The sequence below is a fragment of the Uranotaenia lowii genome, chromosome 3, assembly GCF_029784155.1.
Source record: "Uranotaenia lowii strain MFRU-FL chromosome 3, ASM2978415v1, whole genome shotgun sequence".
Classification (NCBI taxonomy): domain Eukaryota; kingdom Metazoa; phylum Arthropoda; class Insecta; order Diptera; family Culicidae; genus Uranotaenia; species Uranotaenia lowii.
The window spans coordinates 211,685,999-211,739,066 of record NC_073693.1 but is presented as its reverse complement, the minus strand read 5'-3'; the positions used below and the strand labels follow the sequence as shown (position 1 = coordinate 211,739,066).

At 43.6% G+C, this 53,068-nt stretch overlaps 5 protein-coding genes and 2 long non-coding RNA genes across 9 annotated transcripts; 3 read left to right on the top strand and 4 right to left on the bottom strand.

Moving 5' to 3' along the window:
* Positions 1–1,229: 1,229 nt before the first annotated feature.
* Positions 1,230–4,114, top strand: LOC129753060 (uncharacterized). Its single transcript, XM_055748857.1, has 2 exons — positions 1,230–2,876; positions 2,918–4,114. Exons 1-2 carry the CDS (start codon positions 1,230–1,232, stop codon positions 4,112–4,114), a joined length of 2,844 nt encoding a protein of 947 aa, XP_055604832.1.
* Positions 4,115–6,033: 1,919 nt separating this feature from the next.
* LOC129755077 (exostosin-3) lies at positions 6,034–10,158 on the bottom strand. Its single transcript, XM_055751413.1, has 4 exons — positions 10,010–10,158; positions 9,561–9,813; positions 6,911–9,496; positions 6,034–6,848 (listed from the first exon to the last, which is right to left on the bottom strand). Exons 2-4 carry the CDS (start codon positions 9,729–9,731, stop codon positions 6,744–6,746), a joined length of 2,862 nt encoding a protein of 953 aa, XP_055607388.1. The 5' UTR covers positions 9,732–9,813; positions 10,010–10,158; the 3' UTR covers positions 6,034–6,743.
* Positions 10,159–10,620: 462 nt separating this feature from the next.
* LOC129755079 (U6 snRNA-associated Sm-like protein LSm1) lies at positions 10,621–11,725 on the top strand. Its single transcript, XM_055751417.1, has 3 exons — positions 10,621–10,827; positions 10,891–11,075; positions 11,365–11,725. The coding sequence occupies exons 1-3, from the start codon at positions 10,779–10,781 to the stop codon at positions 11,533–11,535; spliced, it is 405 nt and encodes a 134-aa protein (XP_055607392.1). The 5' UTR covers positions 10,621–10,778; the 3' UTR covers positions 11,536–11,725.
* LOC129755076 (serine-rich adhesin for platelets) lies at positions 11,533–16,255 on the bottom strand. Its single transcript, XM_055751412.1, has 6 exons — positions 15,786–16,255; positions 15,548–15,723; positions 14,492–15,444; positions 13,217–14,206; positions 12,181–12,497; positions 11,533–12,119 (listed from the first exon to the last, which is right to left on the bottom strand). Exons 1-6 carry the CDS (start codon positions 15,920–15,922, stop codon positions 11,798–11,800), a joined length of 2,895 nt encoding a protein of 964 aa, XP_055607387.1. The 5' UTR covers positions 15,923–16,255; the 3' UTR covers positions 11,533–11,797.
* Positions 16,256–17,401: 1,146 nt separating this feature from the next.
* Positions 17,402–19,000, bottom strand: LOC129755082 (uncharacterized). Its single transcript, XR_008739158.1, has 2 exons — positions 18,230–19,000; positions 17,402–18,171 (listed from the first exon to the last, which is right to left on the bottom strand). It is a non-coding gene; the product is annotated as an uncharacterized LOC129755082 (long non-coding RNA).
* An 891-nt stretch (positions 19,001–19,891) lies between these two features.
* On the bottom strand, positions 19,892–21,163 carry LOC129755081 (uncharacterized). The gene is made up of 2 exons (XR_008739157.1): positions 20,720–21,163; positions 19,892–20,661 (listed from the first exon to the last, which is right to left on the bottom strand). It is a non-coding gene; the product is annotated as an uncharacterized LOC129755081 (long non-coding RNA).
* Positions 21,164–22,168: 1,005 nt separating this feature from the next.
* LOC129755078 (mitochondrial proton/calcium exchanger protein) lies at positions 22,169–51,434 on the top strand. Of its 3 annotated transcripts, none has more exons than XM_055751414.1 (6): positions 22,169–22,624; positions 48,150–49,840; positions 49,913–50,149; positions 50,220–50,324; positions 50,408–50,674; positions 50,853–51,434. In XM_055751414.1, the coding sequence occupies exons 1-6, from the start codon at positions 22,558–22,560 to the stop codon at positions 51,036–51,038; spliced, it is 2,553 nt and encodes an 850-aa protein (XP_055607389.1). In that variant the 5' UTR covers positions 22,169–22,557; the 3' UTR covers positions 51,039–51,434. The 3 variants fall into 3 exon arrangements, with proteins under 3 accessions (XP_055607389.1, XP_055607391.1, XP_055607390.1); XM_055751415.1 differs by lacking the exon at positions 22,169–22,624 and adding an exon at positions 47,797–48,075; XM_055751416.1 differs by lacking the exon at positions 50,408–50,674.
* The last annotated feature ends 1,634 nt before the right edge of the window (positions 51,435–53,068 follow it).

Below are 53,068 nucleotides of genomic sequence, written 5' to 3'. Positions count from 1 at the left end.
GAGATTCGAGACCTGATTTAGAGATCTAAGGTAAGGTTATTATTGCTACGGCCCTGAGGGGTGAAATTAGGGGGAACATTGAACCCATTTATGACAGCATACAGATTGACAGATTTCTGATAGGTGGACAGTTGAAGAAGAGAGAGAAGAAGTAAAAAGAAAGAAAGAGGAAAAAAAGGAGGGATTTAGAAAAAACGTGTTGAAGCTTGTTAGATAGCAAGAGTGAAAATTGATTTGAGCCGTTTTAAATTAAAGTTTTTCATGTCGTGTTCGCTCTATAGTTTTGCTTCGAACAGATTGCACGTTTACGCAACCATCGATCATCTTTATTGGACAATCGTGCAATCTAATTCTGTAAGCCCTCTCACCCGTCTGGCGGGACATAGTTGCATTATATTCAATCCAGCACAGATTCCTCAACCGAAACTAAGGCCGATAGCGGGAAAGATCCCAGGCAAGCTCATTCAATCCAAGAGTCAAAGACTTATTTATAAGTTGCTTAATTTAAATTTTCTCTTTACTTGATAAAAAATAACACTATGAATAAATTTCCAGTTGAGTCTCGTTGGAAAAACGGACTACAAAAACCTACAAGCTCAAAAATAATGAGTTCGCGGGATCCTAACCTCAATCAGTCGAGGACGACTGCTGCGGAACACAACTGTCTCGCTTGTTCCCGCCCGGATGGCGCTCGCAGCATGGTTGCTTGCGATAATTGGTGGCATTTCGATTGCATCGGCGTTACCGAATCTGTTGCCAATCGATCGTGGATCTGTGGTACCTGTGAGAAGAAGCGCGGAATGGAATATCCTGCTGCATCAACGAAATCAACAAGATCCGTGCTATCTGTGCGATCCAACAGTTCGGCAAAATTGTGCCTCCAGCAGCTCGAGGAGCAGAAAGCCCTGGAAGATAAAATCCAGAAGGAAAAAGAAGAGAAAGATCGCCAATATCTTTCTCAGAAGCACTAACTTGAGCTCGAGATCGAGCAGGAGGAAGTAGTCGGTGGCAGCGTTTCCAGTTTTAGTGCTCGGGATCGGATTAAGGCAGTGAATCATTGGGTCAGCGATGTACGACAGCAGGCAAATCCGGAAGAGATACCTGCTACTTCCACGCCACTTTCGAGAAGCGTACCGACTGGAGCGGTTTCGAAACCATTTAACCCGATTGCTCATCAGCTTTCCGTGATTCCCGAATCAAATCAAACCGAATGGCAAACAGCAGCACTGATGCCCACATTCCGAGCTCCACGTTTTACAATCCCTCAGGGATTTTCTACAGTTTTGCACAACGAAGCAGTTCCCCCGACGGAAAATCCGGGCAGAACGTGCGTTCAGCAGAACGAGTCAAACCAGAGGATCCGGGATATTGGACAGTTGCCAGATAAGCAGTTCCCGGCTGCTTACGCAGGAGTTGGAGCGGCTTCAAATCCGTATGGCATCCACGGCGTTGGACCCACGGATAATTCACAACCGCAGCAGGCCCCAAATTCCTGGGCCTATCCTGCTGCTGGGTTGATCAGCGCACAACAAATCGCAGCGAGACAGGTGGTGTCGAGGGACCTACCCAAATTCTCCGGAGATCCCTTAGAGTGGCCAATGTTCGTCAATGCTTTCGAGTCTACCACGCGGATGTGTGGTATCCAGCCTGACGAAAATCTAGTCCGTCTGCAGAGAGCCCTCATCGGCAATGCCAGGGAAAAGGTTCTCAGTATACTGACAATTCCGTCCGCCGTACCGCAAATAATTACGACCCTTCGGGATGAATGCGGAAGACCGGACCAGTTGGTCAACTGCTTACTGACCAGAGTCCGAACAGCAACGCAACCAAATGCCAACAAGCTTGGAACGCTTGTCACATTCGGTCGAGAAGTCCGGAACCTGGTGGCGTTTATGGAAGCAGCACAACTACATTCTTACCTCTCAAGCCCTATCCTACTTACGGAGATGGTAAGCAAGCTCCCACCATGTTTGCAGTTACAGTGGGGCCATTACTTGATGAGCGTTCCGGTACCAAACCTAGAAGCGTTTTGCAACTTTATTTCGACGATCCGGACAGCAGCTTTTAACGTTTCGACAGCGACGGAATCCTCCATAGAAGTGTCGGCGAAAAGGGAAAAGCGGAAGGAAAAAGTAGGAGGCTTTTTGAACGCCCATCAGGAAGTTACAGTGAAACCAGAAAATCCGAAACCCTGCCTCGCCTGTGACAGCGTGGGGCACAAGATTCGAGAGTGCGATAGGTTTCGCAAGCTTTCTGTCAGCGAAAGATGGAAAAAAGTCGAGCGAAAGAAAATGTGTCGAAGATGCCTATTTCCCCACGGCAAGTTGCCCTGCCGCACAAAGTATCCTTGTGGAGTAGACGGTTGCTCCGAGGCACATCATAAACTGCTTCATTCTACTAAAAGGTCGGACCTATCGGAGGCACAATCGGGAACCTCAGGAACTGTATCAACACATCGACATTCTCAAGACAAAACGCTATTCAAAATCCTTCCCGTGAGACTATTTGGAAACGGGAAATCTGTAGCGGCGTTTGCGTTCCTGGATGACGGTTCCGATCTAACGTTAATCGAGAACGAAGCGGCAGAAGAACTTGGCCTCGAAGGCACGGAGAGTCCACTATGCCTTGAGTGGACCAACAATGTAACCAGAAACGAAAATTCCTCCCGTCGTGTCAATCTAGCCATCGCAAAGATTAACGGAGGAGAAAAGCATCTGCTGACAGCTGTCCGAACAGTCAGAAATCTGGGTCTACCGAAGCAGACAATCAACTATCCCGATTTGGTCAAGCTCTATCCGCACCTTCGAGGACTGCCAGTCGAAAGTTACAACGAAGCAACCCCTAGCATTCTGATCGGGGTGGACCATGCTCGCTTGGTAAGCGTGAACGTCGGAACGAGGAGCCTGTTTCCGCCAAGACCCGCTTAGGCTGGGTAGTTTTTGGTGGCAGAGGTTTAACAGCAGAACAGTCTCGAGCCAGAGTGAACGTTTGCAGTTGTGCTCCGGATGAACACCTTGAGGACATTGTCCGAGAATTCGTCTCTAGCGACACCATCGGCATTCAAGGGCAACTTCCACCGGAATGCGAAGAGGACATGCGAGCGAGGAAGATTTTGGAGGAAACCACGGTACGAACTGCTTCCGGTCGAATTCAAACCGGATTGTTGTGGCGATCGGACTGCGTCAAGCTGCCAAACAGTTACCATATGGCGAAAAAACGAAATGATTGTTTGGAGAGGCGGTTGGCAAAAGATCCAGAGCTGAAAGCGAACATCACGAAGCAGATTCCCGAGTACCAACAACGTGGGTACGCGCACATAGCAACCGAACAAGAGCTCCGATCATCCAACCCAGACCGAACGTGGTATTTGCCCATAGGAGTAGTTCGACACCCACGTAAACCTGGAAAAGTCCGGGTAATTTGGGACGCGGCAGCTCGGGTGGATGGCGTGTCACTGAACTCTGCCCTCCTCAAAGGTCCAGACCTACTGACACCGTTATTGTCTGTGCTATTCCGCTTTCGTGAGAAACAGTTTGCTGTTGCCGGAGACATCACACAGATGTTTCACCAGCTGTTGATCTGTCCAGAAGATCGGCAGGCTCAAAGGTTCCTGTGGCGTTCAAGTCCTGAAGCAGAACCAGAGGTGTACGTCATAGACGTGGCGACGTTCGGAGCAACCTGCTCCCCCTGCTCGGCGCAGTATGCGAAAAATCTCAACGCCAGAGAACACCAGGAGAAGTATCCTGATGCATCGGAAGCAATCATCAACGAAACATACGTCGACGATTTTTTCGACAGTCGAGATACGGTAGCCGAGGTGGTCAAATTAGCACAGGAGGTATCGATCGTGAACCGAGCAGCGTGTTTTGAAATACCGTCGTGGCAATCCAACTCCCATGAAGTTCTTCGGCAGCTAGGCGGTGAGTTGGTCGAATCTGATAAGTGTTTTTCGGCAGTACAAACTGCATCGTCGACCGACCGAGTGCTCGGTATTGTATGGAAGTCCCACGAAGATATTTTTGTATTTGATGCCCAATTTCGAGAAGACTTGAAAAAAACCTGTATGTGGTGCCGCACGTTCCAAAGATGGCTCCGTTACCGCATCCTCGAGTGAAGCCGTATGTACGACCGTTTTACGTTTACCGGCCTGGACTACTTCGGCCCACTGACGGTCAAAAGGGCGCGAAGCTCGGTAAAACGCTGGGTATGCCTGTTTACCTGCCTAAGCGTCAGGGCAATACATCTCGAGGTTGTCTATTCGCTGTTGACGGTGTCGTGCATCAGAGCGATTCGCAGATTCGTAGCCAAAAGAGGTCCACCCCAACACTTCTTCAGCGACAACGGCACAAATTTTCGAGGGGCATCGAGAGAGCTTATCAACGAAGTTAAAGCCATCAACCAGTGTGCAGCGAGGACCTTCACGAATGCTTCCCCCGAATGGCATTTCAATCCCCCCTCGACCCCTCACATGGGAGGGGTCAGGGAGCGTAAAGTAAGATCGGTCAAAGACGCATTGAGAAGCATGGCTCCTCGCAGCCCACTTGACGACGAAGAACTGATGACCCTTTTGGCTGAGGTTGAGATGATAGTGAACTCACACCCGTTAACATTCGTTCCACTTGATTCACCGAATGCTGAAGTGCTCACGCCGAACAGTTTCCTGTTGATGAGCTCAAGCGGAAGTAATGCAGCGAAAGTGCCGATAGATGAACCAACGGCGTTGAACACGAACTGGAAGGCGATGGATTACATGCTGGATCAATTTTGGAGGCGGTGGATTGTGAGCTATCTTCCAACCATAGCGCGCCGAACCAAGTGGTTTCAGGAAGTGAGACCCCTGCGTGAAGGAAACCTAGTGGTAATAGTCGACGAAACCGTTCGGAACGGCTGGCTTCGTGGAAAGGTGCTGAAGACGTTTCCTGGAGAAGATGGACAAGTTCAGCAGGTCGACGTAGCTACCAGCGCAGGGATTCTTCGCCGTGGGGTAGTTAAGGTTGCATTGCTAGATGTATGTGAAGGTAAAGCCCCCTAAAGTGGGCGTTACGGGGTGGGGTGTTGCTACGGCCCTGAGAGGGTGAAATTAGGGAAAACATTGAACCCATTTATGACAGCATACAGATTGACAGATTTTTGATAGGTGGACGGTTGAAGAAGAGAGAGAAGAAGTAAAAAAGAAAGAAAGAGGAAAAAAGGAGGGATTTAGAAAAAACGTGCTGAAGCTTGTTAGATAGCAGGAGTGAAAATTGATTTGCGCCGTTTTAAATTAAAGTTTCTCGTGTCGTGTTCGCTCTAGTTTTGCTTCGAACAGATTGCACGTTTACGCAACCGTCGATCACCTTTATTGGATAATCGTGCAATCTAATTCTGTAAGCCCTCTCACCCGTCTGGCAGGACATAGTTGCATTATATTCAATCCAGCACAGATTCCTCAACCGAAACTAAGGCCGATAGCGGGAAAGATCCCAGGCAAGCTCATTCAATCCAAGAGTCAAAGACTTATTTGTAAGTTGCTAAATTTATATTTTCTCTTAACTTGATAAAAATAACACTATGAATAAATTTCCAGTTGAGTCTCGTTGGAAAAACGGACTACAAAAACCTACAGTAATGTCTTTGGCATGAATCGTCCAAAACGTAGGGTAAAGATCTGGTCGTGCACTGCGACAGACACGAAACAAGGATCGGCACACGACGGGTAGAAAAGGCCGTTGGGTGAGACCTTGAGTGATTACAAGGAAAGGTCAGATTTAGAGTCGTTGGGGTTCCGTCATATAAAAAATTGCCACTTTTTAAAATTATGGTTCATAAAAATTATAAGTTCATAAAAAAGTTCATAGAAAAATACCTTACGCTTCTTACATAAAGCTCAGCTGGTGAGGGTTTTATTAGGATTAAAATCAACCGTTTAAATCAGAGATGGAGAGAAATTAAAATTTGACCTTCAATAAATAACAATTTGATAAAATGGCTAACAAAGCCATAAACGCTTGAAGTGATTTTTCGGATCTATCGGTAGTTAAAATGTTGGTGCAGTGTCATTTAATCACATTTTTATTTGACTATTGTGTAGACATTTAGTGGAAAGCAAAACTGCCGGTATAATTCCTACCAGTACCTAGTAGACTAAATATATAACAACACAACTTACTTACGGATAGTGTTCAGTTTATGATTTCGCTGCCTATTAAGCTTATAACACTGAGAGCCTGGATAAAACTTAAACTTATGTGGCACATTCGAATAAACACATAAAAATAAAACAAATGAATGTTTCATTCTCAAGAAAATAATAATTTTAAAACTTAAGTCCATTAAATGAAATGTTGTCTGATTATATCAACAGTAAACTAGATTCAATAGTATAATATTGCAATATACTCTTGTGAACATGAAATAATTATTCACATATTAAGTAGGTAGTTCGTTTTGAACACATTTGCATCCTTGGTTTTATCCATTTTTTGGTACTTACACGTAAAGTTATATGTGTGCTAAATAAAACCTTTGAACTGACCTTGAAGTGAGTGCTGTAACTGAGATTTACCGACAAAGTTGTGGTGCTGGTTAAGAATAATTATCCTAAAATGTATGCCCTCTATATTCCCATCATTGGAATACTTACTTGGGATGGATAAATCTTTATCGGCGATTTCATCACATATCCAGTCATGCAAATAAACAACTCGTTTCTGTGATGATGCAGCTACCAAACTGATCTCGAAGACCAACAAACAGCCGAAAGTTTATATGAATTTGAAGCATTTCTGCTTGTCGTGGGGTATTCTAGTCTTGAAAAGGATGGAATCAGCTCGATATTGAGTATTCAGCAGCGGTGTGTAACCGAACACCTGAAAGAAAAGAAAAAAGTTATTAAATTAAAGGATATTCAGTTGAATAAGGGAAACTGTACCTTCGTAAAAAAGTTGATGCATTTGTGGCGCTCTTGGAAATGTGTGTCATCCTCGCTTAAGGACACCGGGCAACCAGGACAGCGGAACGTCCACCTGGAGGTGACCTTAACCGGAGGTTTTCTGGTTACATGCGATACCAGAAAATTCATGGCAATATCTTCGCAATTCATGTATTCGTCCACTTTGTCACGGATCGCCTGCGGCAAAGTGTACGTGTACAGATAGGTGTAATACTTGTGGATAAAAGCTGCCCCCGTCAGCACCATGCTAAGCTCGCAGCTGTAGTTGGAATTGTAGTTCCAACCCTCCAAGGTATTGGTGTCCCAGGCATGAAACCGACCAGGGAAACCTACGACCCGGTCTCGGTGCTCGCGCCAGACACGGAATCCAAATAGTATTTCGTCATGTCGCAAATGAGCGTCGTCATCTACCGATAGTACCGCTTCTGTTTCGATGGCGTCAAATGGTAAAAAGCGATTGTTAAGCGAGTTTCTTGGAGCTCGAACTACGTGCACTGGTACACCAATATCAGGCCAACGGAGATCTTCTAGCGGGGGTTTCGGGGAATTCCAAACTACGATTACCTTGTGCAGGTAGGGAAGTCCGTACAGTCGGCTTAGAGAGTCCATTAGGACTTGCTCTCGTTCGTAAGTGAGAATAACTATGGTGAACTGTTCACGAGGATTGTTTCCTCCAAGTGCTTCGCCAAATTCTTTCCCAGCGCCACCGGTTCCTTTGCCAATGGGTCTGAAACCCATATGTGATCCGATGAATTTGGCGTCTGATGGAAGGACCGGATCAAAAGGTAGCTGTGGATACAGTGCGAAAGGATCAAGCCAATCGTTCCATGCTTCACGAGATTGAATAAGTTGTGTAGTGTAGTTTCTCCTAAAAGCCGGACTAGGATAAGGAGGCTCAATGGGACCTAGGGATTCTTCAGGTTCAGTGTCAAGTACCGGATCGGATTTAAGCGGTACGAACGTTGCATTGAAAACGCTATGGGCCAAAACAGGTTGGATTGGTTTCGGTGGAATTCCCAAACGATCTCTTAGGCTAGCTATAATAGTATCGACGGTCGCTTGAACCGAGCTCAGATACCGCTCCCATATGAGACGTCCCTGTCGACGCATAGTTAGCAGATCTGCATCCGATACAGCCCGAAGTAGGAAATGTAACTCGGTTATTCTAGCTTTCGGTAACGAAATGGCAGCCCTCCTCCATTCCACGGTTTCCGAGTAAGGTAATTCCGACTGATCTCCACCCAATATCACAGGTATGGATCCAGCTCGTAATGCCTCGTAGAGTCGTGCCTGAAAAAGTGTTGAGCTGACGCTAAATCCACCTGGTGCAAGAAGAAGTGCAAAAGTAGAATCTTTCAATACAGATTTCCTCGAGTTGTCAGTTCCGCATAAGGCCCATTCGCGGATCGTTGACGGATTTCGTTGTTCTGTTGCCGGAATGCATTCAAACTGCAGTAAGAACCGATCTTGGGTGGGACCTGTTGACATTTCCTTCAGATGCTCGATAATGAAATCGTCAACAGTTTCTGCCTCGTCGTCCACTTGGTTGAGATTGGATTGGTTTTGGTAGTGTAATTCGCCTTGAAAACTTAGAAGGTATTTTCTTCGAGCAGGAAGCATTGGACTGCATTCTTGCCACACATCTCCTCCAGGCGGTCCTAGAATCGGTGGGACAATCAAATCGAATCCTTTCCTGAATTGTACCTCCTCGAAACTCGACTGAACCAACATAGCTCTTCCAGTATCAACGTTCAGAAAAACGTTTCCCATTTCAGCAGTCAAATCTCGACGTGCAAAGTTTAGCAATACGTGATTTCTACCATCTCCTCCCCAATATGCTAACTGTCTCAACTTAGTGACATTCAATCCAGATTTATCCTCTTTTTTTACAAGCTCCTGGTTACTGATTCCGTACCGATTATTGCGCATTGTTTCCTGCTCTGGAAGTGCTTCTCCGACTAAAACCAAGAAAACGCAAGCCTTCTTTGGGTCATTAGTCAAGTGAGAGTTATATCCCAGAGTTTGTTTAATTGTTGTTTTTAAAAATCCATCGATGTCGTACCTATTACTTACTACAGAACTAACGTCCGGATCATACAAGTAAACCGGGAAACCCGACGTTAAACTACACCGCGAATGATCGAAACAAGTCCTCATTTTACAGCTCGACTGCATTCTCAATGAAATGGGTTTATTGATAAACGGAAGTGAGGATGACAATAACGGTTTTGGCAAAGCTAATTCGGGAGTGTTCCTAAGAATAGCTTCACGTTGCGACACCTGCGCTTGCTCCACCGAAATTTTCAGTCTTTCGAGTTCCGTCTGTTGACGGGCTAGCTCTTGTTTCAGTTCATCAATTTTTTGATTGTACAACCCGATGTCAGACTGCAACTTTTGTCGCCTCGCTTCCAGATCTCGCAGCTCTAAAGAAACCGTACCCTTGATTCGCAACATCTCGTCGATCCGGAGCTTCAAATCTGCCGCCTTCAACGGGCTTATATCTTCAAAAACCTCAAGCTGCGAGCGGGTACGATGGATGTCGTTGTTTGGAATATTCGATTCATCCTTGAAAGAAAAAAATAGGTAAAAAAACATTCTTATCAAATAAACCTTAAGATTGATATCTTACATTCAACAGCAAATAGTAGAACACGAACGGCACCAGTAGCAGACATGCGGCAATGATTATTCCTATCCGATAGAGCTTCATGTGTTTGAACCAGTGACACAATCCACCGGAGCCGCTCCCACTGCTTCCACCGGAGCCATTCGATAACGACAAAGATTCGTAGCTGGTCATTAGGATTGTTGCGTTCCCGTGGTTTCCATTGACCGCTGTCTTATTTGATGTTTAAATCTTCAATTAACAAAACGACGCAAATCTGTGGAAAGCATGGAAAAAAATTAAGAAAAATTTAGCCTATCTAAAATAAAGATTGAAAAGTTGGGAGTTTCTTAAATAATTCCATGTATTCCCTACATTTTTCACATCTTTTCGCTGCAGACTGTTCTGAAGTTTTTGTTTATATTTAAAACAAGATCGAAAATAATGGTTTTGAGTTTAAACTTTTGTCTTACCCTCTTGCTGCGTTATTGTAATTTTCTCAGATTTAAGTGTCCTAGGTTCACATATGCACAAAATTATAATAAAATTTAGACAATACCAAGAGTTGTGAATCCGATAAAAGTTTACGAACTTTGTTGTTTACAAATCGAGTAGCGATGAATGAATCGACATTTCACGCGTACACAGTCGTATCTGGAACATCAAAAATTTTGGTGCAGCCAAACACAGCAACGAGAATAGTATCAATACTCATTTTTGAGAAGAATGCGATCGGGATTATAAAATTATAAAAATTATAGAATTGATTATTATTATAAAAAATAGGGTCTTTCATCTCTCTTCGCGTATTCAATTTATTTTTCGGTTTTCTAGTAATTTTTCTGTTTAGCTGTTGTGTAATATGATCGCGTTTAATCAGAATGATAAAAAAACCCGTTCGACTTAAAAAAAAAAAGATTAGAAAAATATTAGAGTTTGTTGATCAATCAAATCAAAATAAGAATTAATTTCCTTTTTTAAAATTCTTTCAACTAAATGGTAGAACAATTTCCAAAAGATCTTTTTACTGAACAAACCTAACATAATGGATAGTTATTTACCAATATTACCTATCCCAAATTTTTCGTGTAGCACGCTTGTTTTGAAATCGGAAATTTCGATTTAATCTTCTGTTTACAAAAAAAGCTGCGTTTTCGGCATTTTCGGCGTTAATTTTGTTTCCGAAATACTGCAAGTGCAGTTCGAAAATTAAGTTAAATTTTTATAGTTCATTGGCCAGCTATGGATAATCCGCTTTTCGGAACTGCCCACTTATTGGATGAAGTAGACAGTAAGTTCAGTATATTCGTTTATATTTGTGCACGAACTAACTCATTACTGGAATCTATCACAGAAAAATTGATGGTTCTTCTACGGGACGGTCGAACACTAATCGGATACCTTCGCAGCGTTGACCAGTTTGCCAATCTCGTTCTGCATCGGACGATCGAGCGAATACACGTGGGCAACGAGTACGGAGATATTCAGCGGGGTGTATTCATCATCCGGGGAGAAAATGTGGTGCTACTTGGTGAAATAGTAAGAATTTGTAATAATTTTACTTACGAGAAGTTTCGAGCCACAAACGGAACTTTAGTTAAGAAGACTGTTCTCAAAAATTATGTTAATTCATGAGTTTCCTTCCAGAAACCTTCCAAATTGAAAATTATTCATTAAATTACTAGATTTTTTAAATCTGGCATTTCTGGACATCACATTCTTTGAAGGAGAATATCAATGAAAGTATTCGAAGATACTGCGAAAGATTATCAAAACTACCAAAATATAGTTTCAACAACTGTGAACTGATAAACTTTGTATTTTCCAGGACCGCGAGAAAGAGAACAATCTGCCGCTGAAGGAAGTTTCGGTTGACGATATTCTCGACGCGCAAAGACGGGAACAGGAAGCAAAGCAGGAGAAGCACCGACTGATATCCAAAGCCCTCAAGGAGCGGGGTCTCAATATGAATTCCGAAATGACGCAGGACGAATTTTAATTGAAAGGCTGCGCTAAACCTATATAATCCTCCTTTTGAGAATTGGATATCCTTTTTATTTAAAATTGATTTCCTGCATACATTCTTTATAATTATAAAAATCTATAGGTAGATTGTTTAAGACATTGTTATGGTTTTGTTAAAGATCTTGTCCAAACAATAAAACAATTTCGTATTTCTTCTGATTTGATTGACTGCAGTTAAAAGAAATTGATTCCACCAATTCCTGTCTGAAATGAAATAAAACAAAATCGACGCCTATTTAAAGGCAAGTTTCGTCCAGCTCTGAATCGCTAGGCAGCACCAGTTGGTTCAGTGAAATATTCGCTCGATAGCTGTTGGTCGCGCTTGCTTCATCGGTGCCAGCATCCGGCGCAGGGCGCTTCCTCGCATCGACGAGGGTGGTCTCCGAATCTTCTTCAACCGGTGGTTTGTTCCCATCCAAACAGAACAACAAACTGTCGCTCATCTTCGATTCGTTGATAATTTCCATTTCTGTCCCCGAGAAGAAGTCGTCCGGCTGACTCGAGAAAGACAAATCTGCAGGACTATCGGTCATAACGCTACGGCTTAATAAATAATCCCTGCAAAAGGAGACGCCTTTTTGTAACAAAGACACAAAAAATGACAAATATTTAAAATTACCTAAACGTACTGGTTAACGAACTCGACTCCTCTAACCCAACCCCTGTACCATTGGCCGTAAAGTTGACTGAGGATGTTTCGTTTCCAATTGCGGATGTCTGCTCTCGAATGATACCCGCATCATTACTGACAGGCAACCCATTAACCGTGACTTTCGGCAGCTCGATTGCCACCTCGGTAATCTCGGCATCTTCATCCTCTTCCGGTAAACTGGCAAAGCTACTTTGGCTCGCGTAAGTCGAGTGTTGTTGATCGGCACCGTTTAGGCCGCCCAACAGTATGACCGGCTTCCGGGAACGCGGAGTCATAATGGATTCCTGAAAAAGTTTAAAATGTGTAAGAAATAATTAGACATGTTTAACGAAATGTAGAAATTTTATCGAAGTCTGTTTTAAGCTTTTCAGGCAAAATTTAGGATGGCTATTCCCTACTTTACTTGTTTACATGAACCTAATCGTAAAACCGTTGCAATCCATTGGCTGATTGTTTAGGTTAAAAAAAAATGAAAATTCTTTTTTAAAATATCAAATTTACTTTCGAAGCTAATTGGAACATCAAAATCACAACGCTATTGTGAATCGTATAAGTGTTTGAGCGATCCAAATAGAATATAGTTTTAGGAGTTAAAATACATGACATGCGGGCACTGGTTAAAAATGTTACTGTCACATCGTAAATATTCTGTGGTTCTGTGATTTTTTTTTTTTTTTGAAAACATTGAAGAACAAGGATAACGAAGAATTACGAAAGTCTGTGTTTTGTCAAAGTATTTCTTGCAATCAATCAGTACTCTTGATGAAGGTCGAATGTTCTAAAATTTTAAATTTCAATCAGCATCAATCGGAAAATTTTCTTGACCAATCAGAAGATGCTAAGATTTTTGCAAACCAAGCCGTAGATCAAGAATGGGCAATGCCTTAAGTTCTAATTTTAGCACATTCTGAAAGAAATAGACTGAAACGTTACGTTAACATTTTAAAATGAAATGATTAAGCAGGTTTTGGATTAAAACTTAGATGAACAAAAAAGCACAAACCTGCATCGATTTCGGCATCCGTTGTGTCGATTTTGTAATCGGAGACATAGATTCTCGTCCGCTCAGTGCCGGTGTGCTCGTTAGGTAACCCACGTTCCAATTATTGGGGTCCAGATTGGCATTATTCTCGTTTACCATGTTGATCATGTCGAAATCATCTCCACGGTTCACTGCCGTTTTACCTACCAATGGAGAAATACCCGTCAAACGGCAATCTGGTGAAGCCGTTGATGCAAAACTTTCCATAGATTTTTTGGCGCTTTTAAGATTATCTTCGAAGCAACACTTCAACAGCGACGATGAAGATTTCTTTCCGGAACGGTTTTCCTGTACAAATGGAAGCCTCAAATTACCCATGGAAACCCCTTTAATGAGTTTGTTTTTGATGAATGAAATCTTGTTCTCCTTATTGTTGGGCGTTCGGCAATTATGCTCCTCATGAATAATGGTACTAAGATTGGGTTCCGATTTATACTTGGACCGACTGTCGCTCAGCCCTCCACCAGAACAATATCTGTCTTCCTCTGTGTCGCTCAATGTTTGTCCAGCATCCATTCTTTCGTCACTGTGCTCGTCTTCCAAATATCCTTCCGTTGCTTCCTCTCCAATGTCGTCCCCATCTTGCTCTACAAAATCTTCGTCGTCCTCCGGAGGTGGCGGTTCCTCTTCATCAAGTTCCAGTATCAATCGGCTTCGCTTACCGCTGCAGTCCTCGGTTTCAACGATATCGGAGAATTCAACCGTTCTTCGCGTCTCGCACCTATAAGACCCGGTCGATGTGGTGGAAGAGCTGCTGTTGCTTCTCCGGATCGTTCCTGGTGCCGCCGGACTTGCAGCTCTAGACGAACCGCACGCTGGTTCCGAATACAACGATGACGAGGTGGATGTCGTGGAACATCGTTTACCGAGCACACTCGGAGAGCTGGCGGCTGACGAGAGTGGACTTTGGAACAGGACCCTCTGCTTAGGTATGTTCGTACCGTTTGGGGTCTATACGATTGTTTAATGCATGACATAGTGCGTGAAACGATGATGGTATTAAGATGGTGTTAACGAATGTTAAGCAACGGCGATAACGATGGGTTACATGCAAAGAAACAAGCATTTATGGATTATTTACAAGTATGAGTTTTGGTCATTGGAAATTTGAAAGAATTTTTTTTAATTCATCTAGATTTTAAATTCATTTTTTCAAATTTTGTGGTAAATCGCTGTTTGTGACATGGATAACTTCCATAGAACATGAGCTGTTTTCGAATGCAAAAAAATACATACCTGAAACCCAACCGGCGTGTGACTGTTCCGTTTCGGCGTTTTCGACATCAAGCTTTTGTGGAAAATGTGTCGCTTAATCGAATCTCCGATCGATCGCTGAGGTTTAACGGTGGATCCTCCGGCGGAATTTTTCTCCCTCAGCATCAGCACCTGCAACGGCGTTCCATAGCCATTTTCTCGATTGAATTGTTTGATGAGTTTCTTCTTCTTGGACGATTCCGGCAAACTTTGGATGTGTGCATACAGTTGAGCCAGCTCTGTATCGGTGGAATTCATCACGTGTGCTTCCGCTGTCTTTTCTCGATCCACGAACGTGTAAACTGTGTTGGCAACGGAATCGGAGGTGATCGATTCATTTAAAATGTGCTCCGGAGACATCGTTTTACGCCGTTTCCGTTCAACGAAGAATGCTCTGATATCTGTGGCCAACTTGGGCGGAATTTGAAACAATTTCGGTCCATTTTTTATCATGAAACTGATAATACTGCTCATCTGTTGGGCGGTGGTGTGTAATGATTCCGGGGAGATCTTCCGTGGACAAATTAAATGAGGCGTGAAAAGGGTGGCCAAATTTTCAGCAGACATTTTATTGCTCGCTTCGTGCTGAATGGTCTTGAAGAGCATGTCTATAATATATTTCAACAGTAAATTATTTTCCTTGGGAAGCAAAAGAAACAGCAATTGGATTGCGTTCAGCAACCGATCCTCTCGAACGGCCAGCGAGTCCTTTGAGTGGCAGAATTCTGCCACCTGACAGTAAGCTGGATAGTAAAGCTCCGTCAACAATGGCTCCGAAAGATCAGCAAGGAAACTTTTCAGAACGCTAGCACAATCATGAGCTGTGTAGTCACCGCTATCAAGATTAATGGGCAATCCCTGGACTAGAGCTGATTTCAGTTCATTTTGTCGATTCAGAGAGCCAGTTTTTCGGAATATGCCCTCTTGAATAACGTCTAAAAAACAGCAATAATTGAAACCAATAAAATCATGAGTTACAAATTGGGAAAATACACTTAAAAAATACAGTTGATCGAATGGAATTTGTTAAAGTCTTACTTTGTTCTTGCATCAAGAAGTTGATCAGCTGCTTCAAATCCCGGATGTTCTGTTTACTCAACACCGTTTTCGCCGTTTCCGGCGAAGTGGACTTAACCGAAGCGCAGGATTTCGTCTTTTTGTGAAAACCTTTCCACTTTTTGCTTTTATTTTTTTCGATACCTGTCGGGTCATTTCTGAAATAAAAAAAATAGATCTCATAAAATTCCAAACGGACATTTTACCAGTTTGATCTTACTCTGTATCGGTGTTGAGATCCAATTCAAAGGACAGGTGCATTCGCACCAACGTAACAAACTGTTCAGGATGTTCATTCTGCAACCGAATAGCGATATCCTGATCCAGCCGAATTGAGTCTTCCGACTGCTGCTGCATGATCTTATACTAGCTAGAGGTGAGTGACCCGGCGCTTTCAACTAGATCATAGATCCTCAAAAGGGACAAAAAGGAAACCCCGATAATCCCTACCACACAAGCAAAAACATCACTTTCGTTTACATTCTACGGTTGAGTGTCATGTTTCAACTTCCCTTCCATTGATTGTAGCAAAATATCAATGGGCAGAATTATCTCAACTCAAAGAAGAACTAATAAAATTGAATAAAACACCGGAATACTGGTTTTAAACCTATAAAAAGTTCTAACAAAAATTAACAATCGTAACCGAAATTTAATACGAAAAGTGCGGTTTATTTTTACCTGCGCCAGAAACTGTCAACCGGAAAGGCCTTTTCGATTCAAAATTTGAACTGCACTACACGATCAAAACGTTATACGCATAAGGGTTTAAAGTTTACCATTTACATGTTCACGATAACAAATTTGTACTGAAAATTAATTTCACAGAAAGATTAAAAATTATTTTTATTGGTTAAATGAAATTAAAATATATTTTTCAATATTCTCAGTCAGTTGCATTGAAAAATGTATTTCAGGCAATTTTTTGCAGTCACAGTTATCTCTGAACCAGGGGTGGAAAACAGACGAAAAAAACAAAAAAGGCGCTCATGTCAAATTGATCTGATTAAATCACCGACCAGTGAGCAGGCATCAAATTTTTATTCATTAGAATGTCCATACCTGGGGGAGGAAGACTGAAATTCGCTGTATCGTTTTCTGTATCGTTTTTTTACTGTTCGGCATAAAGCCAACAATTGTTGAAAAGATTTGTAATCGTAAACTTTAAACTATATAAAAATTTTGTTCGATCATTGGAACTACCCTAAATCTAAATCTGTTATTTAAGCTATTTTTAGAACAACCATTAATCAAACAATTTTTATTTATCAGCTTCAAAAACTTCAACGAAATTTAAGCAACTCAATACGCCTGATCTGCAGAATTCGCCAGAGCAAAAAAAGTCCTTTTCAGCATCAAAAATTTTTATTGAAATTCACTAAATATGAAAGTAAGATTTTGTACCTTCGCACTGGTCGGTAGATTGATGAGAGAAATTAGACGTTTGAAAGATTTTTTCTTTTTTTATTCAGTCTTCCTCCCCCAGGTCCATACTAACTTTTTTTTAAGTCGTTGAGAGACTTTTGCTTATCCAATGTTTACAAGTTTCACCAAACTGAGCATGCTTCATCTATGAAACAACAGCTTTGTTGATTTTGTTAGGTTCCGGCACGAATTTTTATCATAAACGATTACGAAATCTTTTCAAAAAGTGTTCATTTTTCTGTCCAAAAAATTAAAAAAATGCTGCACCAAAATTTCTATTTGCCTGATTTAGTCCCTGCACGCTCCTTGTTTTAAACTCAAAATTAAGTAGTTTTGGTTCAAAACAGCACTTTAGTTATTACAAAATGTCTAATTGGCTTTCGGTGCCGCAAATAAAGAGATCGCAAACTGTTGAATTTTACAAAATTTAGTCCCATTTATTGATTCCCCCCCCAGAATTATCGAACATCAAACGACTTACACGGGATCTGCATGTTGCCTCTTCTGGCAATTCGGCCCGACCTCCTTGGGTGGAATTTTGTCGATTTCCAGCCTTGTTGGTCCTGTATCGGGCCACTTCCTTCCATGAGTCGGATCAGGCATTCTGCCCAGGTCAATGCTCGGAGCGATGCTTGTTGTTGTTGGTCCCGCCATCGCTAGAATCCCGTTCAATGGTCCCCGGGACTGATGCATGACTAGCACCTCCTTTGAGCACGCCTGTGCCCCACGCGTTCGGATTCTTGCTGCGACTTTTTCCTCCGTGCGCGATGAACGATGAACCAGTCACGAAAAATGAAATCTTCTGGTTGGTTGGATTTCCGGAACACAACAGCCTAACAGGTTGCGTGGCTGTCGCTCCAGATGAAAACAAGCTTTCTCCCCTCACACGTAGAAGTAGTGGTGGCCAAATTTAAATCGAATGGTTGATCCTGCGAAAGTGATGTCCGTGCGCTAAACAGCCAGTTTCTTTTCGGGCTATTTTTGTTAGCTTCGGTCGGGTCGAAGAATCAGAATACCATCCAAGGTAGAGATAAAAGAGGGGTCCTGTTTAGAGGTGGAAAGTTTTCTAATCAGGAAGGATTGTCGGAACATTTGTTTTGGGGCAACTTACACTTCCGACCCCTTTTGAGGTTATGTTCTGCTGTTCCAGCTGCGGCTCCAGACCCACGGTTGATTGCAACCTACAATTCGTGGTGGTTTTAAAATCGACTAAGATTTCTCTGAATTCGCACCGCTTACCTCTTTTCAGTGGGCGCTTTTCCTCCGAAGGTAGCCGAGTGCTCCTGCACGAGTTACCCCTATTTCTTGGCACTAATGACACGCCTTTCCTCGACACGCGTTTTACTTTTGATCGCACCGACACCGACACTTGTTGCAAGCAGCAAGGCCGAACGAAAAAGAACCACTGTCGGAAATTTCGGTGACTTTTTCTAGCAGACGTACCACCTTTTCCGCACCAAATCAAAATCTGGCTGTCATCTTTTCGTGCGTTTCATTTTTAACCGACGTTTATTCAAATCGTCCCGAAAAATGTTCTATGTCTGGTTGACTTGCGGTTCGAATTTAGTGAAATTTTGCTCTTTGTTTTGGTTCGGTGTTTGCGTTTGTTCGTTTTCGCTGAATTACACGCTCGTTATTCTAAAGGGGAAATGGGTAATTTAAATGAAGTTTGCAAAGTGCTCAATACCGTATCCAAAAATTTATCTCAAATTATAAAATGCAACACAACATTGCTGCTTTGGTAGAAATTTTCATGAATCGTGACAACGATTCATGAAAATTTCTTGATTACATCACAAGGAGTTCGAAGGAGACGAATTGAACGACGTTTGCATCGAGAAAACCTCGATAATATTTCACCGTGCACTGGTGAATAAATCCATGATAAACGACATAATAATCACAAAAAAACTAGATCTCAACGCCAACGAGTCTTGGCAAAATCCATACAAAAATCTTAAACTAATTCACAAAACTATACGCCAACGAGTCTTGGCAAAGATGTCGATCGTTACCATCATATATGGCAAAAAGAAACTCCTTCGAATCCTGAAATTTACAATTATTTTGCAAAGCAGCAAACGAAAATCAAGATCTGTTATCATTCAAAAAATAATGAAAAGATCTTACAAAGCTGAACTATTACAAGTTTAATTTTAGTAATTTGTTTTATCTGGTTTGGAGTTTGACACAGAAGATCAGGGTAAAGAGGGATTTAGTCCTCCAAACTACCAAGAGCCCGGAATAGAGGTTTTACCGCGCCTCCAGATCGCGTTCCTTTTGATTTTTCTTGGTAATCCCCTTATAATTGTGCATGCTCCGTGAACGTAATCGGTAGTAGTCAAAATCGGTAGAAGTTAAAATCAGTGTCGACAAAATCGGTGTAGTCGGAATCGGGATTATCAAAATCGGTGGTGTCGAAATCGGCAGACATGATCGGGTAAGTCATAATCGGTAAAGTTGTCAAAAATCATTTTAAGTTTGGTCTTGATTCGATTGTGAACTGCTGAGGCTAACGAATATCCCCTGGACGGCTCTGCAGGGGTCGCTTTGCCTCGCAGTGGATTGTGGTGATAACGCTTTGCGTGTTTTTGTGCCGGAGACGACCTTGTTGGCTACCATGGTAGTGGACATAGCTGAAGGTTTCATAACCAGTAGAATGTGTTTAAAAGTGATTAAACACTTAACGAATTTTCAAACGGTATACATAAAAATTGAGCGATAATAATCTTAATGGATCCATCAGAGCAAAATACCAATAATAAAAATAATAATAATTGTGGGTGCTTGAATAAATTCTAACGAACATTTCATAATAAAATAGGTTCGTTTAGTTGGGCGCCATTTATTACAAAATGTCTAATTGGCTTTCGGTGCCGCAAATAAAGAGATCGCAAACTGTTGAATTTTACAAAATTTAGTCCCATTTATTGATTCCCCCCCCAGAATTATCGAACATCAAACGACTTACACGGGATCTGCATGTTGCCTCTTCTGGCAATTCGGCCCGACCTCCTTGGGTGGAATTTTGTCGATTTCCAGCCTTGTTGGTCCTGTATCGGGCCACTTCCTTCCATGAGTCGGATCAGGCATTCTGCCCAGGTCAATGCTCGGAGCGATGCTTGTTGTTGTTGGTCCCGCCATCGCTAGAATCCCGTTCAATGGTCCCCGGGACTGATGCATGACTAGCACCTCCTTTGAGCACGCCTGTGCCCCACGCGTTCGGATTCTTGCTGCGACTTTTTCCTCCGTGCGCGATGAACGATGAACCAGTCACGAAAAATGAAATCTTCTGGTTGGTTGGATTTCCGGAACACAACAGCCTAACAGGTTGCGTGGCTGTCGCTCCAGATGAAAACAAGCTTTCTCCCCTCACACGTAGAAGTAGTGGTGGCCAAATTTAAATCGAATGGTTGATCCTGCGAAAGTGATGTCCGTGCGCTAAACAGCCAGTTTCTTTTCGGGCTATTTTTGTTAGCTTCGGTCGGGTCGAAGAATCAGAATACCATCCAAGGTAGAGATAAAAGAGGGGTCCTGTTTAGAGGTGGAAAGTTTTCTAATCAGGAAGGATTGTCGGAACATTTGTTTTGGGGCAACTTACACTTCCGACCCCTTTTGAGGTTATGTTCTGCTGTTCCAGCTGCGGCTCCAGACCCACGGTTGATTGCAACCTACAATTCGTGGTGGTTTTAAAATCGACTAAGATTTCTCTGAATTCGCACCGCTTACCTCTTTTCAGTGGGCGCTTTTCCTCCGAAGGTAGCCGAGTGCTCCTGCACGAGTTACCCCTATTTCTTGGCACTAATGACACGCCTTTCCTCGACACGCGTTTTACTTTTGATCGCACCGACACCGACACTTGTTGCAAGCAGCAAGGCCGAACGAAAAAGAACCACTGTCGGAAATTTCGGTGACTTTTTCTAGCAGACGTACCACCTTTTCCGCACCAAATCAAAATCTGGCTGTCATCTTTTCGTGCGTTTCATTTTTAACCGACGTTTATTCAAATCGTCCCGAAAAATGTTCTATGTCTGGTTGACTTGCGGTTCGAATTTAGTGAAATTTTGCTCTTTGTTTTGGTTCGGTGTTTGCGTTTGTTCGTTTTCGCTGAATTACACGCTCGTTATTCTAAAGGGGAAATGGGTAATTTAAATGAAGTTTGCAAAGTGCTCAATACCGTATCCAAAAATTTATCTCAAATTATAAAATGCAACATAGTTGCAGCCCTCAACTTTGAGTAAGACTGAGCAAACGCAAAAACTAAGTTCTGACTGGCATACTCAAACCTAAGTTCGAAAGCGAGTTCCATTTTTTGAACTTTCTTTATGCCTTTATTCGTAGCTACCCAAAATGCAGTTCTCGCAGCCGAACTCGCTAAGTGCTTTCAGTTCAACACACGCGAGGAGGGTTCAATTTTTAAGTTCATTAGATCGATCTCAGTTTTGCTCCTTCGCCGAAGGAAAAATGGGATTAGTTTGAGTTCGCAATTCGAACTTCCTTTTGAACCATCGCAAGGAGGAAAAAAGGAACTCAACTTTAGTTCATACAATCGAACTATGATTTGACCACGGTCAAACAGCACTTCAGTGGCAGCCCTCAGCTTTGAGTTTGATTGGGCAATAGCGAAACTAAGTTCTGACAAGCATACTCAAAACTAAGTTCAAAAGCGAGTACCATTTTTTTATCTGTTTTTTATGCCCTTGTTCGTAGCTACCTGAAATGCGGCTCGGCAAAAATGGCACGAATGGGATTAGTTTTGAGTTCGCAGTTCGAACTCCATTTTGAACAATCGCGAGGAGGAAAAAGGGTACTTAACTTTAAGTTCATAGAATCGAACTATGTTTTGAACCTCGGCCGTACTTAATTTTGAGTTTAAAAAAAGGAGCGTGTGAAAAGTTTCCATTTTTTTAAATGGATTGAATGTTTAAAAATAGTAGCTCTTATAAATTGCAATTAATTAAATTAAATTCATGTGGAATATCTGACACAATTAGTTTCCATGGATATTGCGTATTTTTCGTCACGCAAGAGGTTTTAAACCTCGCGTCAAACTTAATTTTAAAATTAAACTCAATTGAGTTTGAAAAAAGGTTTGTGCATCATATTTCACTTTTTAGCATCGGGGTATCGGATGTTTTTCGCTTTCTTTTTCTAATGTCATTCTTCGCAAGCACGTCAATCATTTTTTTACAAATCGTCGCGATGATACATCATCGTCTCCGTTCGCTATCGTGAAAATCGGCTGCTCTTGGAAATGGAAAATTGTTCCCGTTCGGTGAAAATTCTACTAAATTTACACACCACCTGCAACTACCGCGATAACGTTGAACCGGAAGTGAAGTTCTAGTGTTATTGGAAGGCAAAGGAGAGGCATTTAGTAGTGCACTATCCAAGTGGTGAGGTAACTAGTGCAAGTTTACGGCAAACCCGAAAGGATAAGTACCAGCTGAGATTTTCTCGGGCGGAAGCAAACGAAAAAAAAAACAAGTGCATTTTGTTGGTGTTGAATGAGAATCAAGGGCTGTGATTTTTCTGCCGTACGCAACGAAAAAGCTTAGGTGGTCGTCATGAACGGGTTTCTTCGGGCCAGGACGCATGTTGTGGGAGGATTCAGCAAGCAGTATTGTGCAGAGGGTAAGTTCCAATTACTTTGGAAGGTAGAAATTGCAATTTCATTGTTTACGTAATGGTACCTGTACAAAGATTGATCCCATCAATGAAACGAATTGAGGGATACGATCAGTGTGAACTTTCCACCCGACGGTCGCAAGGTTAGAGTTTTGACTCATTGTGCCAAAATCTGATGTAATGTGGCGCGTGTTTGAAAAAATCGAAGCCGCAAGTCAACTTTCTCTTCGTTGACGCTTACTTTTGTTAGTATTTACTGTATCTGTACAGCAGACAAATTCTAGCAAAAACCCAGATCTTTATTCTTTCATTTCTGGATTAGCCTTTGAAACGAATTCTGTAAATCTTTCATTATTCGGATAAATTGATTAGCACACATTAGCGAATTTGGTTCAGCTTTGAGTATCAGCTGTTCCCAGTTCGTGTGTATATGAGTGAGGTTTTTGCACTGATGAATTTACACCTCTTTTAAACGTGACCGCTAACATGTGGGAAAAAAGCTGATAACTACTGCAAAAAAAAAAATGCTCATTCGTGGTAAGCATGATGATCGACGGTGGATGCTGCTCGAAAAAAAAAACGAAACCGGTTTCAGTATGATCGTGTGCTCTCAATGTAAACAAAGAGCATTCTCTATCTTGCTCGTTTTGTATTTTTGGAAAACAATTCATATAAATCCGTTTATATTTAATTTTTGGGACAGAACAAGAAATATCAGCTTTCTATCGGATCCGAGATAAACGCCTGTTTGCAGGACAATCGTTCGGCATTCTCGAAACATGTCCTGCACAGCGTATCCGTCCAGCCTTCGCCACCTTCTGGATACTGGGTTCGCCGTAGAGTCGTGCGAGCTCGTGGTTCATCCTTCGCCTCCACACTCCGTTTTCCTGCACGCCGCCAAAGATGGTTTTTAAAACTCATCGCTCGAATACTGCGAGTGTGCGCAGGTCCTCCTCGAGCAATATCCACGTCTCTTGCCCGTAGAGGACAACCGGTCTAATGAGCGATGTGTACAGGTTACACTTTGTGCTAAATCTTCTCGACCGCAGTTGCTTCGGACTCGCTTCCTCTTCCGCTGCCGGTGATTTTCCACGTTTCGACAAGTGCTTTTTTGCACTACTGCCGTCCGCTCGGTGTTCTCTTCGTCCATCCCATTACCCTCCTACACTCCTCGTCGAACCAGTCGTTCCATCGAGTTCGTTCAAAATGCCCGATTACGTTCTCCGCCGCACTGTTGATGGCTGTCTTGATGGAATCCCAACAGTCCTCGAGAGGGGCTTCGTTAAGCTCGCCCTCTGCCGGCAGCGCTGCTTCGAGCGATTGCGCGTAGTCTGCCACGGCCTCATGTTTGCTTCAGTCGTGCGATATTCAACCGAGGCGGGCCTCGGCTTCGTATGATGTTCACTAAAGAGAGTTTTGGTCCCATCTTCGTCATCACCAGATAGTTGTTTGACTATGTTGGCGCCTCGACAGAATCTGAAGTCGGTGATGTCCGAGAAGTGCCGGCCGTATATCAAAACGTGGCCGATCTGTGATTGCGTTCCGTTCGGTAATCTCTGTAAAATACTGGATCTGCACTAGTCAACGTTCCTATCAAGACTCAGCCTCGCTCTCGTCCTTCCTCATTATTTATACTTTTCTCTACATGTGTGTCACCGCTCTCATTTATCTCATTATGTGAGATTGCCATATTCTTCAGGATACCACAATCTCCAGGTGTACTACGACTACGTACGGTCATTCGTTTGGAAGCGGAGAAATCTATAAGTCTTAGGCCGTTTTCGTTGGTCAGCTGGTGCGCGCTGAAACTTCTAATTGTCGGGATGAATTCCTCCTCCTGGCCGACCTGAGCGTTAAAATCTCTGATAACGATCTTGATATCATGTTTTGGGCAGCGGTCTCATTCACGCTCCAGCTGCGCATAGAATTCGTCTTTGTCGTCACCGGTACTTCCGAGATGAGGGCTGTGTACATCGATGATGCTGATGTTGAAGAAGCAGCCCTCAATTCTCAACCGGTACATTCGTGGGTCGATCGACCAACACCCGATCACGCGCTTTTGCACCTTTCCTATCACTATGAACGCTGTTCCAAGCTCGTGTGTGTTGGCGCAGCTCTGGTAGATGGTAGAAATGATCATTTCGGTACGCACGTACCCTGGAGCTCTTCCAGCATACATCCTCCAGCGCTACGATGACAAATTTGCGGCTCTTCAATTCGTTGAAGAGCACGTGGGTAATGCCCATGAAATTGAGAGATCGGCAGATCCATGTTCTAAGTTTCCAAGTGCTGGTCCATTTTCGTCGCGTGTTTCTTTGCCGATTTCCATCCGAAATGTCTTGTTCATTACTCGTTGCTAGTTTTTTCTCAGTTGCACGCTCGCAAGCCCCGCAGCTAACCCCACTATCTCGCAGGAGGACCGTCGTGATGTTGCTGTTTTGGGTCCCGAACACCGCCAGGACGTTGTTGCACTCCGCACGCCGCCCCTGACATGGAGAACAGACGCGTACGGAGCCCCCTCTCTCAGTCTGCACGCGACCAAAGCATCCATCGGGGTTGGGTACCCGATCTCCGCTAAGGTTGCTCGCAATTCAGATAGCAAAGCAGTTCCCGAATCTCGATTTCTAGCGTCCCTTGATGACACCGGCGATGTAGTTCCTCATTTGAGATCCAATTGCCACAGGCAGCGTTTTACAAATGTGCACACAGTTTCGCACCCGTACAGCAATACGGATTTAATGTTTGAGTTGAAGATTCGAATTTTCGTTCGTAGAGAAATCTGACGTGAGCGCCAGAAGTTCCGGAAACTCGCAAATTTAAACCGGGCTTTTCTGATCTGGAATTCGATGTCTTTCTTGGTACCCCCATCAGGCGTTATCTGGCTACCTAGATACTGGAAGCACTCCACTTTCTCAACCTGTTGCCCAAAACTGGAAAGATTTACTGTGTTGATCTTCATTGTAGGATGCCGCTTAAATGAAAGACGCTTCAATTTGGTGTTGCTTCTTTATTATTGAACGTCTCGGGTTAATATGACATAGTTAGAATAGTTGAAAACCGTAGCCTCCTGATTTAACTAAACTAGCTGGGCTCCTACAGTTCGGCTATCCTGACAGATTCATCGTCCTCGATGTATTATAAAAAAAAAAAGTATATGTATTGTGAATTTTAATTCCAATTTCGAACACATTTTTTCAAGAAACCAACGCTCAAATGTTTATACTAACCATGTGATCTTAGAATCGCTTTTTGCTGGTATTTAGCAAAGTCACTATTCATATTTTTCAAAGAATCTTCCAGACCCTGCTTATTTTGCGGTGATCATCTTTGAATTCCGCCTCCAGCTCCTCAGACCGTCGACTAGGAGGGAAAAAGGACTCCGCAATCTGTGGCTCCAGCACCACCTGTCATCTGGAGAGCGTCAGTGCCTAGAACAGCTACTCATCTAGCTCTTACCACAGTATCCGGATCGTTTCTGTCCGCCTTGCCGCACGAGAACTTCTAGTATAGCTAGAATAACTTCCGTATTAAACTCTTCCAATGAAATCCTTCCATCGTCCGGAAGAAGGAAAATCGATCTTCCGGCATCTTCGGTTCCAGCACCGCCTGTCGTCCGACAGCGCCAATGCCTGGAAAAGCTGCTCCTTTAGCTTTCTCCGACAGATCCGGAACGCTTCGTATTTTCTCAGCTTCACGGGAGATCCATGGAAAAATGTTTTTTTTTTGGGAATTCGGGGTTTTCCAGACCGGGTTCTTCTTGTTAGTAGTTACGAATCGAAGCAACCTAGTTTTAGAATAGTATAATTGTATGAAGAAATAAAATTTAGTCTTTAGTTAACAGCCAAACAGTTCAGTCGAACTTTACTTGCCCTCCGAATCCCCAATAGGTTGTGGGCCCAGATCACAGTAGACGTTATTTGAAGAAAAAAAAAATTTTCGCTGTCAAGTCTGGAAGTTTCGGGAATCGCCATGGAAGGAAGCAAGGTTTCAATCGTAAAGCTGAATGGTTCCAACTACTCGGTATGGAAATTCAAGGCTGAAATGCTGCTGACTCGTGAGGACATGTGGAAGTACATTGAGTGGTTTCCCCCGAAACTAATGGTCCTGAAATGTACAAAAACTTCTTCCGGGAAGCCTCCCGGAGGAGCAAGGGATGTGATAAAAAATCAGAACCAACTCGTCTGACGGGAGAAACTGAATTGAATTTTATTTTCCAAATTTTACATAAGTCCACTTGAACGATGATGACGGTTGATGATGCGTCCGTCATCGATGTTCCGTTGATGATGCCTCCGTTGGCATAAAATGTGCACTTTTCTGGAGTGGCGTGCCACCAGCACCTTCGATGGTGTCCAGTTGGGTTGGTGTCTGTCATTTTGGTGCTGCTGACCTCAGCACCAAATATGCTGCCCGTGTCAGCATCAAATGTGCACGGCTTCTACACTTGAGCGATGCCAAGCTTCGCTCGCTTGGCATGCTCTTCCAGTTGGCGCAGCCTGCGTTGGCTGCGCCGCCAATGAAATACGAGCGCGGCTATCAACAGAGCCACGATGAAGGCCCCGTCCACTGAATACGATGCCACATCGTGCATCGTGATGGAATTGGAAACGTTCGAGTCTCCTTCAAATGGCCACATAGTTTTCTTTGTAACAAATAACTGATCGATAAATCGAATTATCAATTCGATTTATTCGATCAGTTTGCTGATGTAGCACTTGAATCTGTTGCTTGTCGCTGGTGTTTCCATCGGCGGGGATGTTTTCATAGGGTGGTCACCCACTCTGAATTTGAGTGCTTCCATTTTCTCCCCCCTTTGGGACGAGGGCGTAGCCTACCGTCCCAAATCATTTGTGGTGCTTGCGGCGGGGGGTCATCTTCAAGTTCGATTATTTCGGGTGGAGGTGGTCGTTCATCAGAGGCCACACCTTCTGGTTGTTGAGTTGTTGATGCAATTTCGGGATCTTCGTCTTCTTCTATTGGTAAAGGGGCTAGCGTTCTTACGTTACGCTTGTAGATCCCGGAGGAGGTTCGCACGACTGCCACTCGGACTATTCCATCCTCGCCTGGATACACTTGAGTAATGATTCCCATAGGCCATCTTGCTACAGGAATGTTGTCGTCTCCGACCAGTACTACTTGACCAATTTTGACGTTAGCTTTTTGTTTGGTCCATTTTGCATAATCTCGCAGTTGATGAAGATATTCGTCTCTCCACCTTCTCCAGAATTGTTCGATTTGTGATTGTATTCGTTTCCATCTAGTCGTTAGGTTGTTTGCGCTTTCATTTTGTGTTGGAATAGGTACAGTCAGCATTGGCCGACCTATCAAAAAATGTCCAGGCGTGAGTGCGGTTGGTGCATCAGGCGTCGTGTAGATCGGTGTTAGCGGCCGCGAGTTCATTACTGCGGCTACTTGATAAAATAGTGTTTGAAGTTCCATTATATTCAGCTGAACTCCTCTGGCGGCTGCGCTGAATAGACGTTTGGCTACTTTTATGTTCGATTCCCAGAGTCCCCCGAAGTTCGGACTTCGAGGCGGGATAAACGAAAATCGTATTCCATGACTGGCTGCTGAGTCAACTAGTTTGTTCTGAAATACTTCGTTGTTGTATGTTTTTCGTAGGCGATTTAGTTCTCTGCTAGCTCCTACGAAGTTGCGTCCGTTGTCGGAGTAAATAATATCTGGAACTCCTCTTACAGCTGTGAATCGAAGCAGCGCTGATATGAAGGCTGCTGCCGTCTGGTCCTCGACGACTTCTAGGTGTACGGCTTTTGTGGCGAAACATACAAAAATACATGCATAAGCCGTTGTCTTGCATTTTGATTTTTGGTTTATCAGCACCTCAAATGGACCGCATAAATCCACTCCAGTATGAGTGAATGCTGATGATTCTGTTACTCTTGGTGTTGGTAATTGTCCCATCTGCTGCTGTAGGCGTTTGGGGCGTGCTCTTGTACACAATATGCATTGTTGGATGACTCCCTGAACTGTTCTTCTCAGGTCCTTCATCCAGAACTTTTGTCTGAATTCGTTTATTATTATGTTCATTCCTGCGTGAAAGTTACTTTCATGGATATGTCGAAGTATGACTCTTGAAAATGGGTGCGATTTAGGAATGAGCACGGGATTCTTTTGAGATGCAGGCATTTCTGCATTATTTAATCTTCCTGAGACGTGTATTACGCCATTTTTCACGTTTGCGTTCAAGTGTTGGAATGGTCCCTTTGAAGTTACCTCTCCCTTTTTCCTTAATTCTGCCACTTCATTTGGGTAGATAGTGGCTTGCATGATTTTGGATATTAGCAATAATCCTTCTTCTAATTCATTCGCGGTGAGTGGCCCGGACCGTTTCTCATATGTGATGTCCGAATAACCTTTGCTTCTTTGCATGTTGTGGATTGCTCGATTGATCCACGCGAAATGTCTTACTGTTTTGCTGAATGAGTTGTGATGAGGGAATTCTGATATGTAGTCTTTACACTCCTTTCCCTTGGCTGCTACAAGCAGAACAGCAGGTCTTTTGATTTTCTCTTGTTCAGCTGTCACATCGTATTGATATCCTGGTAGGGGATATCTCTCTCTTTTTTGGATGGATTCTGGTCCGTGTGACCAGAAGTTCAACTTTGATTCTATCAATTTCTTGACTGGTACTCCTCTGGAGACCATATCTGCAGGGTTTTCTTTGGTCGAGACGTACTTCCAACGGTCTGGGTCCGTCCATGCATGTATTTTTTCTACTCTGTTTCTGATGAATGTCCCCCAGCGTGTACTAGAAGATTTTATCCAACTCAGTGTCACCTGGGAGTCGCTGTAGTAATATTCCGATGTGATTCGTTGCCCTAGTATTCCTTTTATTCTGGAGGCGAGTTCTGCTAGCAATACTGCTGCTAGCAGTTCTAGACGTGGAAGAGTAACCTTTTTTAGAGGTGCTACCCGTGACTTGGCGCATAACAGGTTTGTGCGTTCTTCGCCTTGCAAATCGATCGAATGCATGTAGATGACGCATCCGTAAGCTTTCTCCGATGCGTCACTGAATCCGTGCAAGTCAAGGACAATGGTTTGGCTTGGGATTGTCATCCTTTGAATCTCGATAGATTTCAATTCTGTTAAAGATGCTTCAAAGATTCTCCACTGCTGAAGAGAACGGTCTGGAACTTCGTCGTCCCAGCTAATGTTGTGAGTCCATAAATCCTGCATTAGGATCTTGGCCGTGATGATTACTGGTTGGATTAGACCAATGGGGTCGTACAACCTCAGTATCTTCGAGACCATTTGTCTTTTCGTTAGTGATCTGATTACTTCGTTCGAATTCTTTACATTGATGAACTGGAACACATCATTCATGGGGTTCCAGCCCACTCCTAGAGTTTTAATAACTTCCTGGTCTCCTACTTGAATTAGGGGTTCCATATCTTTCTCCGGAATGCCCTCCAGTACACTGTTATCATTTGAAGCCCACTTTCGTAGTGGAAATCCGTGGAGTGATAGGGCATGTTCGATGCCTTCCTTTAATTCAATAAGTTCGGAGGTGGAGGAGGCTCCGATCATGAGATTATCAACGTAGAATGAGTTTTGAATTGCATCTGCTACTTTTGCGTTTACTTCACGATAGTCTTCTGCAGCTTCATGTAGAGCTCGGCAGGCTAAAAACGAGGAAGACGCTTCACCGTATGTGACAGTCGTCAATCTGTATGCTCTCATAGGCTCGTTGGGGTTGTTGCGCCACAATATGCATTGTAGCCAAGTGTCTTCGTATGCGACAAGTGTTTGTCTGTACATTTTGGCGACGTCTGCCACTAATACCTTGTTGTGAGTTTTGAACTCAATCAGTAGATCGAAGAGTTCCTTTTGGATGGTGGGTCCCACCATTTGAATATCGTTGAGGGATATTCCATTCGATGTTTTCGCGCTGGCATCAAACACTACCCGTAATTTGGTAGAGGTTGATTCAGGTTTTACTACACATGAGTGAGGTATAAAGTATTTAACTTTATGAAAATCGTCAGCTGTGATGGGTGCCATGTGTCCCATATGTTCATATTCGTTCATAAATGTGCGATATTCTTCGTAGAGATCTTGGTTGTTTTGAAGTCTTCGCTCCAGTGAGAGAAATCTTCTGTGAGCTTGTTGATACGAGTCCCCCAATGATGATGGATCTCCGCATAATGGTATGCGGGTGATATATCTGCCATCAGCAGCTATTTGCAACGTTTGTTTAAAGTGTAATTCGGCTTCACTTTCATTTGTTTGTTTTGGTTCCCACTCGTGGGGACTACATTCTTCGAGACGCCAAAACTTCTCGATAAGTTTGGCTAATTCATCTTGGGGGAAATTTGATTCATTTTTGGCAACATAAACTATTGCTGTGTCAATTGTTGTGGAACTCCCTTGTTGAAGTACTCCACATGCTACCCAACCTAGGATCGTTTCCTGAAAGTTGGGGCCATTCATAGTGTTGAGTCGACCGGGCCCTAATATTTTGAAGAACACTCTCGCTCCTAGGAGAATGTCTATTTCGCCGGATTTGTAGAACGTCGGATCTGCGAGTTCTAGTTCGTTAGGGATGGTCAGCTCATTTTCATCTAATGTTGTGCAGGGTTGGTTTTCCAAGATCTTGGGCACTATCATCAATTCCAGTGCCTCTTCGAAATTATTGTATTTGGAGGTCATTATTGTGCTAATGCCTCTTCTCACGGTTAATTGTCCACCAATTCCATTTATGGTAATATTGGTGGGGTGCGTGGGGATTCCTAGCGTACGAGCAGCCTTTTCTGTGATCGTTTCTATCTGGCTGCCTGAATCTAATAAGCATCGAAGAGAATGCCACTCATTCTCTCCTGAAACGTTTACCATCGCCGTGCCTAGGAAGACATATTCTTCTCGTGCTAGTCACTTTTGTGATGACGATGTGGACGCCTGAGCGACGTCTTTTTCTGGAGTGGTGCGGGATTCGGATTCCCCTTTGTATACGGTGTCCCTGTGCAGCAAAGTGTGATGTTTGCCGTTACAGGTTTGACATTTTTTGTTTGATTTACATGTTTTAGTAGAATGTCCTTGTAGGAGGCAATTGAAACAGTGCCTCCCGTATTTCACGGATTCCCATCTTTCCGAGATGTCCATCTTCGTGAATTTTGGACACATAAATACCGTGTGTCCGTCATTGGAGAGAAGAAACATCGCAGGGTGACTCCTTTCTCATTGTTTGCAGGGGCCTTGACGCTGACTACAGCAGCGCTTCTAAACTGAGGCCGATGATTAACATGGGCAGCTTCGGCAGCTGCCTTGCACGTAAGTTGATTTGCGAGTTTTTCCAATTCTGATTTAAAATCAGCCCACGAATAAATTTTCTGCAAGTCCATTTTCTCTTCAATCTTCAGTAAGGTGGACTCATCCAATCGCTCCTTAACGATGCAGACAAGTAAACCGCTGGCAATGCAGCCTAGATTGCCGACCTGTTCATTGGCTATCTGCTTTGTAGCAGATAGCAATGTGTCGACGGCATCGATCAGTGTTAGAATCGCTCGTTGCGATGGTTTAGTCATCTTTTTTATTTTTAGTAGGTTGAAGAAGTAGCCTTCGAATGCTACTCTCTTTTTGTAAAATCTTTCCTCCAGCTTAGCCCATGCCTCGTGGAAGGGCAGGCCAGAGTTCTCGAGTGCCTCACAAGTGTTTCTGGCAGGCTCGTACTCGAGACATTTTGCGAGAAATGCGTATTTGTTTGCATCCTCTGTGAGAGTGGAGACTCGTTTATCAAACCGAGCCTTAAAGGATATCCACTCTGTAGCTGCTCCGTGGAATTTGGGCAGCTCCAATCGAGGTAAATGATCCGTGCGAGCATTTACTGTTGCCATCGTCTGGTCGAGCAGATTGGCCGTACCTCCCGGGGAGGCATCTCGTCTCTCTGCTTTTTCTTGTTTGCGGATCCACCCAAGCAGATCCGTTTTGGTGTCGCAATACATGGTCATCAACGGGCCCCGTCGGTGGCTGCCCGTGCCGTTGCCTTCCAGCTTAAGCATTACGCTAGAAGCCTGTTGGAACAAGGATTCCAACAGGTCATGTTTCGATTGTAAGTATATTACCGATGGCAGCGCATCGGCAGTAATACCTTTTGCATAATTGTTTAGACTTTTTATTGCCCCTTCAAGGGCGGCGAGTTGCGCCGAATAAACGGCAAGAGTGGCTTCGTCAGCCATTTTTGTGTTCTACTTACGATTTCGTAGTTAATTTATGCTGTGAGTGCCGTCGGCGCCTTCTAACTTTCTTGGTGCTACCTCATGGCCCCCTGGACCGTGTGTGGGGCCACTGTGTACCTTGCCAAAAAACGTCAAATATTCGTCTGCAGGTACCTTTCTGTATTTTCTCCCCTTCTTTGGGGGTTTCACTTTTTGTTCCGAATTACCCGGTTTGTCCGGTTTGTCCGGGGTGTTCATAGTTAAGTTTTCACTTTAGTATCGACGGGAAACACTTTTTTTACACTACGATTGAATTTTCCGGCATTGACGCCAGTCCACGTATGCAATAAACTGTGTGCACATTGTATTTTCCCACTTTGCACTCACTCACTTGGTTATATTGGTGGGTTAAGAATTTTTGGTTTGATTTGACATTTTGGCAAACGTGATTGTTGGGAAGACTGCTCCCCCACCGGGGGAGTTTGAGCACTTAACAATCTACAGGTTACATGGCTTCCAGCGGCACTTCTTGCTTTAGTCACTTCACTATTCTTAAATTGTCATCAGGGCAGCGCCCGAACTGTTCTTTGCCGCGTAATCGGCTCGTTCACTTTTCACTCGCGCGCGTCGATTTATTACTCAAAGACCTCGATGGCCTGTTCAATTTTGTGATTGCATTTCTGCAATCACGTCGGGGTCACCAAAAATGGTTTCCCCCGAAACTAATGGTCCTGAAATGTACAAAAACTTCTTCCGGGAAGCCTCCCGGAGGAGCAAGGGATGTGATAAAAAATCAGAACCAACTCGTCTGACGGGAGAAACTGAATTGAATTTTATTTTCCAAATTTTACATAAGTCCACTTGAACGATGATGACGGTTGATGATGCGTCCGTCATCGATGTTCCGTTGATGATGCCTCCGTTGGCATAAAATGTGCACTTTTCTGGAGTGGCGTGCCACCAGCACCTTCGATGGTGTCCAGTTGGGTTGGTGTCTGTCATTTTGGTGCTGCTGACCTCAGCACCAAATATGCTGCCCGTGTCAGCATCAAATGTGCACGGCTTCTACACTTGAGCGATGCCAAGCTTCGCTCGCTTGGCATGCTCTTCCAGTTGGCGCAGCCTGCGTTGGCTGCGCCGCCAATGAAATACGAGCGCGGCTATCAACAGAGCCACGATGAAGGCCCCGTCCACTGAATACGATGCCACATCGTGCATCGTGATGGAATTGGAAACGTTCGAGTCTCCTTCAAATGGCCACATAGTTTTCTTTGTAACAAATAACTGATCGATAAATCGAATTATCAATTCGATTTATTCGATCAGTTTGCTGATGTAGCACGTGAATCTGTTGCTTGTCGCTGGTGTTTCCATCGGCGGGGATGTTTTCATAGGGTGGTCACCCACTCTGAATTTGAGTGCTTCCATTGAGGATGAAGCTCCGGCGCCGATGACGGATGTATGGAAGGGAGGAGATCGCAAAGCGAGAGCGACGATTGCGCTGCTCGTTGAGGATCAGCAACATGCCCTGATACGCAACTCGAAAACCGCCAGGGAAGCTTGGGACAACCTCATGAAGCACCACGAAAAAACGTCCCTCTGCTCGAAGGTTGCGGTACTGAAAAGGATCTGCAACAAAACGTACAAGGACGGGGACGACATGCAGAGCCATCTTTTTGAACTGGAAGAGCTGTTTGCGAAGCTGTCGTGTGCTGGACTGGATCTCGGCGAGCCACTGATGGTTGCGCTGGTCCTTAGGAGCCTCCCTGATTCTTTTGACACGCTCACGACGGCACTTGAGAGCCGTTCCGACGATGAGCTGAAACTGGAGCTGGTGAAGAGTAAGCTGTTTGACGAAGTGGCAAAACGAGAACGCGGACCGTCGGATGCAGCGCTGAAAGCAAGTTTCACCGGGAAAAAGAAATCGCTGGTGTGCCATTTCTGCAAGAAAAGTGGCCACAAACAAAAGGAATGTCGATTGTACGCGAAGCAAATGGAACCGGAAAAAGGTCGATCGCCAAAGGCAAAAGCTGCCCGTAGTGGAGAGCAATCCGTAACATTTGCTCTAATGGGTAGTACGCAAACTCATGTTGGTGACTGGATTGTGGACTCAGGAGCGTCCCGGCACATGTGTGGCGACAAAGAATTTTTCAACAAGATCGTCGAAAGCCCTGTGAAAACGATCAGCCTGGCCGATGGAAAAATCGCAAAAGTTGAAGGTGTTGGCGATGGTCAATTGTTGTGTTACCATGACAATGGAAAAACTTCGAAGATCACCCTTGGCAACGTCTTGTTTGTGCCGAGCTTGGAAATGAATCTGCTGTCTGTACCAATGCTAGTCGAAAAAGGTGCAGAAGTACTATTCAACGAAGGAGGATGCTCGATTCTCGTCGGAGGCCAACAAGCGGCGACCGCAGTCAAGACTGTCGGCCTCTACAAAGTGAAGACATCGCAGGAAGTGGTCATGGCAGCAAAAGATCACCATAACGTTGACTGCCAGCATGTGTGGCATCGGCGCTTTGGGCATCGTGAGCTCAATGCGGTCGGTGAGATGATGCAGAAAAATCTGGTGGTCGGGCTGAAGATGTACGATTGCGGAGTACGAGAGGGATGCGACTGCTGTCAGAAGGCGAAAATGAGCCGGAAGCCATTTCCGAAGTCGGTGGAAAGAAAATCTAGTGCTGTGCTTGATCTCGTGCACACCGACGTTTGCGGCCCTGTGGAAAACGTGTCGGTGTCCGGTCATCGATATTTTATGACCGTCATCGACGACTACAGCAGATTTTGTGTCCTGTATCTGTTGCGGAAAAAAAGCGAAGTTCCAGAGAAGATAATGGAATTCGTGGCCATGATGAAAACGCAATTTGGTCGGAAGCCGAAAGTGGTCAGAAGCGACCAAGGTCGCGAGTACACAGGGAACGCGCTGAGAAATTTCTACAAACGGGAAGGCATTAAAGCGCAGTTCACGACAAGCTACTCTCCGCAGCAAAACGGCGTGGCAGGAAGAAAAAACCGGTACCTTATCGAAATGAGCCGGTGTATGTTGTTCGACGCCAAGCTTCCTGAGTGTTACTGGGCCGAGGCGGTGAGCACTGCCGTTTATTTGCAGAACGTCCTGTTATCAAAGTCCGTTCCTACAACGCCGTTCGAGCTCTGGTATGGAAGGAAGCCGGATGTGACGCACCTGAAAGTCTTTGGGAGTGCGGCACACGTTCATATCGCCAAGCAGAAAAGGAAAAAACTAAGCCCAGCATCAATGAAGCTAACTTTTGTGGGTTACTCGTCGGACCATAAAGCTTATCGTTTCCTGGATCAAGCAACACGAAAGATTATCATCAGCCGCGATGCCAACTTCGTTGAGGAGGAGCGCCTGGAAGAAAAGAGCCTTATGCAGTCGATGGGCAGCCAAAACGAGAAAGATGTTGTAGAATTCGAGTATTCAGTGAAACCGGTCGAAAATAAAGCTCCGCTGGCGGCCAACAAGGAAGAACCGCTGGTCGAGTCGGACATTGATGATGATCAACCGGACGACGATGATTTCGACTACAATACCGCAACTGATTCTACGCTAACCGAAGCTGACATCAATTCAGTCATTGAAAATCCCAGAAAGTCGACTCGCCGAACCAAAGGTGTGCCACCAGCTCGCTATTCTGCAGCTGTTGGCATGGCATCGGTTGCAGCTGCTGAGCCACGAAAGTATGAGGAAGCAATCACCGGACCTGAAAGCGTGTATTGGAAGGCAGCGATGGACGAGGAATTCCGTTCCTTGATGGAAAACGAAACCTGGGAGATCACAACACTACCACCTGGTCGCAAGAAGGTTGGTTGCAAGTGGATCTTCAAACGGAAAGAGGACGAGACCGGAAAAGTTTGTTATTTGTTATTTGTTGTTTATTTCTTATCAACAGATCACATGTTGATCCAAATGATAACTTAAAATTAAAAATTAAAAACACAACATTAAGTCTAACTATGGGGTTCTCAAGGCCCGTATCACTTTTCTTCGGAAAACGTTCCTCGAAACGTCGAAGTCAAAATGCGCCGAGAAACGGTTGAACGATCTCATTGCGCCGATGAGGGCGCTGTTAGCTCCGTAATTGTTCATTCGAAGGGGAATGTACAACTGAAGATCCAGATTTCTAAGACCACGGGGTCGTACACTAAGCGGAATAGCCTCCAGTAGCGTGGGACAGTCGATTCGCGATGACAGGAGGTCGGCGACGAATGAGACACGTGTTGCTTGTCTGCGAGCTTGAAGAGTATCGATATCTATGAGGCGGCATCGATTTTCGTAGCTAGGTAAGCGAAAAGGGTCTTGCCAGTTCAGGTGTCTAAGGGCGTATCGCAAGAATCGCCGCTGGATAGCCTCAAGCCGATCGACACCGTTCTGGTAGTAGGGACACCAGACAGCTGATGCGTATTCAAGGATGGAACGAACGATGCTGCAGTATAGGCTTTTCAGGCAATACACATCCTTGAAGTCCTTCGCCACTCTAAAAATGAAACCGAGACTTCTGGATGCTTTGTCAATCACGTAGTTGGTGTGTGCCTTGAATTCCAAGCGCTGATCTAAGATTACGCCAAGATCGTTAACGTGGTTCACACGTGAGATGGGTCCGTCTCCTAGGAAGTACTCCGCGATTAAAGGTTGCCGCTTACGAGAAAAGCTGATGACTGCACATTTGTTGCGGTTTAATGGCAGACAGTTAAGGTCGCACCAATCAGCGAAGAGGTTAAATCGACATTGCAGAAAATTTATGTCGTCGTGGTCGTTTATGGTGTAAAATAGTTTTAGGTCATCGGCATAGCAGAGTTTGGGGACGTCGAGGAGTGACAACACGTCGTTGAAATAAATTAGGAAAATGATCGGTCCTAGATGGCTACCTTGGGGCACACCAGAGGTGGCTGGGAACTGCCTGGAAAAGGTGTCACCCGTTCGAACAATCAATTTACGACCGGTTAAGTAACTGCGGAACCAGCCCAGTAGCGTACCACAGAATCCTAAGCGTTCGAGTTTTCCGATGGCAATCTCATGGTTCACCTTGTCGAATGCAGCGGACAGATCGGTGTAGATTGCATCAGTTTGAGATTTGGCAGCAAAACTTTCATGCACAACAGAAGTAAACGTTAGCAAGTTACTTGTTGTAGAGCGTTTGGGCATGAATCCGTGCTGATCATTGGAGATGTAATTTTTGCAGGACGTGAAAAAAGGATCCAAGATCACCAATTCAAATAATTTGGCAATAGAACATAAAGCAGAGATTCCACGGTAATTGTTAATATCTCTCCTATCTCCTTTTTTATGAACCGGGAACATGTAAGCTTCCTTCCATAGTAGAGGGAAGATGGCTCTATCAAGCGAAGCTTGAAAAATGAGCCGAATAGGGGTCAGCAAAACAGGCATGAAACTTTTCAAAAAAGCAGCTGGTATCCCGTCCGGACCTGTAGAAAAGGAATTCTTGAGCTTCGCTGCTGCTTTAGAGATGACTGCCTCCTCGATTTCAAAACCATTTATTGAAAAGCCCACTGGCGAAACGTTCCTGACAGCACTAGCTAAATGTTCTGGGGATGTTGAAGCTGAAGTGAAGATACTGGAAAATTTTTGGGCGAAGAGATCGCAGATACCACGATCAGAGTTCGCCGTGATGTCGTCCAAAAACATGTTTGAAGGTATACCAGGTTCCTTACGCTGACTCTTTACGTGTTTCCAAAAAGATTTTGGGCAAGACTTGAGGTTACGTTGTACGCGACGTAGGTAGTTATGGTAACAACGTTCGCTGGCTTTTTTATAAACGGAGTTAAGTTTACGGTATATATCCTTAGTGTAGGATGATTTTTGCTTCTTGTAATTTCGAAGAGCACACCTTTTAGCAGTCTTCAGTTGTCGCAGTTCAGTCGTGATCCAGGGGATTCGCGTATTTCCGCTGCTAGAGCGTTTTGGAACGTGGCGATCGATGACATAATTCAGAATGTGTGAGAAGGTATCAGCAGCGGCGTTAGGATTTGACAGATCAAGCTCAGATACCCAGTCGATAGTTGCCAGAATGTGAGAGATGTCATCGAAGTTGGCGTTTTTGAAGTCGAGGTAGAAGGTCGCTGGTTTTCCTACTGTAGCGATCGGCCTAGTTATTTCAAATGATGCCAGTAGAGCAGGGTGATGTGGGACTACTTTAACTAGCGGTGCAGGAGCGAGTTCGATGAACGGTAATCGAGATCCATCATTGGCAAAGCAAAGGTCCAGCGTACGACCGTATTCGTTCACCACGCCGTTAATCTGGCGCAAGGTCGCTGTACTCAAGGAGTTCAATATGATGTTTGAAGGCGCCGAAAAAGTAGAGCAGGCAGGGTCCGGATACAGAGAGCTACCATGGTGAGAGCACCACTTCAAACCGGGCATATTGAAGTCGCCAATGACAAGTAAGTCATCTTCTGGAGCGCAGAAAGAGCTAACTTCGACGATGCAGCGAGAAAACGACTCAGCGAGGGCAACATCTCTTGAGCGATCGGGTGGCAGGTAAAATACACATACGTACAGTTTCCGGTCAGCGAGGTCAATGCGAATCCACACAAGTTCCAGATCGTACCAGGATTTGTTGTCGATGAGCTGCGCTGGGAGATTCGACTTCACGGCAAGCAGCACCCCGCCTCCACTGGACTTTTTACTGTTACGGGAACTGCGGTCACAGCGGAACACTGCGTAATCAGGGCAGAAGATCTGACTTGATAGTGTGCGGTCATTCAGCCATGTTTCCGTGAAGGCGATGATGTCATTGCTATGGAACACGAAGTTGCGAGCAGGTAGTCGGTCAGGCAGGAATTAATACCCCCGACATTCTGGTAGTAAAGGGTTACGGAATCTAGAGGACCCGGAGCGGGTTTGAAGAAACGTGCACTGGAAGGTAGAACATCATCAGGCACAGGAATGCGATCAGGGGTACTATACTTGCCTGAATTCACAGGCTGGAGAACCCCTTCGCCGCAGACGAACTCAGGGCCGGGACGACTGATGACGCTGGCTGGAATCAGCGCGACTGAGTCGAAGAGCTCAGGGGTCTCCAAAGTGCCTAGCTCGTTGCGTCCCGGTGCAGAAACCCCAGAATGGTTGGAGATATTCTCGTTAGGCGGAAGGTTGCGGAAATAATACTGGTTGGAGTCAGCGCTATTGGTACGACTGGAAACCGAAAAAGTATCACGCGGTGGGAAAGTTCCAAAGGAAAACTTATACTTGCCTGTCGGTGCAGGCTGGAGAACCTCGTCGCCGCAATCGAACTCAGGGCCGGGACGACTGATGCCGCTGGCAGGAAACAGCGCGACTGAGTCGAAGGGCTCAGAGGTCTCCGAAAGGCCTGATACGTTGCGTCCCGGTGTGGAAAACCCAGAAGAGTCGAAGATGTTCTCGTTCGGCTGGTGCTTGTCGAAGCGATACGGGTCGAGGTCAGGCATTTTGGAACAGCTAGGGTTCAAAATTTTGTCACGCAGTGGTAAGGTTCCGAAAAACAATTTGTACTTGCCTGTCGTTGCAGGCTGGAGAACCTCGTCGCCGCTATCGAACTCAGGGCCGGGACGACTGATGCCGCTGGCAGGAAACAGCGCGACTGAGTCGATGGGCTCTGAGGTCTCCGAAAAGCCTGATGCGTTGCGTCCCGGTGCAGAAAACCCAGAGGAATCGAAGATGTTCATGTTTGGCTGGTGCGTGTAGAAGTGATAAGGGCCAGAGTCCAGAATGTTGAAACAGCTGGGGATCAAAATTTCGTCACGCAGTGGAAAAGTTCCAAAAAACAATTTATACTTGCCTGTCGGTGCAGGCTGGAGAACCTCGTCGCCGCTATCGAACTCAGGGCCGGGACGACTGATGCCGCTGGCTGGAAACAGCGCGACTGAGTCGACGGGCTCTGAGGTCTCCGAAAGGCCTGATGCGTTGCGTCCCGGTGAAGAACCTGATAAGGTCAGTAGTCCGTACGAATCAGCCATATCCCCATTGTCGATGCAAGAGGAAGGTGGTAGGAGGGTAGAAGTAATTGACGATGAAAATGATTGACTCGTAGATCCGATAAAATTGTAGCAGGCACATGAGGCTGAGGCCGCGAGGGACTCGTTGTCTAAAAACGATGGACTTTCAAGTTGTTCGGTATAAGGCAAGGTTAGTCGCCCAAGGATACTCCCAAAAGTACGGTGAAGATTTTGACGAAGTCTTTGCGCCGGTGGCTAAACAAGTCTCTTTGCGGGTTTTGCTAACGGTGGCAGCTGAACGGAATCTCTTCGTCAAGCATGTGGACATCAAAACAGCTTATTTGTACGGTACGCTGGATGAAGAAATGTTCATGAAGCAGCCCCCCGGGTACGAGACAGGCAACCCAGCCAGTGTGTGTCGTCTCAAGCGGAGTCTGTACGGGCTCAAACAAGCAGCCCGAGTCTGGAACAAAACTATCGACGATGTGTTCAAGCAAGCTGGATTCGTGCAGTCGTCCGCAGATGGGTGCCTCTACGTTCGGACGAAACAGGGTCAACAGTCATTCATCCTCATCTACGTGGACGATATTCTTGTGGCCTGTTCGAGCGAGTCCGAATTCGCAGAAATAGTTGCGCAACTTCAACGATGCTTCAAGCTGACCGTGTTGGGAGACGTCAAGCGTCAAGGAGGAGGACTCAGCTGTACTGCCGAACAGCGACCAGTACCAAAGCCTGGTGGGTGGTTTGCTGTATGTCGCCGTGAATTCACGTCCAGATGTCTCGATCAGCGCCTCGATTCTAGGAAGATCCGTCAGTCAACCACGCGTCAAGGATTGGACCGAGGCCAAGAGAGTTTTAAAGTACCTGTTTCAAACTCGAAGTTACCAGCTGAAGTTAGGAGTGACAGATAAAGGCCTGGAAGTTTACTGCGACGCTGACTGGGCTGGCGACACTCGGGACTGGAAATCAACTTCGGGGTTCCTAATTTTTCTCGGCGGTGGAGTCGTGAATTGGGCCTCCAGGAAACAATCGTGTGTGGCGCTGTCTTCCACAGAATCAGAATTCATCGCTCTGGCCGAAACGTGCCAGGAAATTCAGTGGATCATGAAGCTCTTGATGGATTTCCAGACGAAAGTGGATCTGCCGATCCGCATACGGGAGGATAACCAAAGCTGTATCCGACAAGTGGAGAACGAAAAGGTGGACCAACGATCAAAGCATGTGGATACAAAATAGGGGAGAATGAGGATACTTGATCCCTGGGGATACTTGATTCCTTAGCTATATCTCGAAACTGGAATGTCTTACAAAGATCAAATGTTCTAGAAAAATGTGCCAAAATGAGCAAAATAACAATGCTTGTAGTTAAAAAATTTTTAACAAAATAATTGTTTGAGTAATTGAACTTTGTTTGAAAAATTTCACAACATGTAACTTGAAGATCTTTTTTCATCACTTTATAATGTTCCTTACATGGGAAAATTATAAAAAAAATATTTGTTCCAATGTATCAATCGTTCGAGCGTAAAATGAACTTCATAGTGCCATATTTTCAAAGCAATGGAAAACTCTCAACTTTTTTCAAAAAAAGTTTTCTAAAATGTTGATTATGGGTACAATTGATCCCCTAGAATTGGGTACAATTGATCCCCCTTCCAAACGGCATATTCTTCTTCTGAATTGATCATTATGATTGCTGATTACGAAATTACTAATATTTATCCAAAAAATAATATTTATCAAACATTTGTATGAAGAAAAGAACAAAAATAATTAATTTTGTCTTTATTATAAAAATAGCGCCTTTAAGTATGCAATGTTATTAGCGTTGAGACAAAGTTATAGAATTTTCTTCTTAAGTCTGCTATAAATTGTGAAATGAGAACAAACATGACCAAAATAGTCAATTAACATTCTATCTTGGGGTTTTGTTTGATTTTTATACAAGGATTAGGGCTTCCTGAATAAAAGATCAAGTCTCCTTCAAAAGGGGATCAAGTCTCCCCTAACTTTAGAAAAATCGCAATTTTTTTACTCCCACGAAAATGCTTCTAGCTCATCAACGGGTTCAAGTATCGTTCTAATTTTTAGAGCATAGACACTTGAAGTTACAAGCTGTCAGAAAATGTCAAAGACGGCGAGTTGCAAAATTTTTCCAAAAAGATATGGTGAACATAAGAAATGGGGATCAAGTATCCCCACTCTCCCCTACTGCTTCATCAAGGACCTGCGGAGCAAGAATATCATCAGCTTGCAGTATTGCCCAACGGAAGACATGCTGGCAGATATGATGACGAAGCCGTTGCCTAGCGTGAAATTGGGAAAACTACGTGAAGCGACAGGAATAGTAGCTATCGATGTCGAGGAGGAGTGTTAGTAGTTACGAATCGAAGCAACCTAGTTGTAGAATAGTATAATTGTATGAAGAAATAAAATTTAGTCTTTAGTTAACAGCCAAACAGTTCAGTCGAACTTTACTTGCCCTCCGAATCCCCAATACTTCTTGCTTCAATCCCACTTCTGAAAATTGTAGGATGCCGCTTAAATGAAAGACGCTTCAATTTGGTGTTGCTTCTTTATTATTGAACGTCTCGGGTTAATATGACATAGTTAGAATAGTTGAAAACCGTAGCCTCCTGATTTAACTAAACTAGCTGGGCTCCTACACCATCGACCTGGTTTTTCCGACATTGACTTTGAGTCCTGCTGCCTTGGAGCTTTCGGTGAAGTCGTCGAGTTTGTTCTGCATATCTGGTTGTGTTTGGGCGAGCAAAACAATATCGTCTGCCAGGTCAGGGTCGTTCAGTTGCTCCATTGTTGAAGGATTCCACGACAATCCTCGGTTCGATGCACAGTCGATCGATCCAGTCAGAATCTCATCCATTACGAGATATGTGTGTTTTAACATTAAAAATGGGGTTTAAATAAGAGTGGCGGAGGTCGGACGATAAATTAAATAAAACCGTGTGTTCGGGTTAACGATCCAAGAACTTCTGATCATCTCATTTATTTCCCTTATTGATACAGGGTATTAAGTTCCCTTTTGTTGATTGCTGTTCTCTCTTGATCGATTTTAAGCTTAGACAATATTATTCAATATTGGTTAAAATACTACAATGTGATGAACCACTTTAGAGTTGATTGCTAACTGACAGCATTTTTTGCAACTTAGGCGCCATCTGATGTATAATAGCGCATTAGCTCATATCCCGAAAATGATAAATTTAAGCTCCGCACCGCATTCATCTCACTAGCGCTGATCGTTGGAATTCGTTGGAAATTGTACCCACCGTTGAAATCCTCTCCTGCCTATATGCCTAAGATGATTGCTAAGTCCATTGTCCTCGGGAGCTTTAGAATGCCATCGTAGCTTGGCTTGGCCTCTAAACCGAACAAAGGCCTCATTTCCAAAAAGAACGCCAAGTGAGCTAGAGTGGTAGGAGATCGCGTTTACCGTTTTAAAAACGTGTTCACAAGACTTGTGTGAAATCCCGCCATGAAAGGAAGAGATCGTTGCTTGTGCCGGCTCGCACGATCAAAGATTGTAAGTTGGTTAAGAAGTGAAACGTTTAGCTTTATAATAAAAATGTTTATTGCGCCTCTAGGTTGGTGATTCTTTGTAGTGGAAATAATAACCAATCATCACCGGAAAATAGGGTGAAGGGATGAATCATCCTAAAGGATGAAAATCCCGGAAAAAACCACCGGAAATCGTACATAGGTGATTTAGGTAAGCTAGGTCTAGAAGATTAGAAGTCAAAACATTTTCCTAACTCCACCACGTTGATCAGGTTATTCACCCACACAATCGTGGGTCCAAGTCCGGGCTGAACGTCCTCAAAAGCCCTTTGCCGGTGCGGTACGACGACGTGTCCTTGCGCACTCATCGAAAGGTCCGATCCAGCCAACCGGTCCGAGTCGAACTCGGTGAGAAGTAGCCGAAGTGGTGAACCAAAAACCTAAGGTCAGAAACATAATCCTAAGTCAAAAATTGTAACACTCAATGGGGCCCCAAACAACCTAAATCAAAAGCAATACAAGGTATTTCCGGTAGACAAAGAGATTGTACTTGCTCTTAGCTCATGTAAGGTTCGTTTTGGGAATGCGTTGAGTAACTTGCGTAATAATTGCATCTGAAAAAAATTGGTGCACTGGGCGACGACTTGATGATCTTCGTGGGCATAAATCACGTGTGTTTCCTTTTTCCCCCTTAGTTCTGTCCGCTTCAACAGTTGGATAAGTGAGATTAACGCGAGCATTTGAGCCACTATTTGAAACCCGCCATGGAAGGGAGTCTAAAGCCGGTCAGTGAACTTGTGCCAACAGACTTCCGTTCTGGAAGTGGCGCCTTAAAAGCTGTTGGCATTGTGGGCGCAAACTTGATTCGTTACAGATACATCCTTGTATCTCCAGCAGTTACCGGGATTGGATCGGATAAAACACCGTCGTGGAAGACCTTGCACGAAAATGCCTCGTACTGTGCTTCGATAAGATGGACTAGTTTCTCTGGGACTCCTCGTCGCCTAAGAGCCGCCCACATGTTTTCATGTTTAAGTCGGTCGAATGCCTTTTCGAAATTAACGAACACCAGCAGAAGACAGTCCTGGAATTCATTGATTTGTTCCAGTATGATTCGTAGCGTTATGATGTGGTCCACACATGATCGTCCGGATTGAAATCCAGCATGCCGTCGGAGCGTAGCGTGGATTTTCTGCTGGATCCTGTTCAGGATCACTTTGCAGAGTACTTTTAGAGTTGTACAGATCAAAGTTATGCCACGCCAGTAACTGCACTCGGTCAGGTCTCCTTTCTTCGGGACTTTTAAGAGGATATTTACCCTGCATCCAGTCGGCCGGTAATGTTGCAGTATCCCAGATGTCAGCGAAAAGACGGTGCAACATTTGTGCTGACAAGGCAGGGTCGGCTTACAGCATTTCAACAGGGATGCAATCGATCCCAGGTGCTTTGTTGGATTTCATGTTTTTGATTGCCGCTTCTATTTCAGCCAGCGAGGGCGCTTCCGAATTGACGCCATTAATGCGACTTACTGTTGGCGCTTCGAGCTGCGGGTTCTGTTGGCCATCGCTATTCGTGACTCGGAAGAGTTGTTCGAAGTGTTCAGTCCATCGTTTGAGCTGATCAGTTCGATCGGTCAATAACTGACCTGCTCGGTCTTAGAGCGACATTTTAGCATTAGTCCTTGCACCACTAAAGTGGCGAGAAATGTCATAAAATAATCGGATTTCTCCATTGGCGGCGGCTCTTTCTCCCTCTTCGGCTAGATAGTATATCCAGGCTCTCTTGTCTCGTCTACAAGCTTGTTTAACTGCCTTTTCCAGCTCCGCATATCGTCGGAGCCAGTTGCGTTGAAGTCGCCCAAATGGATTCGACTTTTACTCTTCGGAATTTTCTCAACCACGCTGTTCAGTTTACTGTAAAACTGCTCTTTCTCCTGCAAATCGGCAACGTCAGTTGGCGCATAACACTGGACATAAGTCGTTTATCGGTTCCCAGGGCCGCATGGGCCTGCGGGCTTAATAGGAAACCAACGCCTCGTTCCCGAGTAGCGTGTTCTTCTCAGATCATCATCAAATGAAAGGTTTTGAATAGGACAATCCTCCGAAGAAAGGCAAATCTTCTTTTTTAGATTTTCTGTTGATTTTAAACGTCCAACTGGTAAGCAAATTAAACTGAAAATTTTTCGAAAACTTGAACTACCAACATGTATGTTGGTAGTTCAAGTTTTCGAAAAATTTTCAGTTTAATTTGAACGATTTTGAAAACAGATGATATGCCTGTAATAAAAACCACCATGCATCATAAAATTATTATTTTATATTAACAACGACTTGCCAGAAGCCTTATACGTGAATTTTCAAGACCTTTTTCACAAAAACTCATAGCGCAAAACAGAGATAAGTTCAAAAGATCTTGAATTTTGCAGAAATATTTGCAGAAATTATCCATTATGAAATAACCCATATGAGTCCGGCTTTAGAACATATGCATTGGAAGTATAGAACCCCCAAATTTTCCTCCATCTAACTACCGATCGGTATATCCTTTACTGCTCAATATTTAGCACAAATGTCTAAATATAAAGCATGATCCGCGTCGGTGCAAAAAATTGGTAGTTTCTTTCCGGTGAATACCAGAAAACTAGGTCTCCACGCTAAAAACGTGATCACTGTGTTTGTATCGTGACGCAAACCTCTCACTCGAATGTTCATTACGAACGTGGTGATTTGCAAGGTGGATAGCAGGGGGCAAGGGAGCTACATAGTTCTGAAATTTCGTTAAAAATATTACATATAATGATGTATTTTTATGCAGGGGTTCCATGTACTACTTCTTAATTTCAGAGGAGCATAAGATAAATTACTTGTAGAAAGGTGCATTTGCCCTACGATACTCTTTGTACCACAAATAAGTCTTGTTCGATATTGTATGAACAGCACAACACCACAAAGCAGCCCCAACAACAGCTGATTTTTGTTTTGCTCCAATGTGGGTACCTACCAAGACGCTGAACTTGTTTTATTTATGGGGGAAATATAGTGTGTTATGACCGAAATGGTTTTTGCAGTCTAGGATTTAAAACTGGCACTTTGTTCGTGTTTTTTCATCTCAATTTAAATCAGGTCAAACAAAAGACTCTAAAAACTAAGACGATTTTCGTTGGAAATCATAATTATCGGAGTTCGTTGTTCAATTTGTAAAATTCGTTATTATTTTCGTGAAGAAAACTCCACAATGAATACATGGATTGCTTGAAATTTTCATTCAAGAGGCTGGTAGAAACCTATAAAAAAAATTAAAAAGTGATATTATCTTCTACCTTATAACTATGCAAATTCTCAAGGCCTGTGTCTGTACAAGTTGATTACTTGTATTCAAATTGTTGATTCAACGAATCATGTTTAGAACGTTCGTTCAAATGTATTAGTTCCGTGCATAGGATGCAGTGCTGTTACAATCTACTTTTCCCGTCTACTAATAACGCTTTTATCTCTTTGTGTGGACACTCAGTCTATTGATGCTTCCCTGCAGCGATATACGTAGTCTGTTTGTTATTTCACTTACGATTTTTCAAGTACTTTCGACCTTTGAGGAAAATTCCACTCATTGTTTCAGCTCAACTTTTACCGGTTGGTTTGAGGCGACATTTAGTCTCGTTATTTATTTGAATATTGATGTCCATTGGAAAACGTATTGGGGAAATATCGAGCTCACGTGCATACGCTTGAATTAAGTCGCTGAAGTTTTTTAAGCTATAATACCTCATGAAAGTTTTCATAGTGCTTGGCCACTTCACGGCACCGGGAAGTTTGGGTAACACATTTAGTCAGCACGCCGATAGACCTATCAAAACTGAATTTAACTTGGTTTTATTTTCTCTTTTTCAGCCAATGTACGAAATCGGTATGTCAGCTATCGGGCGAAAAGGACTGGCTACTACCAGCAGCACTACTGCACGTATCCGATGAACAGTCGGAGTGTTGTTCTGGCAGTTTCTCCCTCAAACACATCGCTGCTGGACGCGTTAGGCTATAGTTTGAGCAATCATGGTGCTATTAGGCATATATCCACTAGTGTGGTGTACTACGATCAGCCATCATCCAAAGTCGAAGTCACTGTACAAACCATAAAACAAACGAAGAAGGAACAAGAACAGCAACAGCAAGTTGTCGAAAGCAGCGCAGCAGGACCTGCGGTCTCTGAGACAGCTAAGGTTAGCCCGGCCCAACCTACTCCGGAAGCTGTGGTTCCCCCGCAAACTCAGGTTGTAGCTGCACCGGCGAAAAAGACTCTTCAACAACGGATATGGGCTGAACTGGTCCATTACTATCACGGGTTTCGGTTACTCTTCATCGACATCAACATTAGCCGGAAGTTATTGTGGAGTGTACTCAATGGAAAAACCCTAACCCGTCGAGAACACAGGCTACTCGTGCGCACAACTTCGGATCTGTTCCGACTGGTACCTTTTTCAGTTTTCATTATCGTGCCGTTTATGGAGTTGTTGTTACCTCTAGCTATAAAGCTCTTCCCGGGGATGCTTCCGTCGACATTCCAGACGGCTACCGAACGGGAGGATAAAATCAAACAAAACCTGAAAGTCAAACTTGAGATGGCTAAATTCTTGCAAAAAACCTTGGACGACATGTCAGTTCAAAGCAAAGAACATCGTTCACAGGCCGCCAAAGATTTCAGTCAGTTTTTTAACAAAGTGCGCAATTCTGAATACGGTGTAACCAATGAAGATATCCTGAAGTATTCAAAACTGTTCCAGGATGAAATAACTCTAGATTCGCTTTCGCGGCCACAGCTACAGGCGCTTTGTAGAGTGCTGGAAATATCACCCATTGGAACCTCCCAGCTACTACGTTTCCAGTTGCGAATGAAATTGCGTAGTTTGATTGCAGATGACCGAACTATCCAAAAAGAAGGTATCGAATCGTTGAATCTATCTGAGTTGCAATCGGCTTGTCGGACACGTGGAATGCGAGCTTACGGTACTACCGAAGAACGTCTCCAAACACAACTCCGGGAATGGATCAACTTAAGCTTGAATGAAAAGGTTCCACCTTCACTACTGCTACTGTCCCGAGCGCTAATGTTGCCAGAACATGTGACAACCAGCGATAAACTGAAAGCAACCATTTCTACCCTTCCCGATTCCATCGCTACGGTCACTAAGGCGGCAATCGGTGAGCGTGAAGGCAGAATCGATAACAAAACCAAGATCGAAGTTATCAAAGAAGAACAGAGAAAGATCAAAGAAGAGAAAGATGAACTGGAAGAGGAAAAAGAGAAGCAAAAAGAAAAATCTGAAATCCTTCTCGATGAGGCACCTATCGTTACCGATGAGAAAGTCATACACCTCGAAGAACCTGCCATTCGCGTTAAAACAGCTGCTGACCCACCTGTTGTTCTTGCTTCAGAAGAAATTTCTAGCAAAGACATTGAAGCTATCGGCGATGCCTTGGGCACCCTGAGCAAAGATAAGAAAACTCTACTTGTTGAGAAAGAGGAAATTAAGGATCTGAAGGAAGAAATAGCTGACTATCAGGAAGATGTACAAGAATTACAGGAAGTAAGTTAATTTCTTGATTTACCCATTACCCGATGTGAGAATTATATCCCTATAAACTTCCTTTTTCCATAGGTTGTCACTGCTGCGCCTGAAGAGGCCAAGGTGAAGGAATCGGTTGCGGCCAAGCTACTCTTCAAGAAGGTCAACTCGATGATCAACAAGATGGACACGGTTCTTTCCGATTTGGAGAAGAAGGAAAAAATCCTTAAGGAACAAATTTCCGTCGCCGAGGACAGTAAGAGTACCAAAATTGAAACAGCCAGCGATGAATTGGTGCACATCGATGAACTGATTGCAGCTATCAAAAAGGTATGTGGACTTCCAATCCAAAGTAAAACGCGCCAAACAGGTCTAACAGCATCATTTATTCTTCTTCCAGATTCAACAGGTACCGGACGACTCACGACTGGAGCAAATCACGAAAATCTTGGGTAAAATCGATGACGATCACGACGGTCATATTAAAGTGGAAGATGTCATGAAGGTAAAGCTAATGTCACCTGTGTACCATCATGATATCACTCATCTGTGCTAATGGCATGGTTTTCTCTGCGTTATTTTTTTTAGGTGCTTGAACTTATCGGCAAGGATAATGTCCATCTGAATTCCAAACAAATGGACGAGCTTATCGACTTGCTGTACAAAGAGGAAGTACTGAATGCGGAGGACAAGATCGAAAAAGCTCTCATAAAGAGCTTGGAAGCCAAGGAGAAGCAAAAAGAGCAGGAAAGTAAAGAGAAGGAAAAGCTTCTGGAAATACAGGATAAAGCCCCGGAATTGGATGCCGGAAAACTTCCTACCCAAGACCAGACATCGACAGGGGATGATAAAAAGGTCGGTCGTTGAAAAAACAAGTATTTGTTAGAGTGAAGATAGAAAATTGCTAAAATACATTCCACCTTAAGCGCCGTAATTAACTGTTTGCATGTTGATCTACGATACACAGTATCGACAATCTTCGGCCTTGGGTTAGGAAGAATGAAACTAAAAATGTTACAATCTTTTTCACCAGCTTGACGAACCGATTCTCAGCGAGTACCTCCTTCAGAAAGCGAACGAAATAAAAAACGAGCAAATGCTATCTAGTAGAAGCAGCCCAAGTGATCTTGGTTCAAAACCGCCTACGTCCAATATTCCTGCTGGCATCGTACCACCTCCATCTTCATCAACCAACACAAGTCCAGATAAGCGTGCTTGATATTCATCCAAACGGGACTGTGCTGCGGAATCTTTCCCAAAAAGATCGTAGGACGAAATTTGAAGCACTTTTATAAATAATTGTGTGACTTAATTATTATTTACCACGCATTGGAGAGTAAACGTCAAATCCAAAGTATACCCGTTTGTTCTATGTTTTATGTTAAAGCCCATATGAATTCAAATGTAAATGATTATTTATACTAACGAAAAATTGGTTTTACAGTGTATATAGTACAATTGAACAGGGTTACAATTCCCGTTCAGTGTTGAAGCGATAACAACTGTTTTTATTTGTTCATCCTTTCAACGCAACTCATGAGACGGTAATCGTATTATGAATAAGATATGTTGGACAATACCAATAGAAAAATAAATTACATTATATAAAAGGATGGCTTTGGTGTTATTTTAATCCGGAAACTTCAAAATATCTCGAAATTGTTGAATTACTTTTAAAATAGTTATGATTATTCTTTGGAGGGGTGATTGATGAAGAATCCATAAAAAAATGATTCTGTAAGGTGTTCCCATTTCATTGAGTAGGTAAGTTCTTCCAATGAGAGTTGTTCGTTTTTTAGTTGTGGAAAAATTTCATACATTGTGTGCAAAATGAGATATGAATATGGGAATAATGCTTTAAAAAAACATTAGGACGGTAGCGTAAAATTTTAGCTCAATAGGACTTGATATTTGGGGAGCATCAAAATATTGCGGTTACTGGGAAAATTTCTAATCGAGCGACGGTAGCCTTCCGTGCGGTAGGCTAGCCGGAGCAGTAAACACAGTTAAAAAATTCACTCTTACTCACTAATTTCATTGAAAAGTTAAGAAGTAAATTCTTGAATCAATCTTCAAATCATTATTTTGCAAGAGAGGACAAAACATGAAGTCATCGGAATGAAATATTATTATTCTTAGTATTCATTGAGATTGAATTAATTACGAGCGTTAAAATCCCAGACAAAACAAAAAATATTGAACACTATTGAAAACACATTTTTCCATAGCCTGAGAATTAACGAATTTGGCATGACGAAGATTTTTGATGCGATAAATGCGTCTTTGATACTTTATATGCTGGTCGAATTCAATTATGTTGTCGTTAAAGTGTAACAAATCGTATATGAGAAGTTAAAAAAAGGAGTTGTGTACGGATAATGATCTATTATAGAAAATAATACCATTCGCATCGCAAAAAATTGGACTGCGCACTCATAACTGCGAAACTTGTGCGATCTGTCAAATCAGTATAAAATCTGTCGGTTTTCTACACGCTAACCGCTTTTCAGTTAAACTTTATACGGATAACTCCGACTGCAAAACATAGCACGAAATCCAACATTCAATGAATGATCGCTACCGTGTCGTCGAACTCTAAACTTATTTAAACAACTACAGCGTTTTCTTTTTTTTCGTGAATTTGTCCGCTGATTGACCCCATCGCAAACAGTTTTTTTTTATTATTCATTTTTCCGTGATTTCGACCGCTGATTGACCAAGCTCAAGGCAAACACAATTTTTTGTTTTATAAACAATAGATAATCCGATAATAATATTTGGTATACATGTTTGTTTGACAACTTTTTATTAAATCATCTTTAACCCTCCAAAGCCGTTCGGGTCAATATGACCCGAAGCGCACATTTCAAACATCTTTATCATCATTCCAATATACTGATGAACTGGTAGTTTTGATTGACCAAGTATGTTCTATGAAAATAATGATCAAATTAACGCCAAAAAACTAAAACTTGAGTTTTTAAAATCGGTTCATTGAGAAATGAAATACAGCTAAGCAAAGCCAAAACTGGATGTCGTTTTTTTAAAGTAAGACTTTTTTATACCGGAAGATCTGTCATAGCGGTAAAAACTTTCATTGGACCCCAACATATCTATACATTGTCGGATAGATGGATTCTTGACAATTTCAAACATCAATGAAAAAATTAAATACAGAAAAGCTGTCAGAAGTTATGAGTATATTAAAAATAAAATTATTTTTTCGGACTTTTAACTTTCTAAACCAGT

What these genes read in the sequence shown, in the direction of transcription:
- LOC129753060 (XM_055748857.1), top strand. Translation starts at nt 1,230, where the DNA reads ATGCCCACATTCCGAGCTCCACGTTTTACAATCCCTCAGGGATTTTCT. An exon ending in GGGTGGACCATGCTCGCTTG is followed by an intron (nt 2,877 to 2,917) that starts GTAAGCGTGAAC and finishes GTTTCCGCCAAG; the next exon opens with ACCCGCTTAGGCTGGGTAGT.
- LOC129755077 (XM_055751413.1), bottom strand. Translation starts at nt 9,731, where the DNA reads ATGACCAGCTACGAATCTTTGTCGTTATCGAATGGCTCCGGTGGAAGC. An exon ending in TCTACTATTTGCTGTTGAAT is followed by an intron (nt 9,497 to 9,560) that starts GTAAGATATCAA and finishes TTTTCTTTCAAG; the next exon opens with GATGAATCGAATATTCCAAA. An exon ending in GCATCAACTTTTTTACGAAG is followed by an intron (nt 6,849 to 6,910) that starts GTACAGTTTCCC and finishes CTTTTCTTTCAG; the next exon opens with GTGTTCGGTTACACACCGCT.
- LOC129755079 (XM_055751417.1), top strand. Translation starts at nt 10,779, where the DNA reads ATGGATAATCCGCTTTTCGGAACTGCCCACTTATTGGATGAAGTAGAC. An exon ending in CTTATTGGATGAAGTAGACA is followed by an intron (nt 10,828 to 10,890) that starts GTAAGTTCAGTA and finishes AATCTATCACAG; the next exon opens with AAAAATTGATGGTTCTTCTA. An exon ending in TGGTGCTACTTGGTGAAATA is followed by an intron (nt 11,076 to 11,364) that starts GTAAGAATTTGT and finishes TGTATTTTCCAG; the next exon opens with GACCGCGAGAAAGAGAACAA.
- LOC129755076 (XM_055751412.1), bottom strand. Translation starts at nt 15,922, where the DNA reads ATGCAGCAGCAGTCGGAAGACTCAATTCGGCTGGATCAGGATATCGCT. An exon ending in GGATGCCGAAATCGATGCAG is followed by an intron (nt 12,498 to 13,216) that starts GTTTGTGCTTTT and finishes AAACTTTTTCAG; the next exon opens with GAATCCATTATGACTCCGCG. An exon ending in TCGTTAACCAGTACGTTTAG is followed by an intron (nt 12,120 to 12,180) that starts GTAATTTTAAAT and finishes CTCCTTTTGCAG; the next exon opens with GGATTATTTATTAAGCCGTA.
- LOC129755078 (XM_055751414.1), top strand. Translation starts at nt 22,558, where the DNA reads ATGAACGGGTTTCTTCGGGCCAGGACGCATGTTGTGGGAGGATTCAGC. An exon ending in TGATTGCAGCTATCAAAAAG is followed by an intron (nt 50,150 to 50,219) that starts GTATGTGGACTT and finishes TTCTTCTTCCAG; the next exon opens with ATTCAACAGGTACCGGACGA. An exon ending in AAGTGGAAGATGTCATGAAG is followed by an intron (nt 50,325 to 50,407) that starts GTAAAGCTAATG and finishes TATTTTTTTTAG; the next exon opens with GTGCTTGAACTTATCGGCAA.